This window comes from Lachnellula hyalina (assembly GCF_007821495.1).
Source record: "Lachnellula hyalina strain CBS 185.66 chromosome Unknown contig00159, whole genome shotgun sequence".
NCBI classification, from domain to species: Eukaryota; Fungi; Ascomycota; class Leotiomycetes; order Helotiales; family Lachnaceae; genus Lachnellula; species Lachnellula hyalina.
The window spans coordinates 1-67,710 of NW_022157273.1; the positions used below are offsets into that span (position 1 = coordinate 1).

General features: G+C 47.4%; 18 protein-coding genes and 1 non-coding gene across 19 annotated transcripts in view; 10 read left to right on the forward strand and 9 right to left on the reverse strand.

The window, feature by feature from the left end:
* Window positions 1–49: 49 nt before the first annotated feature.
* On the reverse strand, window positions 50–1,922 carry GPI10 (GPI mannosyltransferase; the record flags this gene model as incomplete). The annotated part of the gene is made up of 5 exons (XM_031152100.1): window positions 50–1,079; window positions 1,128–1,339; window positions 1,388–1,516; window positions 1,578–1,618; window positions 1,664–1,922. Coding segments are annotated over 5 exons (1,671 nt in total), but the record flags the coding sequence as incomplete, so codon positions are not given.
* Window positions 1,923–4,822: 2,900 nt separating this feature from the next.
* On the reverse strand, window positions 4,823–7,838 carry ZW10 (Centromere/kinetochore protein zw10-like protein; the record flags this gene model as incomplete). Its single annotated transcript, XM_031152101.1, has 9 exons — window positions 4,823–5,349; window positions 5,400–5,602; window positions 5,655–5,774; window positions 5,819–6,341; window positions 6,428–6,803; window positions 6,851–7,008; window positions 7,055–7,234; window positions 7,286–7,604; window positions 7,686–7,838. 9 exons carry the CDS (start codon window positions 7,836–7,838, stop codon window positions 4,823–4,825), a joined length of 2,559 nt encoding a protein of 852 aa, XP_031002633.1.
* Window positions 7,839–8,885: 1,047 nt separating this feature from the next.
* YOL098C (Uncharacterized protein) lies at window positions 8,886–12,190 on the forward strand (the record flags this gene model as incomplete). Its single annotated transcript, XM_031152102.1, has 3 exons — window positions 8,886–9,706; window positions 9,753–11,961; window positions 12,020–12,190. Coding segments are annotated over 3 exons (3,201 nt in total), but the record flags the coding sequence as incomplete, so codon positions are not given.
* A 751-nt stretch (window positions 12,191–12,941) lies between these two features.
* On the forward strand, window positions 12,942–17,134 carry dhkB_0 (Hybrid signal transduction histidine kinase B; the record flags this gene model as incomplete). Its single annotated transcript, XM_031152103.1, has 6 exons — window positions 12,942–13,024; window positions 13,117–15,141; window positions 15,188–16,186; window positions 16,299–16,662; window positions 16,723–16,837; window positions 16,899–17,134. The coding sequence occupies 6 exons, from the start codon at window positions 12,942–12,944 to the stop codon at window positions 17,132–17,134; spliced, it is 3,822 nt and encodes a 1,273-aa protein (XP_031002635.1).
* A 1,867-nt stretch (window positions 17,135–19,001) lies between these two features.
* Window positions 19,002–21,678, reverse strand: rhp7 (DNA repair protein rhp7; the record flags this gene model as incomplete). Its single annotated transcript, XM_031152104.1, has 7 exons — window positions 19,002–20,567; window positions 20,620–20,823; window positions 20,894–20,921; window positions 20,976–21,050; window positions 21,271–21,402; window positions 21,523–21,596; window positions 21,649–21,678. The coding sequence occupies 7 exons, from the start codon at window positions 21,676–21,678 to the stop codon at window positions 19,002–19,004; spliced, it is 2,109 nt and encodes a 702-aa protein (XP_031002634.1).
* Window positions 21,679–21,838: 160 nt separating this feature from the next.
* On the forward strand, window positions 21,839–25,323 carry RAD16 (DNA repair protein RAD16; the record flags this gene model as incomplete). The annotated part of the gene is made up of 4 exons (XM_031152105.1): window positions 21,839–21,920; window positions 22,036–23,855; window positions 23,906–24,617; window positions 24,668–25,323. 4 exons carry the CDS (start codon window positions 21,839–21,841, stop codon window positions 25,321–25,323), a joined length of 3,270 nt encoding a protein of 1,089 aa, XP_031002637.1.
* A 1,519-nt stretch (window positions 25,324–26,842) lies between these two features.
* Window positions 26,843–27,934, forward strand: LHYA1_G007175 (uncharacterized protein; the record flags this gene model as incomplete). The annotated part of the gene is made up of 1 exon (XM_031152106.1): window positions 26,843–27,934. The coding sequence occupies one exon, from the start codon at window positions 26,843–26,845 to the stop codon at window positions 27,932–27,934; it is 1,092 nt and encodes a 363-aa protein (XP_031002636.1).
* Window positions 27,935–28,263: 329 nt separating this feature from the next.
* LHYA1_G007176 lies at window positions 28,264–28,335 on the reverse strand. The gene has a single exon. It is a non-coding gene; the product is annotated as a tRNA-Arg (tRNA).
* A 1,513-nt stretch (window positions 28,336–29,848) lies between these two features.
* On the reverse strand, window positions 29,849–31,994 carry LHYA1_G007177 (uncharacterized protein; the record flags this gene model as incomplete). The annotated part of the gene is made up of 3 exons (XM_031152107.1): window positions 29,849–30,388; window positions 30,440–31,897; window positions 31,980–31,994. Coding segments are annotated over 3 exons (2,013 nt in total), but the record flags the coding sequence as incomplete, so codon positions are not given.
* Window positions 31,995–34,096: 2,102 nt separating this feature from the next.
* oca3 (TPR repeat protein oca3) lies at window positions 34,097–35,238 on the reverse strand (the record flags this gene model as incomplete). Its single annotated transcript, XM_031152108.1, has 4 exons — window positions 34,097–34,342; window positions 34,398–34,544; window positions 34,599–34,805; window positions 34,861–35,238. 4 exons carry the CDS (start codon window positions 35,236–35,238, stop codon window positions 34,097–34,099), a joined length of 978 nt encoding a protein of 325 aa, XP_031002640.1.
* Window positions 35,239–35,302: 64 nt separating this feature from the next.
* Ap3d1 (AP-3 complex subunit delta-1) lies at window positions 35,303–38,893 on the forward strand (the record flags this gene model as incomplete). The annotated part of the gene is made up of 8 exons (XM_031152109.1): window positions 35,303–35,371; window positions 35,570–35,598; window positions 35,651–35,769; window positions 35,819–36,015; window positions 36,065–36,448; window positions 36,495–36,723; window positions 36,772–38,092; window positions 38,125–38,893. 8 exons carry the CDS (start codon window positions 35,303–35,305, stop codon window positions 38,891–38,893), a joined length of 3,117 nt encoding a protein of 1,038 aa, XP_031002639.1.
* A 388-nt stretch (window positions 38,894–39,281) lies between these two features.
* LHYA1_G007180 (uncharacterized protein) lies at window positions 39,282–41,196 on the forward strand (the record flags this gene model as incomplete). The annotated part of the gene is made up of 3 exons (XM_031152110.1): window positions 39,282–39,393; window positions 39,453–39,568; window positions 39,628–41,196. The coding sequence occupies 3 exons, from the start codon at window positions 39,282–39,284 to the stop codon at window positions 41,194–41,196; spliced, it is 1,797 nt and encodes a 598-aa protein (XP_031002626.1).
* A 315-nt stretch (window positions 41,197–41,511) lies between these two features.
* LHYA1_G007181 (uncharacterized protein) lies at window positions 41,512–41,905 on the reverse strand (the record flags this gene model as incomplete). Its single annotated transcript, XM_031152111.1, has 2 exons — window positions 41,512–41,579; window positions 41,629–41,905. 2 exons carry the CDS (start codon window positions 41,903–41,905, stop codon window positions 41,512–41,514), a joined length of 345 nt encoding a protein of 114 aa, XP_031002627.1.
* Window positions 41,906–42,228: 323 nt separating this feature from the next.
* LHYA1_G007182 (uncharacterized protein) lies at window positions 42,229–42,646 on the forward strand (the record flags this gene model as incomplete). Its single annotated transcript, XM_031152112.1, has 2 exons — window positions 42,229–42,333; window positions 42,380–42,646. 2 exons carry the CDS (start codon window positions 42,229–42,231, stop codon window positions 42,644–42,646), a joined length of 372 nt encoding a protein of 123 aa, XP_031002628.1.
* Window positions 42,647–44,122: 1,476 nt separating this feature from the next.
* radE_3 (Efflux pump) lies at window positions 44,123–46,085 on the forward strand (the record flags this gene model as incomplete). The annotated part of the gene is made up of 4 exons (XM_031152113.1): window positions 44,123–44,950; window positions 45,105–45,137; window positions 45,188–45,766; window positions 45,828–46,085. The coding sequence occupies 4 exons, from the start codon at window positions 44,123–44,125 to the stop codon at window positions 46,083–46,085; spliced, it is 1,698 nt and encodes a 565-aa protein (XP_031002629.1).
* Window positions 46,086–46,342: 257 nt separating this feature from the next.
* azaE_0 (Ketoreductase) lies at window positions 46,343–49,613 on the reverse strand (the record flags this gene model as incomplete). Its single annotated transcript, XM_031152114.1, has 3 exons — window positions 46,343–47,502; window positions 47,884–47,918; window positions 48,130–49,613. The coding sequence occupies 3 exons, from the start codon at window positions 49,611–49,613 to the stop codon at window positions 46,343–46,345; spliced, it is 2,679 nt and encodes an 892-aa protein (XP_031002624.1).
* Window positions 49,614–57,822: 8,209 nt separating this feature from the next.
* Window positions 57,823–59,244, reverse strand: LHYA1_G007185 (putative sugar phosphate/phosphate translocator; the record flags this gene model as incomplete). Its single annotated transcript, XM_031152115.1, has 5 exons — window positions 57,823–58,185; window positions 58,239–58,646; window positions 58,700–58,923; window positions 58,979–59,046; window positions 59,108–59,244. Coding segments are annotated over 5 exons (1,200 nt in total), but the record flags the coding sequence as incomplete, so codon positions are not given.
* Window positions 59,245–61,187: 1,943 nt separating this feature from the next.
* Window positions 61,188–63,249, forward strand: LHYA1_G007186 (uncharacterized protein; the record flags this gene model as incomplete). Its single annotated transcript, XM_031152116.1, has 7 exons — window positions 61,188–61,204; window positions 61,279–61,348; window positions 61,405–61,485; window positions 61,537–61,887; window positions 61,947–62,372; window positions 62,421–62,837; window positions 62,947–63,249. 7 exons carry the CDS (start codon window positions 61,188–61,190, stop codon window positions 63,247–63,249), a joined length of 1,665 nt encoding a protein of 554 aa, XP_031002630.1.
* An 817-nt stretch (window positions 63,250–64,066) lies between these two features.
* dhkK_0 (Hybrid signal transduction histidine kinase K) overlaps window positions 64,067–67,710 on the forward strand; it is a gene marked incomplete at both ends in the record, with an annotated part of 7,632 nt that continues 3,988 nt past the window's right edge. Inside the window, 3 exons of the mRNA XM_031152117.1 lie at window positions 64,067–64,197; window positions 64,263–66,676; window positions 66,726–67,710. The exon at window positions 66,726–67,710 is cut by the window's right edge and continues 3,988 nt beyond it. Coding sequence (XP_031002631.1) covers window positions 64,067–64,197; window positions 64,263–66,676; window positions 66,726–67,710 — 3,530 coding nt within the window. The remainder of the gene's footprint in view (window positions 64,198–64,262; window positions 66,677–66,725) is intronic.

The following is a 67,710-nucleotide window of genomic DNA, read 5'->3' on the forward strand; positions in this document are numbered from 1 at the left end:
CCTCCTCCCTCAACACCCCCTCAACGCCCTGAAACCCCACCACAAACCGCGGCGGCCACGGCCTCTCCCCCCCAGCCACCCCAATCTCCTCCCTGAAAAACCTCTGCGGATCGTCATAGAACCGATCCGCCTCGTCTCGGTACGCCGCCCGTTCTGGCGTGCGCGCTGTGAGATGCAGCGGCGGCTCGCAGGTTAGCGCCCAGGCGTGTAGGGACGGGTGCGAGAGCTTGCTGCGCCAGGGCGTGCTGTGGCAGGGCATGAGGAAGGCGGCGAATGTTTCGATTTTGGTGTCGGTATCGTGGGATGATGGGCGTAAGGCGCCGTTGGGGTCGAGGAGCGTGGGGTGCGTGGTTTCGTATTCGTGGCGGAGGAAGGTTAGGACGGAGAGGACGCCGCGTTGGTGATTTAGGGTTGTGAAGGCTGCGATGGATAGATTGAGGAGGAGGAGGAGAGCTAGCAGGGGCTTGCGGTGGATGGTAGGGGCCGTGGTCGTGGTCGTGGTCGTGGGGACAGGGGTTGGATGGGTTGTTCGGTTTTGTGGAGTGTGGAAGAAGGCGCTGATTGAGGGGGCGGCGAGGATGTGGAGGAGAGGGAGGAGCGGGTAGATGAAGCGGACTTCTTTGTGCGCGATTAGGGAGAGGGTACTGACGGTCACGAGGATCGTGGTTGCTAGTAGGAAGCGGATGTTGCCTGCTGGAAGGGAAGCCGAGTTCCAGAGTCCGATTAAAGCGAATGGTAGGTAGGTTGTGAGAAGTAAAGGGAGGCCTTGGGAAAGATAGTAGTGCCAGACATTGCGTCCGTAAAAGACTGCAAGGTCTTGGTTGACGTTGAAATTGAGGAACTGGTATGGTGGGAAGGTCCACTCGCCGAAGTATAGTCTGTCTGAGATTCCCGAGACGAAAAGTATGACTAGTCCAAATAAAACAACTTGTCGGATGAGAAACAGATAGTCAGAGGGTTTTAGTCGGGAACCCGAGAAGAATCGAGTTATCGTTGCCATTACAATGGAAAACCATATAAGTGCATTCGTCGGGCGTAGGATGCAGGCAGTCCCAGCAAGTAGAAGAGACGTAATAAGCCTTCAGATAAGGTTAGATATGTGACAGTATGGATGATATACGACTCACCCCTTGACAGACCCAGGCTCTTCGAAAATCGAGATCTTGGCAGGCGCTACAGCCGTCTCCTTCACGCCTGCAGATTCATCTAGAACACTATCCGATGAGAATTTCCACGGCCAAAAATTTAACGCAGTAATGGTCATAGTCGTCTCGAGGCAATTTGAGAATGTCCTAGTCGAGCAGAACCACTGCCAGGGACTGAAGATTGTCATCAAAAGCTAAACCCTCATCAGCGAAGTCCCCTGTGGTACGAAACCCGAACTTACAGAAGCCCAATTAGCATTACTTCCTCTACCGTATATCTTCTCCGACAGTTGCCATGTATAATAATCCCCCACGGCCGCAAAATACGCCTGCACAATATTCGGCAGCACCGCCAAAACCGTCGCGCGAAACTGCGGGAAGTAGCTCACCAACTCCATAAGTTTATCCGCCGAATAATAGACCGCCGCAAACAGAGCCGGATGTAAGGAAGAGCGCAGCTGATACTGCCATTCCTACTTGAAGTTAGAAAGTGAAGGCATTCAGGGGGATAATTCTACTTTCCCACGTGATCCAGGCTCCACTTTCCGATCCAAAGGCCATTTGCCAGGCTGGCTCTAGGGATTGGAAATACTCGTCTGGCTGGAAGAAGGTGCGGACGCATAGCGCGTTGATGAATCGGAGTCCGAGAAGGAGCATCCATATATCGCTGCATCTTTGGTTATAGAGCAGGGAGTTGACTTGTTCGTTTTGAGGAGGTTGTTTGGATTCCTCTGGTGTTGGTCTCTTCGAGGGAGGGCGTGCTACGGGTGTGCTCATTTTGGGATGATATCCATGAGTTTAAGAATGTATGTATGGGTTAAAGAACTTACAATCGCAACGTTGTTTTGATAGGTGTATAAAGAAGGCTTCCCGATATTCCAGGTGCCCACGTGTTTTTTTGTTTATGATCACGTGTTCATTCATCGTATTATTATGTTTGAAAGCAACATTCTGTCAACACCTTTATAATTGGTAAAGATTAGTAAGCGCTGACCAATTCATGGGGTACTTACCTGATCATTTGAGGAAATCATGTTGAGTTTTTCCATAGATATCTGTCACGTGGCTATGTTCATTGTTACACTTATCTATTTTATAAGATATGTGTCTTTTAGTAGGGTGCGATGCTTATCGAGGCAATTTACAGCTTCCATTATAATCTGTAAGCATAGCATCTTAGTTGAGATATAGAAACTAGATCGTTGAGACCCTGGGCTCGCTCTGAGCTCTCCAACCTAGATAGACGGTCAGATTAGAACGGCGAATGCTACGCAAAAGAATGAAGGCATATAATTCTCTATAATAACACCATGTCAGTATTTGTCTTGTTTTCCCTGTATTTGATTAGCCGGTAGGTACTGCTACTCATGCTTTAAATCCGATTTGAAAGTCTCAGAGTCTGGGATATTTAGTAGTAGTAGAGGAACTGTGGAAATAAGTACAATTGTTGGGCACTTATAACGGCTCCGCAACCTCCAACGCCTTCCGGTACTCTTCCGGCATGCCCAAGAAACCTGCGACCACCGTAGCACGCTTCCAATCTTCTTTGCAGACAAATTTCATGGCACCATCCAACCCAACGAATAACTCCAGCGAGCATCTCCTCCTTACTCATCAGTGCGAACTCTTGGAATAAAGAGTTCTTCTGTCCGATTTCAGACCTGCACAAGCCCTTCAGGTATACGACATTATCCCTAATGAACTTTTTCGGTTGTTTCGTTGACTTCCTCCGACAAACTATCTTCTTCCTCCTCGGCCGAATCATCGTTGCTCTTCAAGACCGATGCTTTCCTCTTCTTGTCTTTTAATTTAGGTGGGACAAAACCGGACGTTGGAGTCAGAACCATTTCCAGGATGAATGACGACACGCCGAGAGTGTCAATGGAATGCGCGACTGACCTTCGCCGGGCTTCAGACCGAACTTGGCTCTTGTCACTGCCTGGTTCATGCCCTTGGATCTCAACGACTCGAATCAAACGGCCATATCCTCGATATGGTTCCCAAAACCATGGTACAGGGGTCCTCGTATGAGGAACTTGACGTGGAGGGAAACGACATACTGCAGAGTAGTATCTAGCAGTTCTTGTGTGCTATCGGCATCTTTGCCATCGTCGAACTCTTCGATTGTTGATGGGGGATATTCTTGAGGAGGGGCCGATGCTAGTAGCTTTGCAAATAGACAAAATAATCTTGCGTCGTCGAACAATCCCAGCTTTGACTTCAGCATATACCCCAAACAACCGCCTCAGATCAATACCTTCAGGTCTACAATACACCTCTCGACTCTCACTAAAGCTTTGTCGCAGTCGTATTCCGCCATGTTTCTTGCGCAGAGAAAATTGGAGAGTGGTAGAGTGCGAAGGTGGTGAATATGGAGTTGACAGATGTCGAAGCCCTGCCACTGTTTAATAAGGCTATTATTAAAGCATGCCTTTAAAGACTTTCCCTGCCAATGAAAGTAGCTAAGGTTAACCGATATATTTTGCTTAGTACTAAGTATATATCAAATAGGTATATATCAAAATAAGCAATTATCGTAACATAATAACAACAGAGACAGAGTTCGATGCCCAGGTTGCTAAACGTGCCGCAACTGGAAGGATTTCGAAACCGTAATGGACAGCGGGCCTTCTACGGTAGAAAGCCGAGTTTCGAATTAATTTTAACTTATGTACATTACGATTTTGGTGTTCATTTTTCCTGAGCAATTAATAAGTGTACAGGCAGTTCATTCTTAAAGTTTTTTTTTGTTTCTTTTCTTTGCAAGGCGTCTTCGCTTAATTTTGAAGCTTTTTGCCCCTTTTCGCCGCGCATCCAAGCCAATGATTTCCCATCACAGCAGCTTCTCAAGGGCGGAATCCTCCCTCTTGTCAAAAGCAACCCTAAGTAGAAGAATTAAAAAGAAAGGCTACAACGAATTCAAGCCGAGAGCTATGCGTAATGCAAATCATTTCATCGCCAAGAAGCGACGAGAAAGCGCAAAATCAAGTTGGACTTCCAGGCGCGGAACAACTACGTCACCCGCGGCTCTACGCAAGCTCCGGGCGTTGACCATAGGTAGATTGCCTACTGTTAGCTTAGTGTCTTTGATCAAGTAGAATTAAATCTGGGTAGAAGTAAAAGAAGGTCGCAAGGAGAGGTGCTAGCACGCTTTAAAGGAGAGAAAGTAAACAGAGAAGAGGGTAGAGCAAGTATAATGGCTAGAAGTAGGTAAAGCAAGTATGATCGCCAGAAGTACAGCAAGTTAAAGGGGGAATAACTAAAAGACGTACGAGGATGCTTCTATCATTGTCCCTTTTCAATGCCAATAAGATCTTTCCGTTTCGCCTAGCGTATTTCTTTTGTCTTTTTCGACCCCGTCCCCCCAGCAAAAATGGGCAAGAGTTGGGTTACGCGGAGAGCAAAAAGTAGACACTATCGCTGGCAATAATATTTCACAGTAAATCAATAAATATGGCCAGGTTCGGATGCAGAGTACAAAAGGCAGCATTTACTCGAGGAAGTGATCTGAAAATGTCTCCAGGGGGGGGGGGGGGGGGCGGCGCGGGAGTAAGTGATGCTTCTCCTCGCACTGAGAGAGACCTTGATACAAGTAATAGCTAGTGTACAATAACTCTGGGTATCACATGCTATGCATAATATACATATTCTCCTATCGCCTTTCTTATCCCAAAACCTCACTCAAAGCCCTCCCTCGGTGTCGGATTAGCTTTGATCTCCTTGATTGTTTGTCGCACATTGACATTATTTTCAAAGCTCAGCCCAATCAAATCAATGACCTCCTCCGCCGTAAAATAATAGCTCAACTCGCTCTTCGTCCAAAGGTACTTGATATCCGCGAGATTGCTCTGCAGGACTTGATTCAAAAAGCTCAGCTTGAACCATTTATCAGCGAATTGGCCCGTCAAGGGAACAGTGTTCGCGCCGTGTTGGCCAGGCTTGACAAAAAGATCGTCGAGGCCTTCGACTTTCGAAATAATGGTGGCGATGTGCTCGGCTTCGTCAACGCCAATGTTTGGTAGTTCGAAGATGTCGGCTATGAGCTTGGATGCGACAGCGTTGACTAGAGAACCAGTGGCCGAGGCACATGAGGACCATGGTAGAATATCGAACCAGGCTTTATTGCGTTCGCGGATCTGTTGTATGACGAAGCGGATGCCGTCTTGGATCTCATCTTGTTCTTGCTGGAAGAAGTTCTGAGTGCCTGTAAGGATTGTCAGAGATATTCGAGTGAATGCGTTAGGAAATACTTACCAGCCAAGAGGTCGTGGATGATTGTTCTTTGGGCGATGAGCTCATTGGTATAAGCTCGATTGCCAAAGCTTATGAGCTTGTTGATCTCGGGGTCTATTTTGATCATTCGGACCGCTCGCTCTGGTATATCCTCTCGCTCTTTCCACTGGGCTACAAATTCTTGTAGCTGATCGGACAGCCATACAGTGTCATTCAACAGATACCTGGGCACATGCGATTAACATGGTACGGAACGAGGGAAGACTGCGTACTCACATGTTACCATTCATATTCTCGGCGTAATATAGTTGGGAAAGTGCACGATACTCGGCAAGAAGAAGGGTGGGAAGGTTGAAGAGGCCTGGCGCGGCCGGAGAAATCGGTAAGCTCTCGTTTCTGTAATGTCAGTTGTGTTCAGCGATAACGTCATGGGGACGAACTTGGGTTGTGCTAAAATTGCTCCGTCATTCAGAACTCCAATTACTGCTTCAAGTATTGCCTGCGGGATCGAAGACGTTTGGAACTTCTCCGATATGGTTACTTGACGTAGCTCTGGATTAGGGTTCTGTTGGGCGGCAGCTAATGCATCTTTTGTAGTGGCTGGCTTAGATGCGTCTGTATCCACAGCGGCTCCTTCTGTAGCATCTTCATCTGTCCAGCCCCAAGCATCTGTTGGGTCATCTTCGTCCTCAGGCTCTGGTGAAGTGTGAGTGATGGAGGAATTTCTTCGTTCTTCGTCTAGGGAACTTCGGTTCCTTTCTGTGCTACCCGCAGGAAGTATTCCACTAGCAAGGATTTCGGAAGGTCTTCCTTCCTCGGCAGGTGAAGAGTCTTCTTTATCACTATCCCATGCCGCATCCCACGTATCATCTACTGCATTGCCAGTCGCGGTGATTTGCATGCCCTCATCTCGAGGTACCATTTTCTTTTGGACCCGTTCGGCGATATGGGGACTTCCAAGCCCTATAGATGAGATTAGTCAATTGTTACGGTTGTGATGTTTGATTTCAAGGCAGACTAGGCCTGTCTTCCGGAAAGAGTAAACTTACCTAATGAAAGTTCATTTCTAGTCCAGTCGAGAACCGTTTCTCTCTTCTTGTTGAGCCAATTCTTGTGAGCATCCTCGACCCAACGATGTAAACCATGTGAATCTAGCCATCCGAGGACTTCTAGCGTGTTGGCAAACTCCTGGACCTGGATCAAAGCCTTCTGGTAATTTTCAATTTCGTCTAAAGATGCTGGGATAGCGTTGTCTAGCCATAGTTCTTTAACCCGGCCTGAGAGAGTAGGCATCATAACATCAGAAAGCGATTTGACGAGCTCCGGCGTAAGATTCTCGATGAGGAAGCGAATAACAATTTCAAGCTCCTTGAACAATGCTTTGATGCTGTTATTGGCAAACTGTTCGCTAGCCCGAATGCAATTCTATAACTAATCAGAGGTGGCCGTGTGTTCTTGTGCGTATAACTCACTCCATCAATTTGGATTTTAGGAAGAGGCGCAGCACGAAGGTCTGTTCGGGGCCTGAGTATTGCCTCATCTAGATTGTGCCATAGCTGTGTCGCCGCCTTGTCGACTTCTTTATATGTCTGCAGAACAACTGTAGCCTCGGATAAGGTCATGGGAGCAGCTTAAACCCGTCAGCAAAGAATCTACGCACTGGGATGCGTACATACTAGGGATTGTTTGGTTGATAGTAATGACACCGTCATCCATATTGACCACAATCAAGGCCTTCCATATCATCTCAAATTGTTCGTGTATCGCGTGCCTCAGAGTAATACACCTCTGGTTGAGGATTTTGATTGCTCGAACGGTGGTCTCAGGAGAAACTTCCGAGATGGTTTCCAAAGCTTCTGTACCATAATCAGTGCTTGGTCTCCGTCATTCAAAACATAACACAATACCTCCAAGTATATTCAGAGCGGCTATGATATTACTCTCGGAAGCGAGTGTCTCCGCTTCGTCCAATTGGTCGTTTAATCTCTGCATTTCTTCTAATGCTTGACGAAGGTGATCATTCAACTCCACTTCCTTGGTCATAAACTCCACATATGCCCTGTTGTCTTCCTGCTCCTCCACTCGTTTACCATCCGCTTCTGCCTGCCGAACAATACGGCTGGCAAGTTGTTTTGAGGTCTCGATATCATTTTGAATGCTCTGCGCGTGTGTGATCCAAGTATCGATATCGGGAGCACTGTCTTTACTGAGCTTCCGGATCTCTGTCTATTGCGGCACGTATTAGCTGAATGATTTAAAGATACATAACAAAGTCTCACAGCAGCTGGGACTTTCTAGAGAGCTTACCTCCAATTCAGTTTTGGCCGTATTCAAGGCCGCCAAAGCTCCAGGTAGAGCCGATTCTTCCACGGGGGCTGCGGATACCGATTCTTCCTCTGGAAAGGTGCCTTTGGTGGAGAAATCAACCAAGATGCTTCCAAGAACCCCGGTTGACGCCATGTTGAGGACACTGTCCCAGGACTCGTGAGACCAAATCAGAAATGTTCTTTGTGGTTATTGGATACGATCTGCGTAGTTCGGCATTTTACTTGTCTGCGTATCTGCTCGCCGGCTCGGATGGATTTGCTGTAAATGTAAGTTCCAAAGTATATACAGAAATGACGTTGCTGCGACCGGCTATCGCTGTCTCTGTCAACATCTAAGCGCGCCTTCCTTGCCAATACGCGTTTGGCGGCAAAGTCCCTGCAATTTCAACCAATCACAATCTTCGCCTCTTCAGGGGATATTCTCTGCTTCCCTTTGTTGCTCTGAACTCCCAACCTAATTCACTCGCACTCATCTCAGGATCCTTTCTGCGTTCTGAATAGCTTCATTATCTAACAGCCCTGACTTGCGTTATTGACTAGCTCTTCTTTAAACCTAACGACTGTGTGGCTTACATGCCTCTTTGAGTCACCGTGCATTGGAAATCTGCGCAAGGCTGCCGTGTTCTTCACGCCCTTCCTAGGTATGAAATCAAAACCTCTCCTTCTACATACTGTTTGCTTTCCTATGCCTTGCCTGCCTTATTTACCTTCGCACGACTCTCCGTCGTATTCTCTTTGGGACTTGTTAGCTGGCTGTTTGTAATGGCGGGGTTGGCGGGGTTATTTCCCCCAAGCGCATTGACTCTTTTTACTCTCCTGGCGGCTCTCTTGGCTGCTGCTGTATACCAAGTGGAAAATTTCAAATGGTAAGCCATCGGCCTATTCCTTCCCTCCCAAATATCAATCTTGGAACCTCAATATTGGTCACGTGGGACACGTTTTCAGATCCATCAAATGCTGGTAGTATAGTGCACCAGGGTACTCTGCTCATAAATTAGACCATTCGCCTATGGAGTGTGCCACGTATTTCAGACTTAGTATTAGTTTCCAATGGGCGTGTTCATAGGGCGTACAACAAACAGGGCGTCCGAGCGTCACTCAACAGCCTTACCGTTCTGCTATCAAAAATGCAAACGATTGCCAGACTTGAAAGAAGCCTCTCGACTAACATGTTAGCAGGATCGATTCTCTTTCAGTTCTGCAGCATTCCATCCATCAACGGCTGGCACTTTCATCTCTCAATATGCCTAGTCAAACGAGGAAGACCCATTTCCGTATCATACAACAGTTTAAGACCGACTATGCACCAGTTTCCATCTCCCAATATGTATCTGAACGCACAGGGATGCACGTTGTGGTTGCCGATCAGAAAGGACCTAAGGTCTCAGGGTATTTTGCCCTAGCAACTGAGATCTTTGACGATTCTGGATCTCCCCACACACTCGAACACTTGGTATTCATGGGTTCTAAGAGCTATCAATACAAGGGCCTGCTCGATAGACTTGCATCACGGGCATACTCGAATACCAATGCATGGACCGCTACGGACCACACTGCCTACACGTTGGATACCGCTGGCTGGGAAGGCTTTGCCCAAATCCTTCCTGTTTATTTGGAACATGTTATCCTTCCAACCTTGACTGACGAAGGATGTTATACTGAAGTTCATCACATAGATGGCGAAGGCAATGATGCGGGTGTTGTCTATTCCGAGATGCAGGGTGTTCAAAATACTGGATCTGAAATCATGGACATCAGAGCTCGACGCTTACTTTACCCTGAGAATGTTGGGTTCCGTTACGAGACGGGAGGCATGATGGAGAATCTGCGAGTCTTAACGGCAGAGAGGATTCGTGCTTTCCATAAGGAAATGTACCAACCCAAAAATTTGTGTTTGGTCCTAGTTGGTGAGGTCGATGAAGACAATCTTTTCCAGATCTTGGATCAATTCGAAGATTCTATTTTGGATTCTATCCCTTCACCAGATTCTCAGTTCAAGAGGTAAATTTAATCCTTCAATGACATCGGCTCTGCTGACACGCTTCAGACCATGGGTGGAATCTCCACAGCCGCCTTCGTTGAAAGAAACCATCGTTGAGTTAATTCCCTTTCCAGAGGAAGATGAATCGATGGGCGAAATCACTATTGCTATGTTCGGCCCTGACTGTAATGACGTTGTTGAGACCGCTGCCTTGACCATCCTCCTCACCTATCTTGCGGGATCGTCTGTTTCAGTTCTTGAAAATATCATGGTAGAGAAAGAAGAGCTTGCAAGTGCGATCTATCACAATTGGGATGCGAGACCGAACTCGGTCATATGGTTCCAGCCATCTGGAGTAGCGACTGAAAAACTTGCTGATGTTGAAAAGCGGTTGTTTGAGATTCTCAAAGATGTTGCAGCAAAGCCTCTAGACATGAAGTACATGCTCGATTGTATTCAGAGAGAGCGCAGACAGGTGAAGTTCCAAGCGGAGAGCTCTGGAAGCTTCTATGCCGACGGGATAATCAATGACTTTCTCTTTGGAAAGCGGGATGGCTCAACGCTGAAGGATCTCAGCAGCATCGCGGAATTTGATGAATTGGAGAAATGGACAGATGAGCAATGGAGAGCCTTTTTGAGAAAGTGGATTTCAGATGCGCATCATATCTCCTTATTAGGTACACCTTCAAAGGACCTATCAGAGAAGATGAAAGCATCTGAGGAGAAGCGGCTTGCGGCGAGACGCGATGAGTTAGGACCTGATGGTCTTGCAAAGCTAGGTGAGAAGCTCAAGGCAGCTGTCGCAAAGAATGACATCGAGATCCCCGCATCCCTTCTTCAGAAATGGCCAGTCCCCGGTGTAGAATCGATACATTTTATCGAAACTACAAGTGCTAGGTCCGGTCTCGCCAAGAAGCTAGGCACGCCATCGAACAATATCCAGAAGATCGTCGAGCAGACATCGAACCTTCCACTCTTCCTCCAGTTCGAGCACGTGCCAACTAATTTTGTACACCTTACTATGCTTATCGGAACTTCCAAGATCGCAACTGAGCATCGTCCACTTCTTCCGCTATTTATGGACAATTTCTTCAATACTCCCATTATGCGGGGAGGGAAGAAAATCGAGTTTGAAGAGGTGGTAACGCTATTAGAGCAAGATACAGTCAGTTATAGTATGAACGGTGGGGGCCGTCTCAGCGATGCAGAGGGTCTTGTGATACAATTTCAAGTCGAACCGGAGAAGTACGCAGCTGCTATAGAGTGGATTAGAACCTTGATGTTTGACAGCATCTTTGATGTGACAAGACTCAAGGCTGGAACTTCCAAGGCATTGGCTGAGATCCCAGAGACAAAGCGAAGTGGCAACAGCATGATGTATGCTGTAGACGCCATGATCCATCTGGACAAGGATTCAAGCATTAAAGCCAGAGGTACCCTCGTCAAAGCAAATTACCTCAAACGGCTCAAGAAGCTCCTTGCCAACGAGCCCGAAGTCGTCATTGGCTGGCTCGAGGCACTGCGAACGTCGATCTTCACGTTCGACAACATGCGTACCCTCGTAATTGCGAACATCGAGAAGCTGCCCAACCCAGTCGATGCGTGGAAGCCACTGGTCGCTGGTCTCGATACCACAAAGCCATTACTTCCGCTCGTCAAGCTTAACCAACGCTTGAGCCCCGACGGCCAGACACCAGGAAACTATGGCGCCGTCGTAGTGCCTATGCCCACCATCGACTCCTCGTTTCTCCTCTCCTCCGCTAAGGGACCAAAGTCCCACACCGATCCCGTTCTACCTGCTCTCATGGTCGCTACCTCCTTCATTGATCAAGTGGAAGGCCCGATTTGGAACGCGGTTCGTGGCACAGGTCTCGCGTACGGCGCCAGTTTTAGACGTGATCCTGATGGTGGCTTCGTTCAATTCAGCGTATATCGCTCTCCCGATGCGTATCGAGCCTTTATTGCTGCAAAGGGCGTTCTAGATTCATACATCAATGGAACGGCAAAGTTCGAGCAATATGCCTTGGAAGGCGCAGTCAGCCAAATCGTCACAGGTCTTGCGGATGACCAGTCCACGATGGCCGCAGCCGGACAATTCCACTTTGTGGATAGTGTCGTAAAGGAAGTTACGGATGACTATAACGAGAAGCTGTTGAAACAGGTTCGTGCCGTTACTGTTGATGAGATTAAGGCAGTCATGAGCAATGTCCTTCTGCCACTTTTCGCTCCAGGCAAGGCGAATGTGGTTGTTACTTGTGCGCCAATTATGGTTGAGGTATGCAACTACTTTCCATTGTACAATTATTGTCATTTCAATACTAATCTGCCAACAGGGAATCGTCAAAGGCTTTACAGATACAGGTTTCAAAGCCCAGTCTCAGCCCCTGTCTGCCTTCCAAGAAAGCTATGGTCTTGAGGCGGATGAGGATGAAGATGAGGAGATGGAGGATGTTGAAGAGGAGGGAGATAGCGAGGAGGAAGATGAAGATGAAGACGATGAGTGATCACTTCTGTTGTGGGATAGAAAGAAGTGCTATGATTTGAAAGTAAGCTTAGAAACAATGCAACTCGCGCCCTCTGTAAGACGATCAGGTCTGAGGTTTCGATATTATGAAGTGAAATATCTGAGAGCAAGCATAGGAATCCTAGCTGGTATTAAGTATAAATGTATGATTTTCTACGTCTATTTGGATTCCCATGACTTCTGGCTCCGTGCTTTACTATCTTTTACTAATATAATTCAAAGTAGAATAGTAAGCAGATTAGGATACCGCCTATATATATAAGTAGAAGACCCTAATTCTAGATAGAAATAAGAATATACTTTGGTGGAAAGTGCGGTCTTGGTTACTTAGAAGGTTATAGGTGCAATTTTAGTCATAGGACGTAGTATTATACGTAGTCTTATTTATCTATACAGCTTTATCTCAGCGTTGGTTTCAATGCTATGATAGTTCTTTTATTTTGACTATATCATGAATCTAGTACGGCGTTTGAAATTATTACGAAGTAACAAATTAGTCATCTAAGTAGGGCAATAAATATGTTTATTCATGGTGGTTCTGGTGGTTGGCAGAATAGCTTACCTAATGGTATAGATAAACTAAATTTAGCATATGCACATGCTACGTAGCGGCCGGGCTAAAAGTTCCAGGACTGTACTTTATTTAGATCAACATTCCTAGATCAGATCCAGAGCAGAGCAGAAACTACAGGCTGCTGCTGGTCCTTGCTGCTTCCGACTCTGAACATACCATGTCCGACCCCGAGCTGCATGCGCAGACGCAGCTCAGTCTTGTGAGAGCCCGCGAGAGGGCTCGCGTGCGCGATCTACTTAGGTTTACCAGCCCCCACCTCCAGTCTATTTCATTATTATGCCCACCTATTTGCAGATCAAGACCCTGACTCTTTTTGTATTTCTTTGAAACAGGTACTACAAAACGGATACAAAACCAAGAGCACCGCTCAAAGAGAACATCCCCTGTGGTTTTTCTGATATCTACGCCGCCGGACATGCCGCTCCATCCATCGCCCTGGCATCTGCATCTGAGGCTCAAAATGACATACCCGACGACTCGCAATTGCTGTCGCATGACCCCACGTTGACTGCATTCGCACAACTGGGTGCATTTCGAATGAACTGTGAACGAAGCTTTATCTCAATTATGACCCCCCAGAATCAGTTCATTCTGGCTGAAGCGACAAGGAGCGTGTCTTTATACTCACAAGAGCAATGCGACGAGGGTGACGAGGTATACTTGGGCCCCCGAGTCTTGGATACGATATGGGGGGTATGCCCGAATACGATACAAGTATTTACTGCTCAGGATGACAGCCTCGATGTAGCTACATCCAGTGTCATTGCCAATCGGGAGTGTTACGTTATGAACGATATGTCTGCAATGGACAGCTTCAAAGATCGGCCGTATTGTATTGGATGGCCATACATGAAGTTCTATGCAGAGGTTCCGATCCATAGTCCTTCAGGTCATGTCATTGGGACGTACTGTGTTGTTGACAATAAGCCAAGAGATGGGCTCAGCAAAAAGGGCCTCGGTATATTAAACGAGATATCTTCCGCTATTATGAAACATCTTGAACTTGTCCAAATGCAGCATGACTTACAAAGAGCGGGCAGAATGGTGAAAGGATTGAATTTATTTGTGGAAGGCAAAGGCGCTCTACAAGACTTTGGTGGAAATGAAGCGAACAAACTGAAAACACTCCAAGCACGCCCCCATATTCACCCAACTGGCTCAGCTCAAACTTTGACAACTGCATCGGATAGACAGGAAAGTGCCCAAGATAGTACTGATGGTTTGGCCAAGACCGCCCATCTATCAAACCACAATCTCTCTGAAAATGCGGCTCAAACGACTCGGTCCGCGTCTTCAGCATCTGCTACTGATTTTACCCACCCGTCAACCCCCTCTTCTGGTCTTGGAACAAGAGAGCGAAAGTTATCATCAGATAGCATTGCAACAATCCAGGAGATATCCTCCGGTGCGATGAAGCAATTATTCTCTCGCGCGTCTTATACTATTCGAAAGGCCCTTGACTTGGATGGTGTCATGTTCATCGATGCCTGTGTCCGCGATATCGCCGTTGATCTAGCTACAGCTGCCCCAGAATCTCCGCTTCCCGAGCCCTTAAAATTTCGGGGTATGTCTGATATACCTTCTGACGAACGAAAAGAATGGTCCAGTGAGAGTGGGGAAAAGGGTTCTATTCGCTTCGTTGACGATCCAGCAGCAAGTCAGAAATCTATGGCTAAGACACTTCACGCCCCTTACTTATCATCAAGCGAATTACTAGGGTATTCTGCTCAGGCTTCGAATTCCGCTGATGCCTTATCATCACAACGGATACCGCTACCAAAGTCGACCTTGCGAGGCCTCTTAGGAAAGTACCGATATGGACACATATTTGATTTCGATGAAGATGGGTCTCTTGTGCAAACAGCGGACAAACCTTGGAAAAGTGACACTACTGAATCTGGGGTCGATGCATCGGAAAATTCGAATAGCGAGAAGGAGAAGGAGGAGAAGGGAGAGGAGAAGGAGAAATTGTGGACTAAACAGTTGCTGGATGTCTGTCCTGGCGCAAGGTCCATCATCTTCCTAGCACTTTGGGATCCTCAACGAGACCAATGGTTTGCAGGAAGTCTGGCGTGGAGCAAGAACTCAACACGAACTCTAGAATCGGCAGATATTGGTTATCTAGCAGCATTCGGAAGTTGCATAATGTCGGAAAAGTCTAGACTGGATGCCCTCACAGCTGATCGCGCCAAAGCGGATTTCATTTCTTCAGTCAGTCACGAACTACGCTCGCCTCTCCACGGCGTCCTAGCAAGCGCAGAAGCTCTACAGGAAACTCCGACCAATTCGACACAAGATGAAATGATTCGAACAATAACGGTCTGCGGGGGGACACTTCTAGATACAATGGATCAAATGTAAGTTTTGTTTCTTTAATCATTGAAGTCAAACTAAGTTTTTCAGTCTGGATTACGCTAAGACTAGCCTTTCGACAAACCCATCATCATCACGATTCGAGAAGAGTGTTTCGCATAACAAAAGGACCACAAATCTAGATTTGAGCCAACTTGTAGAGAATGTCGTTGAAGGCGTCTCTGTTGGTCACAATTATCGGAGATCAGACAACACACATGAGCACATGGGCCATGATGCTTTGCAGATGAATGTTTTGGTTATTGTAAGCGTCGACTGGCAGACTTCATGGAACCTTGAATCAGACGTTGGCAGTTGGAAGAGAATCATCATGAATCTCTTTGGAAATGCACTCAAATACACGACTTCCGGCTTCGTACGTATCTCCCTCCGGGCGAATACAATATCCGCGGACTCATCACGGCCATCCCAACAAGTCGTCACCCTTCAAATCGAGGATTCGGGTAAGGGAATGTCACAGGATTATCTGAGACATGGTCTTTTTACGCCCTTTACCCAGGAAGATCCTCATGCTGTCGGCACTGGCCTTGGGCTGTCTATAGTCCGTCAACTGGTGGTCGATCTCAGGGGCGAAATTGATGTGCATAGTGAGGTAGGGTATGGGACGACTGTCAATGTCTCTGTGCCCATTGGGCCTCCTTCAAAACCTCAAACTACGACAATCCAGGAAAACAGTTCCTTTATCAAGGAAATCAAGACCCGGTGTCATAGATTGAAACTGTGTTTCATCGGTTTCGAATACTACCCGGATATTGCAGAAACACCAAATGGCCTTCTCAGTGCTCATGCAAGATGCATACTAGCTATGAAAGAATCTCTTACTGCAATGGCTGCTGACTGGTTTGGTCTGGAAGTTACTACGGCTTCTTCCGCCGATTCTGCGAACGGAGACATTTTGATGGGCCTTCGATCCAAATCAAGCCTTCTAAAGAGCAACCGTGTGTCAATACCACCATCGATCATCTTTGAGGATATCACAGCAGGAGATGACATTGGCAGCGGCAATGGCGTGGTTTCCCTTTCACAACCGTATGCACTCAATTGTTTCTTATGTATTGCATATAGTTTCATGAGTCTGCATACTCTGCCAGACTTTTCTCTTCCCGACTCCGATCAACATTCAATGCTAACGCATTTCCAGTGCTGGTCCTCACAAGCTAGCGAGAATCTTGGCGCAGTGTTTGGACTATAGAAATTCGTCCATTAGACTGCCAACTTTGCAGGGTGGCGAAAAGCCAGGTAGTCCGCCAGTCTTTCAGGAGGTATCCAGTCACCGAAATGATAATCGTCCGGATATTCTAGAAATTATACCTTCCGGAGAGGCTTCCAATTCGCCGAACTCTCCCAATCACAACGGGCTGCCCGGTCCAGCCGCAATAGAAGAGAAGATTACAATTGCCGTCAGCAAAATGACCTTGGATCCCGAGTCAACCAAATTGGCTGTGCCACAAATTCCATCTAGATCAAAGGTCCTTCTCGTTGAAGATAATAGTATCAACTTGAAGGTATGCGGTTCTCCACCAAACAGCTTGATTTGCTGAAGAGAAGACTTACTGTTTTACCAGATTCTAGTCAACTATATGAAGATTGCGAAGCAAGACTACATCACAGCAGTTAACGGCCTAGAAGCCCTCCACAGATTCGAAGAAGAGCCCTGCTCATTTAAAGTGATCTTCATGGGTACGTCTCACTCTCATCTAACCAGGTCACAAAATTGCGAAGACTCACAACATCCTCGCAGATCTTGCAATGCCCGTAATGGATGGGTTGACATCAAGTCGACGCATACGAGCCTACGAAAGCAAAAATAACATCCCTCGAACCCGTATCGTAGCTCTGACTTGCTTCTCGTCGGCGGAATACCAACGAGATGCTGCTTTGAGTGGCATTGATATTTTTCTGATTAAGCCCGTGCCAATGAAGACGCTTAAACCTATCCTCGAGATGGAGCCAAATGATGTCAGTACTGGGGATTGAATGATGATAAACAGCAATATATGAGAAATGAAAAACGAGAAACGACATGGACGAGCCCAGCCACAAGTCCTGGAGATGGTGATGGGGAAGGTATAGCTGTTGGGTTCATGACATTAATTGTATAAGTCGAGGAACGAGGGAGCTTTGAAAAAGTAAGTTACCTAGGCTGGGCACTTTTTGGGTGCATAAAAACCTCGCCTGGGACCTGTATTTGGCAGGTGCTGCTAATAATTTGGTAGAAAGACGACCGGGGATAGTAATCTAGGTCTGGCTTTACATAGACCACGCCATTTAGAATTTATTTAGCGGTAGACTATAAGGTATGTATAAATACTTAAGCTGTTAAGATTTCAGCATGCTCGTTGGTGATTCTTTCAAATCGAAAGTTTATATGCGTATCTCTGTTTCTTTTTGCTAGTTTTACCGTGTCGAGATAGGGGCACTTGAGGGCAGTTTTATTAAGCGAATATCACATGACTGTACATAAAAACACTTGAAGGAGAATCGAATTGGCCGTCAATGTCTACCAGGACATTGTTTAACGAACCAATATAGATCAAGATCCTGTATTCTGATAAATGCGTTTGTCCGATAAAATAGGACAAATGCAAAGGGAATATTAAAGTGAGACGAGCTATGTTTCGAGGATTGGGGGACGGCGGGGACGTATACAATCATCAAGAGGTAGTGCAGAACTAAAAATGACTGACTGTGTCCACTGTAGAAAAGCTAGTATGGAGTGTAAAGATAAGGTACTGCTCAAATGAACGTTGCACCGTGTAGAGGAAGGACGCATCGTGGAAGTAGGAGATATCGAGCCGGGCATAAATACGATCTAATCAAAAATAACCCTTAGCGGTGACAAGAAGACGGATAAAAAGCATCGAGTAAAAATGCCAGAGTATGTCCAGGAGCATTGATTGTAGGAAAGTGAACTTGCGAGACTGCCTCCCATCATGTCTACTCGCCATCTGCCGGAGCGGGCGATAGTTACCCGCTAGTTGATATACGTTCATAATTGATACAAGCGTAAAACATGACAAACAAGTTCACAGGCAATGGTGTCCTGGTAGGATTTGTGATCAAGGAGAACTACATCCCTTAGTAGTATAATAACACCAACGGGGTTAGTTCAGCATCTGCTGCTTGGATATTGCAGGGCTTAAGCACAATTTGTATTTGATATAATTTTTCTATCAAATAGATACCTAAATTTCGAAGTTGAATTTTCTTCTACTTCATTTGTAGGTAAGCTAGTTGCTATCTTTTTCTTCTGCTGGCCTTTTCGCAGTTGAAATAATGGGGGGGAGCGAAAATTATTAAGCGAATGGAACACAAGACCATCTGGGCATGCGGCGAAAACGACTTGATGATATTCAATGCCTTGCCTCTCTTTCCTTAGTGATAAGATATACTATAAATTTCACTGACATCAACCATCCTGATCTTCCTCAAGGGGGTGAGATCGTGGCTTTCAGCTCGAGGTATATAGAGGTCTACTCATCGCTTGTCAGCCCTACCGTACCTTATGAAATGCAGGAAAATTAAACATAAGTGCTGTAGACCTATTCGCAAAGAACAACGCAAGAAGGTCGAGACTTTCGCGGATACTAGAAGACCACGGTTTGTATAGCCCGTTGTTGAGTCCTTGCCCATTCTAGAAATCATCATTCGTATTACCAAAATTCTCGGAAAGCCAACTAATTTAGGCATTCTTGCACTATCATATTCTTCGTAATAAACCGCAGCTGCAACCAAGCGAGCACCTCTAGTCTTTGCCCAGCAAAAGTAAGCCATTAAGCAAGGCATAATATTTTCCATACCATACAGTCCCCCAAAAAGCAAGCCCTCTCGTCCATTACACCACTTAACCAGCAATACGCCCCTCGCCATCCTCCGTACCTTCAGTTTGCATACCCATCGCGGTGGGGATACCAGTCAAAATCTTACCCTTTGGAATCTTGACACTCCTGACACCAAAATTGCCAAAAACAACCAACTGTTTGATATTAGGACAGGATCTAAAGATGCAACCGACCACAAAGTCGTTGACTGCCTGACAGAAACTGATGTTCATAAACGTCAAGTCTAAGTACTTCTTGTCGACAGCAAAAACACGTTCAAAGGTCTCCAATGATATGTGTCGGCAGGAGTTTATGTCGATATGTTTGAGGGTCTTTCCTGAATGGGCCATGAGAGCTTCAAATCCCAAGGATGAGAACCCGATACCATTTGTATTATCACGAGGATCGTTTGAATCGATGTGACGACATTTGTGAAAGTCGATGTAGGTAAGTGGGGGGTTGTACCAGTTTGAAAAGAGATTGGCGAAACCCCTGTCAGTCATGAATTCGTTGTCAGTGAGACGAAGCTTCTGAATGTTTTGGCAGTTCTCGTGGATGGCTTCCAAAACACTGTCGTCTATACTGGCCTTGTCGATGCAAAGAGTGCGAAGTGCAGGGCCAACACCATTGATGATTTCGACATATGGGGGTGAGCTCGTTTGACCGTAGATGTTGATGGTAAGGTGCACTAGACTCGAGATCTTGGCAATATGTTCGAGACCCTCGTCTGTGACTTTTTGGTTGTGTACGATCTTGAGTCTGGTCAGATTCGGGCAGGTCTTGGGAAGGAGCGCAAGTTGCTCGTCCCCAAAGTGGCCATCAGTATAATGAAGCTTGAACGCTTTGAGGTTCTCGCCCTTCTCCTTGAAGAAACGGTTCCATCTCTCGTCATCGATGAGGTTAGCACCATGAAGATTAAGCTTTTCCAATTTAATTTTGGTTGAGAGGAAATGATCCATAACCTTGTTCTTAAATTGGACAGCGTCCCGGAGACGTAGATCCTTGACAGTTGGACAGTACTGGAAGATTCTGATGTAGTCATCTGAGGAGAGTCGAGCTCCATCGTAGACTGTGACTGTGTCATTGCCGGGGCGAAGGAAAAGATTTAATGGGTCTGATCTCATCTCTCGTTTCTTGCAGAGGATCCCTGAAAGCCTTTCAACCATTGCTGGTGGCAAATCTCCAAAGTCTTCAGCCATATCAACATTCTTGGCAAGAGTTTCGATACAAAGGGTCATGAGGTCTTTTGCACCAGGATAAATACCATCAAGAAGGTTGCTTTGGATTTGCCGTCGTTGTCGTCCAGCATTAGTCTTTCTCCTCTTAGTGGCTCTACTTTCCTCTTTGTCGAGTTCCTTAGAACATTTCGGGCACAGAAGCCCTCCATCTTCGCCCTTGCGACTGTATGGTGTAACTCTGAAGCGATTGCCACAGTCCTCACAATTCTCCATCTGGTCTGGCAGAGGCGCCATTCTCTCTTCGAATATGGCCCGAGCGGCTTCATCCTCGTCGGACATTTCGTCATCAGAATCGTATTTTTGTCGGCGGCGTTGGAAAGTCTTCGAGGCCTTGATCTTTGCGATGGCTTTCTATTCAACAAGTGAGCAAAATTGAATAAACTAAGGGTTTCTTCCAACGTACTTCTTCGTCCTTCTTCCTTTTTGCGGACTGGGCTTTGCTCTCACTTCTCCGAGCACGAGCCGGGGCTGGAGCTGGACTATCATCTGCCTCCATTCCTGGCGAAGGGGCATTGTCTGTAGCATCCACAGCTTGCTGGGCAGCTAAGGCGGCTGCTCGACGAGCGTTCGCATCTTGGCGGATCTGATTCGCGCTGATATTATGCGACTAGAGAAGGCAAACTGTGTTAATGGGAATGGCTGCATTTGTATGTCCAGGAACACGGGAGGTAACATACAGCGAGGAAGTCGGTCAGAGCAGATTGCCTGCGGGGTCATGATTTTAGTATCGGCGGCTTCTCCGGTTTCAGGGATGCTTACGGTCCGCGGATCTGACGACCTGGAGCTGCAGCTGCTCGTTGGTTTCCAGCAGGAGTAGCATTTGGAGTGTTCGACCTTTAGGATAGGTTAGCAAAAAAGTTGTGTTGGGATGGTTGAAAAAGGTACATTGTGGATTATTCGCCCCTCCCTCTTCACGTTCTGTTATTTCACGAACGTGCAGCCCGCCTGAGAATGAGGATGGAGTTGAGGAGATGGAGATGGAAATGGACAGTACAGGATTCGGACTTGAACGATGTATTGAGGGCAACAAAGCAGATTCACGAAGCGCACCTACTTCCTCTCTGCAAGTTCCCCTTTTCGAGTTCTCTTCCGTCCTTCCTTTGTTTGACGCGCCTTGCCGCCTGTAGTCTTGGTGCATGGTGGGGCTGCCGCAGCCACGTAGCCAATCAACAGCCGTTTTCTCCGCCTATTTTCAGCTTAAAGTCCCCATGCACGTGATTTCGTGCAAGTTTTGACGCGTCCCCTTTTTGCGATTCCGAACTTTTCCCCCCTTCTTATCGCCACCGATTTCTGAGGCAGTTCCTACACAACGCCGCCTTTGTAGTTTACTGGAGGTCGAGGCCATATCAAAGACTTCATATCTGGCCTCTCCGCAGTCAACTGTGACCAAAAAGAGTCAACACTCTCCCGTGGATCTTATCGTCTCACTTACTGTGTTTGTTGCTGGTGGTTCGCCCTGCATTCATGAAAAACCCGCCCTCCTGTCACAATCCAGCCGAATACCAACTACCAACCTCCATTTTTGAAGGAGACATTGTCATCATCGCCACTATACACTCAATCTTTGTCAGTTATAACAAAACCACGTCTGCGAGTGCTCTGTTCGTTCTTGGGTCTCCAAGATGACTCCGACCGGCAGACCCAGAGGTCGACCGAGGAAGGTCGACAGCTTCAGCAGCACCACAACTACATCGAGAGCATCTTGTTAGTGATTCTCTTTTTCTTCATTCTCCGGGCATTTAAAATGCCTCAGCCCGTCTCCCGTTCCTTCCGCATTTTATCCTTAGGAGCAATCATTTCTGACAAACTTGAGAAACAGCATCCAGACGTTCCACCGGCAAACTCGTCAACAACTCGTCAACAACTTCCCAAAAGCACAAACCTTCGGCTCCTTCTACCGTCAACGATGAAGGTGATGATGATGACGATATTTCTAGCTTGGACTTTCCTTCCCCTTCTAGAATCGATGAGTACGTTGGCGCAAAGGTCACGAAGAGGGTCCCAGCTGCAAAAGCTCGCAATTCCTTGTCCTCTGTGTCGACTGTCAACGACTACAACGAGAGCAGCGGCTACTCAACTCCTCTCACGAGTGGTGTTGCGACTCCGGCATCTTTCAACAAACCCACAGCATCAACAGCCCGTAGACGAGGACGTCCTACAGCGACAATGTCACATACAGCTGCCCCTTCAGTCAATATGGTAGCTCGCGCTGCTGCTCTCCGAAACAGTCAATTTTCCCTAAATCCAAACAAACGAAAGCGAATCGCCGATTCAGAGGAAGAAGAGGATGCCGACGAGGATAATACTGCAGATGCGCAGCTTGCTCGGGCTCTCCAAGAGAAGGAAGACGCCAAAGCCAACAGCATGAGTGCTATGGACATCGATGGACCTGCAACTCGAAGAACCCCTCGCAAAACACAGAAGAGAATTTCCAAGATCGTTTACGACTCTGAAATCTCGGATGATGAAGATATTAAAGTCATACAAAAGTCTTCCCAACTTGCTAATAGGCCCAAAATTGAACTTTCTGCTAAAGGTAATAATGGTGTCAAATTCATAGGGAATGGACAGGGGAAGGCCAAAGTTATTCAAGACTCAGACGATTCAGACGATTTTATTGAAATTGACGACTCTGAAGATTCTGACCCTATCGCCATTAGCACACCGCGATCTCGTATGAAGCATGTCATTCAGGGGCAATCTAAAGCATTCAAAGCAAGCTCTTCTCCACGACGGCGCTCAACCAAGATGATGCCACCTCCAGCCAATCGCCCTCGCAACACCAACGTGAGGCTTGGAAAACCACCCGCCATGAAACGCGAAGACACAACAGCTTCGACTAGCTCTAGCCTCACCAACCTCTCCAACCATTTTCCTACTACGGAGAGTGATTTTGATGTCTCAGACTTAGGATCAGCCAGTGTATTTGAATCAGATTCAGAATCTGATGGTGTTCCAATCGCTGCAGCTGGCCCGTCAAGTTCTGTAGTTCCTCGATCTCGTCCTCGTGGAAGCGCTCGTCACAGGATCAACCTAGCCGAACATGACACAGGAGTGAGTCGTAGGTCTAGACAGGAACGTGCTCGTCTCGAAGCGCATCATCCTGAGCTCCAAACCATGTGGAAAGATCTTGAAAATCTGCCAAAGATTGGATCGGTGAAGATTGAGCAGCCGAAGAACATCAACCGCGAGCTGAAGCCCTTCCAGCTCGAGGGTGTCGCCTGGATGAAGGCTATGGAGAAGACGGACTGGGGTGGAGGCTTACTTGGTGATGAGATGGGCATGGGTAAAACCATTCAAGCTGTCTCATTGATCATGTCCGACTTCCCCGCTGCTCAACCATCCCTTGTCCTAATTCCCCCAGTCGCGCTCATGCAATGGCAACAAGAAATTGCTGCTTACACTGATGGAACCCTGAAGACTTTTGTTTACCACGGCACCAATGCGCATACCAAAGGGGCCACCCTCGATGATCTCAGGAAGTATCATGTTATTCTCATGTCGTACAACAGTCTTGAGTCCATGTACCGCAAGCAGGAAAAAGGCTTCAAGCGCAAAAACGGATTACACAAAGAGGAGAGTATCATCCATCAAATTCAATTCCATCGTGTCATTCTCGACGAGGCACACAACATCAAGGTAGGTTGTCGGTCCCTAGTTTGGTTTGGTCACAGTCTTACAATGTATAGTCACGCACCACTGGCTCAGCAAAAGCATGCTTCGCTCTAAAGGCGGACCACAAATGGTGCTTGTCCGGAACACCCCTTCAGAATCGTATTGGTGAATTCTTTTCTCTAGTTCGCTTTCTTGATATCAAGCCATTCGCCTGCTATTTCTGCAAGCAATGTCCTTGCTCGACTCTAAATTGGGATATGAATGAGAACAATCGCTGCTCGGGCTGTCTTCACAGTGGCATGCAGCATGTCTCCGTTTTCAACCAAGAACTTCTCAATCCAATCCAGAAGTTCGGTAACAAGGGACCTGGAAAGGAAGCGTTCCGTAAACTTCGAATCCTTACCGATCGATTCATGCTTCGTCGTGTAAAGCGTGATCATTCCTCAGCAATGGAACTGCCAACTAAGGAGATCTATGTCGACCGTCAATTCTTTGGCGAAGAGGAGAACGATTTCGCTGGTAGTATCATGAACAACGGTGCCAGAAAGTTCAAAACATACGTCGCTCAAGGTGTTCTGCTCAACAATTACGCCAACATCTTCGGTCTGATTATGCAGATGCGTCAAGTCGCTGACCATCCGGATCTCATCTTGAAAAAGAATACCGAAGGCGGTCAAAACATACTTGTCTGCTGCATCTGTGACGAGACTGCAGAAGAAGCAATTAGATCTTCTTGCCGTCACGAATTTTGTCGCGAGTGTGCCAAAAACTACCTCAATTCTTCGGGTTTGTACCTCCATCGCCTCTTCAACTTCAGATTTGCTAATAATCTACAGATGAGCCCGACTGTCCACAATGTCACATCCCTCTCAGTATTGATCTTGAGCAACCTGATATCGAACAGGACGAGCAAATGGTTAAGAAGTCATCTATCATCAACCGAATTAAGATGGAAAACTGGACTAGCAGCACTAAGATTGAAGCTCTCGTTCATGACATTTGGCAACTGCGATCGAAAACCAGGACCACAAAGTCAATCATCTTTAGTCAATTCACTACCATGCTTCAACTAGTCGAATGGCGGCTTCGTCGTGCTGGTATCACCACTGTCATGCTTGATGGCTCCATGACACCTGCACAAAGACAGGCTTCTATCAATCACTTCATGACCGATGTCAATGTTGAATGCTTCCTTGTTTCTCTCAAGGCTGGCGGCGTTGCTCTTAACCTGACCGAGGCTTCCCATGTGTTCATTGTCGACCCTTGGTGGAACCCAGCTGCAGAGTGGCAGTCTGCTGATCGTTGCCATCGTATTGGACAAGCTAGACCTTGCTCTATCACGCGATTGTGCATTGAGGATTCTGTCGAGAGCAGAATGGTCCTGCTTCAGGAGAAGAAGGCCAACATGATCAATTCCACCATCAATTCTGATGAGAGTGCAATGGAGAGTTTGACTCCGGAGGATATGCAGTTCTTGTTCCGTGGAAATTGAGTACAGTGCCCAAATCTTATTACATTCTTGTCGGGTTATCCCACAGTCATCTCGATGGTGGCCCACACTACGATTCCCATATTCCTCGCTCATCATTGTGATTCATTTCGTTACCGCCCGCGGATAGCGGCCGGAAGGCAAGGGTACATGTTTTATTATGAAAGGTTTCTCTTCTTTTTTACCATTGGCTTTTTAGCGCTCTTTGCAACTATCTGGGAGGTTTATATGATTACAGGACTAGGACTGGCTGGTTATTAGACAGTCGCGAAAGCTGGGTTTGTGGGAGTTTGCTATTATTGAACTTCTTGAGCTTGCTTATTTAGCGAATCATTGCTGGTAGATTAGAGAAAGGAAGAGAAAGATAGAGAAATGAAAGACTTGCATTACCAAAGTAATCTGTGATGTGAATATGGAATGCTCTTTACATAATACCGATATATGCACAGATAGCAAGCATGTTAAGCTGAGGTCTGGCATTGTTGCGTCTACTCGTATTACTCGTATGCCTTAGGTACCTAGTCTTCACCCACATGATCCGCCCCCCTTTCTACCCTCGATCGACCGTCCACCACTACACGTGTTAGAGTTTACATTATCAATGCTCAATATAATATTACCATTTCAATTCTCCACAAAGCCTGAACCATCACAGGAATCCAATTTGCTACAGGCCTCCGTCTAACTGCTAAAGCAGCCGAAAACGGAATCTTCATAAACCTATAAAACCTTCTTTAGTGAACTTTCTATCTTTACCCTCATCCTCTATGTCTAATGTTTATTCGATCTCAAGGATTACATTTCTACGTTCAAAGTAATATGATACTTGATCCATCCGTTTAAGGGAACTTCAAGAGCATATAGCAACTACTAGAGAAATAGCCAGCGCTGATTCTTCAATAGTGATCCGATCTCCAACGCCCCGGTGAATGGTGGCGGAAGCAGCGCAAACAGTAAAAGTCTTGTCAAAGCCCACTTTTTAAATCCCAGTACAAGTGTTTTGCGAATTTGAGAAACTTGTTTGAGCCACTTTCCGCATTTAGTTTCCTGCAAGTCTTTGAGGTTTTTCACCCAAAGAGCCTTGAACTTTGTCTACCTGATGTACTTGGAAGAACTACTTTGAAACGCCTGTTATATTATTGGATCTTCAACGCATACGAATACAGAAACGGCGCCGCCTATCCTCTCCCTATTAACGCATCTCATTGTAAATTGATGGCACTATCGAGAGCACGAGAAGAAATCTTTCGCCAAGCCAAGGATCTAAGGCATCTGCCCGGTGTCACCACTTCCCTCCAAGAGTCATTCCTCAAACCGTTGATCATCTGTTGAAAGTTGCTCAACATTCAACACTGTGATTCATTCTCTCTTTGTGAGCGCTGCACCACGCAATAATCCAGTCATCTCGGACATTCACCCAGCAACATCCTTTGAACTCTCAGACATATGATCTTGCTCTGCTGTTAGCTTTTGCACATTACCGTTTGCCTATCTAATCACTTCACCACCTTTGCTTTCCGCAATGAAGCTCTCCAAATTGTTTCCCAGCGGTAGGGTTCAACCCCCAAGACCATCGCCTTCCGAAATGCCAGAGGAGAAAACACCCAGAGTATTGGCTGACTTAGATTACGCCAACCTACGCCCTTCTGATCTGCCCTATACTGTACCCTATTATGCAGGCGCAACCATCGATCTACCAAGAACCTCGCCGTTATACCGTTCTAAATCTTTGAAAACTTGTCATCTGCGAGCTTTTGCCTACGCATCGGCCTACATCGCGGGCTTATTCCATTATAAACCGACCCCTATGATTCAGAGCAAAATCATCTTGATCAGAGCTCCATTCCCCATGGTCATGAAATATGGCACCGAGATACAACTTTCCGAGGCCTCCACCCTTCATTTCATTGCCGAAAAAACATCCATTCCAGTGCCCAAGGTTTACTGTGCATTTGAGCATAGGGGAATGCGGTTTATTCTGATGGAATTTGTGAAAGGAAAGCGTCTTTCAGACGTTTGGGGGAAGACAACACTAGCTGGGCGGGAGTTACTTCTAAAACAGATCGAGGAACATTTCACACAACTACAAAACATTCCTCATCCTCGTCCAGGAGCTATCTGTTCAGTGGATATAGGGCCGCTTTTCGACCGTCGGATGGATAAACACGGGCGTGGATTTGGGCCTTTCGCTAACGAAAAAGACTTCAACAACTTTCTTCGGTGCGGTGTCACTGACACTAGCCAGCTTATACCCGTTGCCGGACGATTCGAAAACAACGAGGCGCGTGAAGAGGTCTCAGAGATGATTGCTACTCAAGACACAAGGAATCACAAAATCCGTTTCACCCATGGAGATGCTCATAGCAGAAACTTCCTTGTCAAAGGACAAAAGTTAGTTGCTTGGATTGATTTCGAGATGGCCGGATTCTTTCCTGAGCATTGGGAATACACAACAGCTATGACAACATGCAAAGACACGTTTTATGATAACAGCTGGTGGAAACAAGAGCTCAGAAAGATTTTGAAGGAATATCCGAAAGAGCTGCAGGGAGAAATTATTCGTCAATCTCGTCTGGACTGGAAGGTTAGAGAGGTACTTCCGCGCACGGCTTGAAGCTTCCAAAGCAGTAGACATGTGATTGGGAGTGTTAGTCAAAGAATGCATGATATTAAAGGTCTATGCGAAATATTCGCGACCTGTAGCGGCAACAACATCAAAACCATGATTCGAGTGCCTAACACAAATTATAGCAGTCATGATCTGGAGTCATACCTTACCGATGAACGCTAAGCCTATTCCACTAGAAGTCAAGTTTAGTGTAAATATATTTTCTCATAAAAAATGCGCAAAAAAAATGGGTAGGACCTATCAAAACTAACAAAAGGTCATTTACTATTTTCAATGAAAGTAATGAAAAAAAAAGTAATCAACTGGTGATCTTTTGACCTACGCAGGGATCGAACCTGCAATCTCTTGATTCGTAGTCAAGCGCCTTGCCATTGGGCCAGCAGGCCAGTTAGAATGTTTTGAACCAGAAATATCTATTAAACTACCTGAACCAATTTACGTCATCTGATTGAATCCGAAATCTCCACCCCCAACTCACCCCACCACACCTTAAAGACCTCACCTCACCTCGCCCTTACTTCAGCTCCTAATAAGAAATAAAACTGGCACACTACACTTCACACTACACTTTCCACTGGGTTCACTAGTCAGGTGTTTTTTACAAAGAAAAGAAAAAGCAGTATTCGACCATTTTTTCATAGCTAGGAGCGAACAGAGATTAATAAATTCGCTTGCATGACTGAAGGTCGAGTTGAGCGAGAGAAGTACGCGAAGGAGAGGCTTGGTTGCTTGTTTTGCTTGTGACTCTTGCAGTAATTAATTAAGCTGAGCCTGGGAGTTAAAACCTTACTTGTACCGTCACCGCTTAACCCAACCCCCAAATTCTATCCTCTCCCGAGATTCAATTCGAGACTACCTCAGCTGCTTTCTTTCCTAAAAGAAAACTTATTCAACATGGCAAAACAGAACGTACCTATCTAGGGAGGTAGCATTTCTCATTGTAGCGAGGAAACAGACGCGCCAACTCTATTCAGACACGCTAAACTTCCTCTGACGCTGCCATTCACAGACTCCGTAAGGTCCTTGAAGTTATTTTAGAATTGGTCTATTAGCTATTCTTTATAGCCTTTAAGCCTAATAATAATATGTTATACTATACTTGGTGGATGATGTTCGCGTTGACGAAAGGGATGGCGGTTAGGGGATCGTTGGCTAACATTTATAGGAGTATATCGGCTCGGTAAACACCAGCAAGCTCTCCCTTTCACGAAAACAATGCTCGAGCTTAACAGGAGAATAATGTGTCTTTTCAAAACGTTTTGCTTGCTATTCAAATAAACGATCTATGAGGTATATCAGACATGCAAATGCAAATGCAAACCACAAGCCTATGCAGACTAAACTAAGTATGCGCCTAAATTTCCCAAAGCGCCCCCTCCCCCCAATCCCGCCCCGGCACCATCTTCCCCTTGTGCTCCGATTTGTGCGTCGAACAATGTAATCGCAACGCAGATTTGTATCCCTATTTAACCAACGCTAATTTCGCCGACGATAAGACAAGACACATGGAATGAAACATTTGAGAAAAGAAAAGACAACCATATCCCTCCTTTTTGAGCACAGATAAAACCCAACCTTGCGAGCTGGGAAAAAGACTGCCTCCCTGAACAACATGTGATATCCACCCTCACAAAAAACCGACCTCCTATAAAACAAAGAAATAAAAGACAATTCCGCCCATGTGACTTGATAAGTGAAGTGGGGATAGGGGTTCCGAGCCATTCCTCATGACGGCAGCTGCCAGTTCATTCGTCTGATTTCCATTCAATCGATTTGATGTGTTGGTGAATTGTTCACATCACGCTACAAGCGTTAGGTTCAGGTTTTTTTGGGCCTGCGTGCTGTCAGATTTGTGAGAATGCTATCCATTTGTTCATATAAATAAGAGGGGAACGTACCTTTTCCCGACGACTTTGTCTTCGCCCCGGCCATCCACCCTAGGACTCCCTTTGCGGTAGCTGGCTCTGTTTTCTTCCGAGGCCGTGGTGGTGCATCTCCGGGGCGCATGACAATTATGGGTGGTCCACCAGGAGGACCACCTCGAGCGCCCGGAGGATGAAGAGGTGGAGGGGGGCCTCCTTGCCAGTTCTCAGGGGGCGGCGGCGGTCCACCTCTGTGCCCTGCTGGTGGCGGAGGGGGAGGACGTCCGCCGTGTCCGCCGTGAGCGCCGTGAGGAGCACCGTGGTTCCCGTGTCTACTTCTAGGTCGTGGAACGCCATCGAACATGCCGGGAGGAGGAGCGGGTGGTGCAGGTTTGGGAGGTTCAGGCATAGGCCACATGTGCATGGTGATTGACCAATCCGGCTCGATCATCGTCTCCCAGACTTGTGGGAGGATGATTTCCCCGTTTGGTCCAATTAGGTCATAGTGACCATCCTGAACATGAGGCCCGATGACTTCCACGTGCACAAAGGCTTGCTTGATCAATTCTTCCATTCCCTGAAAAAAGTGTTAGTTAAGCGAGGAAAAAGGGGGAGCGACAACACTTACCGTCCAAGTCGCGCATAGGTGAAATGGAAAACTGAATTTTCTTCCTACCGCGTCTTTGAACTTGATGGGCTTTTTCTTGTCTTCGTCTGGTGCTTTCGCCTTTGCTAACGCGGCCTCGTTTTCCTTCTTAAGTGCCTCGGCCTCTGCCGCCGCTTGCTCCTTGATTGCCTTCTGCTCCGCAGCTGCCTCTTCTCTCAACTTTTTAGCCTCGGCAGCAGCGTCTTCGGTCAACTGCTTAATTTTGGCAATGGTGTCCGCTTTCTCCTTCTCATCTGCAGCAGCTTGCTCTGCCTTCTTCCGGTCGGCCTCTATTTGTTTCTTTGCGTTTTCAGCGCCCTTAGCCTGCGCGTTCTTCTTCTCTTCCTCGACCTTTTTCTCCCACGCTGCCTTTTCATCCGCTAGCTGCTTTTCTAGCTTGTCCTTTTCCTCCTTAATTCTTGCCTCCCATGCGGCCTGCTCTTCCGCCGCCTTCTTAGCTGCAGCGGCGGCGGCCTTTTCAGAAGCCTCCTTTGCGTCACGATCTGCCAATTCCTTTGTGGCCTTCTCAAAGTCAATTTTTTGGTTTTTCATGAGTTCTTCAATCGCTAGTAGCTTCTTCTCGGTCTCAGGATCTGCTACAACGGATGGTTCGCTAGGAGGCCTAGGAGGCCACTGTGGTAGTGGTGGTTGGTAGTAACCGCCCATTTGGTGCGGAGAAGACATGCCAGGCATTCCAGGTCCCATACCTGGGGGATATTGAGGAAACCCACCATAGCCATGCTGCTGTTGTTGTTGAAAGGCCATCATATCGTGCCCACCACCGTAAGCGCCAGGGCCGCTGTGGCTAGACATGGGGTGGTGATGACTTGGTTGACCAAAGTATCCACCTCCTGGCGGACCTGGAGTTGGAGCTTGAGGGGAGAATGGATTTGCTGGAGGAGTGGCGTAGGGGTAGCCACTAGGTGGTCCATAATGAGTCAAAGCACCTGGAGCTCCGCCAAAAGGAGGGGGGACATATCCTCCTCCCCCACCAGGTCCTGAATACGAGCTTTGGGCATAGCCTGGCCCAGGTCCTCTGCCACCGTAAGCTCCAGACGGTGGTGGGTATCCTCGGCCATAGCCCGGAAAGTCCTCTAAAGGCTCCACGCTTGAGGGTGGTACCGGCGCAGGGTGCCGATGAACGCGCTGCGTGACTGGTCGACGAGCTGATTTTTCAGTAGTAGTGTGTCGGCGAGTTGGTCGAGAAACAGGAGGTGGTCGACTCTCGCTATATCTTGGTGCCCGGGGGCGGGATGCTGGACGGGACGCAGAATCAGAAGGCTCGATTTCGTCGGCGTCGTACACTCGGTCCCAGCTTTCGTCGTCGTCTAGGTCTTCAGAATAGTTTGACGGGACTCGCACTCCTGACCCTTCTTCGTCGGTATAGCTATCTGCTGACCGCGAGGTCGAGCGAGAGGAGCTATTAGATGGACTTTGTTGCTATCAAGGCGTTAGTATAAACATTATGTCATGAGGTAAGGGTTGTGTCAATTGCTGGCAAGTGCGCATTGAGTGAAATGACATTCTCGACGCCCATTTCGGGTTAGATAATTGAGGGCTAGACTACAAGCAAGGCTTGTGAACCCCTCACTTCCATATATTTATTCTAGGCAATCGAGGGGTTCTTCGCTAGTGCAGCCAAAAAACAATTACCCTCCCCGCATTCCAATTAGACGGTTGTAGTATGGGGCATTCGAATTTCTGAGCATATAGGAGGAAAACATGCAGAGTTGACAAAGAAAGACTTCAAGGGAGCTACCATACCTCGATAGTAATCGTTGTGCTACTTTGGGCAAGGCATTAGCAATGACTCTTAAGATTTCGTGAGAACGATTGAGAAGAGGCACACTTACGGCATTGGGTCCCTTGTGCGTATGGATATTATCGCCGCTCACGACTTTCTACCAGAGAAGAGTCGGGCGGGATAATCCAAGGGGTATTGGGTGGGGTATAGGATGTAAGGGCAAATCGCCCCCTTTTGTCGCCGTCCAAAATTCGTCGTAGGCGCCGGCTGTCGACACTTGGCTATGCAGCGCAGTGTTGTTGTGAGCGTCGATGAAGATTTATTGACCTCGGCGCAAGAGGACAATGTCAAGTTGATATGAAATGCGAGAGAGAACGAGGCGGTGTATTTTTGACTAGAGCAGCTGCTTTTGTCTGGCGCAATGCGGGCCGGAGCGACGCTTGTTTTCTTTAGTGTTGACTGGCGAGTGGTGCTGATGGAGGGTGTTGATCGCAGTCGATGAGGCTCGTAGAACCAGGTTTGTTGCCTCACTTGGGGGGGTAGGGTACGAGGGCAGATTGTTGGGCAGATTGTTGATCCTCGTTGCTAGGTGCAGACAAATGCCTCTCGGTGTTTTTTGTGGTGGTGTGGGTGTGTTGGCGGGCAAAATGGATCTGGAAAATGCGAAAGAGGGGTGCGTTAGCGGGCACAAGCCAAGTAGTCAAGGCAAGGAGCACAACACAGGCAATGCCCGTGCGAGAGGCAAGCCCGAAAGGGAAGAATGATGGGCTTTGGTCTGCTTCATTGCAAGCCTCCTGCTCCGTCTCCGTCCCCTTTTGGTCTTCGCCGCCACACTTCAAACAGGAAACAGGAGATCTGACGAACGAATGGACGGTTAGGCATACCTTAATAGTTCATGAGACGTGAAAGAGAACCGAGGAGCTTACTCCGCTCGGAGCTCACGAGGTCCTGAAACGAGCCTGGCACTGGCACCAGAACGGCGGCCAGAGAAGGTCACAGTATGCGACCGCGGGAAGGACTAGAGATTTTAAGAACGATGTTCTACAGAGCAAGCAAGATGCTGCAGTAGAGATAGACGAACTGCAATGAATTGCGCGCGTAGGTATGATGGTTTGCGGCGGCAAATGTATGCAAGTATACGTAATGTATCTGTTTGCGAAATATGTAGTGTGGTGTAGTTGTGAGATGTGTGCATGTAGTGTTACTTCACTTCTTTTTGCCTGGTCGTGATGTTTTTCTGTTGCTGAAGGGACGAATGCGTGGACGGCGGTACATGGCTACAGGGGGGGTCACAACATCAAGAAACCTTTACGGATTGGGTGTGTGTGTTACTGCTTATATTGGGAATGTGGAAGAAATGCCTTGGGTATGTATGCGCTCGAACTATTACTTCGACCGCGTGTCTCTCGCTCTTATACATTCATACTCGGTGTCTCCTTTGTAGGGAGAGCGGCCCACTGCTGTTGCGTTGTCCCCAGGAAGTATCGAGGAGTCATCGCGGAGGCTAGATTGTCAAGCTGCAAGAAAGAGCCTCCCCTTTCCTCATCTCCCATAATATCATTGACCAATTTTCGTGCGCCTTACCCCCCACTTGCTGCCCAAGAAACCCGACTTATGCCATTACTTACAAGCCCAATATTCCACGATTGGCTCTCGGTTGCCCAACGCGGCACGCGGGAGAACCCGCACTTTGACAACGGTTAAAAATAAGGCAGATCAGGTCCAGGTGGGTGTCAATAATATGGTGAGAAAATTGAAAACTTCGACCTTCCAAGTAAGATCCATGTCGGAGATGAATCCAGACCCTTGGGCATTGGATCTGTACAACCAGATGGATCATGATAGACAAAGATAGAATCTGTGCCTTGCATGCTCCAATTTGGGCTCAAGGGATTTCACCTCGTGATTGGTGCTGCGTCGCGATTCAACAATTCTTGAGCGGCAATTATTTCAGGCTTCTCGTATCCTTGCCATCCAGCGTCACCACCAGTGTTCCTCCGTACAATTTCTGACAGTTTTGCTGTGGCTAACTCACTGAGCCGCTCTACGCTCTTGACGCCTGGTAATGGGAGCCCAGTGTCTGATTTTGACTGCCGCGACACTTGTGACTGAGAGAGTGTTGTCAGGAGTTTTGTCGTGGTCTATGTCGCGTTAGTATAGGACAGGCAACCGTCGAGCTTGAGTGGAACCACATACCATTTTCAACCCATAGTAGCCCCGAAGGTAATCATCACACAGTTCGATACTTCTGCAAAATCTTCGCATTGATTCCGCGAGGTGCTGAACAGATCCAGTTTCGCTGGAAGAAGCCATATACAAGACTTCCCCGAGCCGAGCATGAATCTATATTCATCAGTCAGAGTCGGTTCGTTGGGGGGCTTCGGTGCTGACACTCACATTCCATGCGTTTGGAGTGACCAACAGGACTTCTTCTAAGGCAAAGATTGCCTGAGGAAACATGCCGCTAGACACGTACAGATCCGATAATTCCGACCACGCTTCAGCATCTGTAGGAGACGCGTCAAGGAAATTATTAAGAGCAGTAATAGCTTCCGTTGTTCTGTCCATGGATATGAGGAGCGCAATACGACGCTTCGATACAGGCTATGGGGGAGGGGGTTAGCGAACAGTCAACAAATGGGTTTCCGCAGATGCTGACCATATTGGCTGGATCCTCGACCAAAATGTTCTCATATTCCTTCAGTACTTTCTTAAGAGCATCGTTGTCATTCGCTATGGCTTCTTGAAATAAGCCCCGCAGCGCCATTAGTCTTTCGTTATCGGCTCCGAATCGCTCTGTGAGCCTTTCCAAGCATAGATGCGCAGATTGCTCGTCGCCGGTGCGCAGACAGGATAACATAAGGTTCTCGTATGTCGTCCATAACTCTGGAGATTCGGCAGCAGACCAAAGCGAACTCATGGAATATGGAGATATGGCGGATGGGGTAGTTCGCAATAAGTAGGGAGCTTGTTGTGACAGCTGGAGCGCGACGGCAGGGGAGAGATGCGCAGGTGGATGGAGTAGAGACGAAGCCATGGCGATTTATGTACAGAAACAAGAGATAGTGGAAGTATTGTGGATTGAAACAGTAGATACAATAATGTTCAGGACAGCGAGCGCTGTGATGAAGCTCCCCGGACAATATGAGTATGAATATAGTATGGTTGTTGTACGTGATCTTTAGAGACCACAAGCACATTTTTATATCCCAGTTGAAATGGTGGGGGAAGCTCGTGGGCACCTCATCATCCCCCACATAGGCCTTGAAACCGCCAAATAGTATTGAAAGATGCTCAAAACCAAGCTCTAGTCCTACGCATTGTCGCTGGACTCATCATAGAACATTTCACCAAAATAACGGCTCTAGTGGAAGCTTGGATCAAGCCGCATCAACATGTATGTCTTTCCCATATCCGCTGTGCACGCCTTTCCTCTAATACTATACTAGGTTTGAGAAAAGTCTTTACGACCTCATCCGGGGGTTACGGAATCACAAGGGGAATGAGAAAGAGTATATCCAGAATAGCCTAAAAGAATGCCGGGCAGAAATCAAAGGGCAGGATATGGGTCAGTGATATGCAAGGAGATTTGCGCAAAGGTTAACGAACGTCTGCAGACCTCAAGGCCACTGCTCTTTTGAAACTCATATACCTCGAAATGTTTGGCCATGATATGTCATGGGCGTCTTTTCACGTCCTCGAGGTTATGTCTTCCGCGAAGTATCTACAAAAACGAGTGGGATATCTAGGGGCGGTGCAGAGCTTCAGGCCAGATACAGAAGTTTTGATGCTGGCAACAAATTTACTGAAGAAGGTAGGGATATTTGGAAGCTTTTTAGAAGGGCTTGCTGAAAATGGATTAGGACTTAACCTCGACCTCTGCGAATACCATGTCCCTCCCGATTATAACGCTCCCGCATATAATAACCCCCTCTCTAGCTCTTTCAGTGCTCTCGGACCTCCTCCCACGATTAACTCACTCGCATCCAACGATACGAAAGAAGACTATTGTGACACTGTACCGCCTCGCGCTAGTCTACCCGGAAACCCTACGGCCAGCATGGCCTAAAATAAAAGAACGGCTGATGGATGAGGGTGAAGACCCAAGTGTGACAAGTGCAATTGTAAATGTGGTCTGTGAGTTGGGATGGCGGAGGCCTCATGATTTCCTGCCTCTTGCGCCAAGGCTGTTTGAGTTGCTAGTAGATAGCGGCAATAATTGGATGGCTATAAAGTTGATCAAACTTGTCAGTATCTTTTCAATGAATATTCAGCTATTGCTAATATTCCCAGTTTGCTACTCTGACTCCGCTTGAACCACGGCTAGTCAAGAAGTTATTACCCCCTTTGACCACCATCATCCGAACGACTCCTGCCATGTCGCTCTTGTATGAATGTATAAATGGCATCATACAAGGTGGCATTTTGGGAAGTAGTGATGAATCTGCAGGAGGTGAGGAAATAGCGACGCTATGCGTAAGCAAACTTCGGGGAATGATTATGGTTGAAGGAGACCCCAATTGTAAGCTCTCTTGATCTGAACTAGAACACCATTACTAACCAATTCTAGTGAAATACGTTGCTCTATTGGCGTTTAACAAAATCGTTGTAACCCATCCATTCCTTGTTGCCCAGCAAGAGGATGTTATCATGGACTGTATAGACAGTCCTGATATTTCCATTCGGTTGCGAGCTTTGGATCTAGTGGTCGGCATGGTTAGTAACGATAACCTCATGTCGATTGTTGGGAGATTGATGAGACAACTACGGAATTCGCGTTCGCCTACATCAGAGGAAGTCAACAAACGAGTCTCCACTGGAATGGTTCAACCTGCAGCAGACTCAGATGATGAAGACCCGGAAATTGCTATTAAGAATGACAAAAGGGTGTCCCAAGAAACCCTTCTTCCGGATGAGTACAAGATCGATGTTATCAATAGAATACTGGAAATGTGTTCTAGCAACAATTACGGCCACTTAGTAGATTTCGACTGGTACATCGATATTTTAATTCAACTGGTTCGAAACTCTCCAGTCTCACGGTCATACTTGTCTCATGGCGTGGACTCAAGACGGGGTGATTCGTCTAGTACTGATGTTTCGGGGAAAGTTGGCAATGAGCTGCGAAATGTCGCTGTGAAAGTCAAAGCTGTACGGCTACAAGCTGCAAGAGCCGCCGAGTCGATACTAATCTCGACCTTTGACGACAATTCTGCATCACTGAATCCAGCGAATGGAGCCTTAAGACCCATAGCCTGGATGGTGGGGGAGTATGCGTCTTCATTGGAGTCTCCGGACGCCGCCTTGGGCGCGCTTTTAAATATAGCAAAGGGCTCGGTTCCTGCCGAAGGGCTTGTGATATATCTACAGGCTTTGCCGAAGGTTTTCTCTTTCCTAACCTGCGATGATTCTGTGGCGTGGACACCAGAACGGAAGACTATGATATCACTCCTCATGGCCCGGGTTATCCATACGCTTGAGCCACTTGCGATGCATCCTGATCTTGAAGTTCAAGAGAGAGCAGTTGAGTTTGCCGAACTCTTAAGATTAGCCGCTGAAGCATCGGCCGGCCAAGCTGCATCGACAGACGACATACAACAAGATTCGCCTTTACTCTTGACACAAGCAATCCCATCATTGTTTACAGGGGTGGAGTTAAACTCCGTGGCTGTAGGAGCACAGAAGAACGTGCCAATACCCAATGGGTTAGACTTGGATCAACCAATCAATCTGAATCTAAATAATTTATTGAGGGCTGTGGAATCGGCATCATTCGATGAGCCAGACCAGGATGAGTTCGAGAGCTACTATCATCAAGCTCCACTTCCAGTACCGAGTGTGAATGAACCCGCCATCAACCGCCTTGGCACTCCAGAGGAAGTCGTGCACTCGTATCAGCAAGGGGGTGAAGAGAGCTATCTAGATCCCGACATCGTTGCTCGGCGCGCGCCGAACGACTTGAGAGGAACAAAGACGATCCATTTTACATTGCACCTACCGAGAGCTCTGGTAGATCGACGCCACTACATAACATCCTTCAAAGCAACAATGGGCCCGATCTAGATCTAGATGCGATCCCGATAATGCAACTAGACCTTGAGAAGACAAAATTGAGCACATCCCCACCAAAGAAATCGAAAGTTTCAAAAGTCCGCCACAGAATCCAAGTCGCCGCGGATGAAACACTAGGGACCAGCGGGATCTCAACACCACAGAATGATGATTCAGAAGCAAGTCTCGAAGGAGCTTCTCAGCGACCCAAACCAAAAGGGAAGCATTCTTTGCTCCAGGTCGATTCAAGTCACATTGGCGCATTCTCTCTTGAAGGTGATGGGTCTAGTAATGGGCGGGACGACTTTGAGGCCCAACAGCGAGAAGAAGCCGAGATGGCAAAAGCGATGAAAGAAGTTGAGCGTTTACGATTGGAGATGCAAAGGGCTAACGAGCGAATACAAGCTGCTCAGGGAGTGTCTCTCGAGGGTACTGTCGTCAAGAAAAAGACGAAGAAAAAGCCAAAGGCTGTTGATGCCGATGGTGCAGTGCTAATAGTGAAGAAAAAGAAAGCTAAGAAGGCCGTTACAGATGAAGGCGAGGGAGAGACTTCTTCCATGGCGGCAGAAGTCGTAAAGCCTAAGAAGAAGAAAAAGAAGCCCAAGGTTGAGGAAGAACACGCTGTACAAGAAGGTTCATGACGGAGCATATAGGGTGGGAATCCCTGGCGCAAGGAGCATTGCATGGCAAGTATGACACTAGAAGGGCATAAAGGTACGATAGTAGAACAGTCTTCATTGAGATGATGGCATAGTATTTATTACCAACCATCTTAATTATCTTCTTTGCTGTTGGCGAAACTAAATCATCGAATCTGCTGCGGCTTTCCAAGCAGTTATAAGTAGGTAGCCTTCGAAAGCCAGTCAAACTGCACTGACCGAACTGACTGGTTTGAAAATGAGGGTCTGCACGTGACCATGGATTTCTTATCGTTATCGTAGCCCTGGTGGCCATAAAATTTCTGAGACTCCGCGGTTTCATTATCCCCCACAACTTCAACTTTCTTCCAAGTGCCAATCCACCGCAAACATGGCGGACACAAACTACATTTCCCTTGGGGATGTGGGCGAAAAGCAAGCCTTCGACACTGGAGAACAAGTTCAGGGTTTTCGGCCTCCTAAAGTTGTTGGCGCGACAAAAGGTACGGCCCTGTCCAGTTGCTTGAGCGTTAAAAAAAACTTGGTCTAACGATCTGCGTAGAGGAGAGAAAAGAAATTGCTCGCCAGATCAGACTCGCAGCAAAGAAAGAAAAGAAGAAGATAAAAGCAGATGCGAAGAGGCAGCGAAAGGAAAATGCTGCTCAGCACCGGCGCGAGGTGCGTTTCAACCTTCCCAGCTAAAAGAGAGCAAGGCCGATTAATGATTGAATTTGCAGACCAAAAATACCGAGAAATACGACAAGAACAAAGACCGCAACACCCAGCGAGCAATCGACCTAGAGCGCAACAAGATCCGCTTCGAGGCGGTGAGGCAGGCCGAGCGTTTAGCTGCTAAGCATGATCCAAGCGGCAAGATGTTCAATTGTGGCGAGGTGATTGTTCTTGAGAATGGCACGGTTAAGAGCAAGGAGGCATGGAAGAGGTCCGAGGAAGCAAAGGCTGCGAGAGAAGCTGGTGTCGTGGCCCCGCCGCCCAATGTGAATCCAGAACGCCAGGGACAAATCCTCAACTCGCAAAGTGAGCCGAAGAAGCTGAGCAAGAAGCAACAGCAAAAACTCGCGGCCCTGAACCCGAAAAATGTTCCGCCTAAGCCTGTGCTTCCAGAAGGTATTGCGATTCCGGAGGGAGAGGAGAATTTCATTGCGTTGTGGGAGTTGGATGACAAGGGAATTCAGGACAGGATTAACAGACATAAGAAGAATAAGAGGGCTACTGCGAAGGCGTTGAGGAGAAAACAGCAGGAGCAAAAGAAGTTCAACCGAGCGCTAAAGGTGAAGAAGAAGCAAGCTGCTCATGCGGGTGTACTCTTTGATCCGGAGCAAGCCAAGAGGGAAATTTTGGGGGAGATGACTGAGGAAGAAGAGTCTGGTTTTGATGAAAAAGTTGAAAAAGACGATGGCTCCGACGGTTCAGACTCGAGCTCAGACTCAGACTCAGACTCGGATTCTGATGGTGGGGCAGAGATCAAGGAGGCCGCGCCAAAATCCAGAAAGTCAAAACGCTCAGCAGAAGAGCCCGCTGAAGGCCAACCAGACGCCAAAAAGAGCAAGTCCTCCACCGAACCCACTGAAAAGAAGAAAGTCAAGAAGTACAACCCACCCCCCAACGCCCCCAAGATCAACATGAACATCGTCAGTGAAGAAGACATCGCCAAGCGCGTCAAGAAGGAGCAGCACCGCGTGAAGCTTGACCTGAAACGCAAAGCCAAGCTCGAGAAGAACATCGCGGAAGGCAATCCCAGGACACTCGCTGCTATTGGTATCCTGAAGCGGAATAGAAAGAGGGATGATGAGACGCCTGAAGAGAAATTGGAGCGGAGGGCGAAGCGAGCGGAGAAGAAGGCAATGATAGAGGCTCGCAGGGCAGATCCGGCTGAGCAGGAAAGGAGGGCGAGGTTGAAAGAGGGTTATGCTGCCAAGAAGGAGGCTAAGAAGTTGGAGAGACGAGAGGAGAGGAGGCAGGAGAAGATTGCGAAGGCATCGAAGAAGAGGAAGGGGGGTTCTTTCAGTAATGGGGATAGCAAGAGGGCTAAGACTGAAGAAAGTAATGGACAAACGAATGGTGCGGAGCAGTGGAATCCAGATGCGTTGAGTGGAGATGCTGCGAGGAAGGACAAGTTTTTGAGACTCCTTGGGGCCGGCAAGTCGAATGGGGCTAGCTCTTCTAACAAGGTGAGTGCAGATGTAGATCTAGAAAAGGTACAGAATGACCTGGAGAGACAGTTTGACGCTGGGGTGAGAATGAAGCATGAGCAAGGAGGCAAGAGACGTGGTTTGGGCGCGTAAAGGTATCAAAAGTCTTGTTATTTGGACAGAGTCCCCAATTTACAATGTTGATATCATTTGCTTCCGCTTCACGCAAAACCTAAGAGCTTAGACCGGAGAAATGTTTGTAGTGCCTTGCATTCAATCCCATGAGAAATCCACCAAACTCCCTGCGTGCTTTTGTAGTGTATATAAGTACAACTGTCCTGCCCATGGTCGATTTAGACGTGATATGTTCGACTCCGCCCTGGCTCGATCTCCACTTCGTAAAGCCTTCGATATCATGCCTCCCCCACCCATCTATGCCTCTAAATTTCCCATCCCCTCAATGCCTCTTCACCGAAAGAAGATTCTGCTCAACAGTTCGAAGATCAATCCACCGAAGACGACAAATCCAAGAATAACTATAGATCACAAGCACATTAGCCCATATCCTCATCAGATTCCTCATACATCCACCAATCTTCAATAAACCTCCCCAACCATAACCCTCTGCCGTGACACTGGAGACAAACTCACCCAACCAAAAGGGCGAAATCGGGCTCTTGAAATCCTGCTTCTTCTTGATCTCACTCGCCGGCTTTCCCCGCTTGGCCGACTGCTCTTTGGCAAATTTGGCATTGCGTTTGCGTTGTTCTGGGGTTTGCGCCTGGTGGTTGATGTCAGTTCTTGGTCTCGTATCCAGTAAAGTGAATGCGCCGATATGTCTGTAAGAAACGTGGAGGAGCATACCATTGTGTTTGCTTGTGTAACGGTTACTGTTGCAGAAGTAGATGCCTTTCCCCGATTTGCGTTTGTTGTAAGAGGACAGGAGTAGGTAAAAGAGAGGACAAGTTGTACTTATTGTAGAAATGAGGAGAGCTGTCCCGACCCTAGCCCGAGGCCAGAGTGCGCTCAGGGATGACGGCTCCCAGCCGACGCTAGGAGCTAGCCAGGCCAGGGAAATTTAAGGTTGGGGGCTAGAGCTAGGCTAGGTAGCTCCCAAGTTTCAAACCTCATCGTCTGAACTTCTCTGTTTATACACGCCCAAAGATAATCTGTACGACAGTCAAGATGAACTCACTTTTGAGAACGCTGAGGGTCCGGCATACTAGGTTGCTGCAAATGCAGAGGAGGGCAAATTCCAGTCAGGTCCCTGAGAAGGAGGTCTCACCACATGTAAGAGCAGAGCTACTTGTGAAAGAGGATGATATGCTAACAATAGATACAGATTGGCTTTTACAAGACATTCTCGAGGCCAATTGCTAAGACTCTGCTTATGGCTACGTTTACATATCAGTTCGTATACTGGGGGTGGGTGTACTTGGAGAAAGGGGAGATTAAGGCGCAGACGACTGGTGAGCGGTTGTGGAACATTGGCAGAATAAACATTGAGTGCTCACAAGGTGCTGTAGCAGAGATTGAAGGCTTGGAGAAAGAGCTGAAAGGCTTGACTGATGCAAAAACAAAGCCAGAGACGAGTCGGCCTTGAATCGGGACTTGCGCTACGAGTTGAAGTCTGGGATGACGGGCAACGGTATCACGCCACGCATAGCACGAGAAGCGTTGGAAATGAATGGGCGGGATTGGAACGCACTATCCCACGCTCCATCGCCGGAAGCTGGTTGTAGGTGCATCCGGGTGCTCCATCTTGGGGGCTGACCCAATATAAGATCACGAATATATAGTTATGGGTCGTTGGTATCAGAGATCGCAAGGCCGCAGATGGTACGCTGTAGGTATCAGGAGGTCGTGGCATGTGGAAGTAGAGCGTTGAAGCCAATTGTCGTACGAAAGGCCCGGGCAGTTGACCCCAATCACAAGCTACGGATCCAGAATACGAATATGTGTGGTCTTTTGAGTGGCATTAGACTCCGTGAATAAAGTACTCAGATTAGGTATTCCGAGATGGTTTCAATCTTTTACTAGCCATCGACTGGGGTATTCCCTCAAGTTTTTGAGTCAAGTGGCGCGTCATAGTATTATTCAAGTTCTTCGAGATCCTCCTCATTCTACTTGATTTCCATGTTTCCTTTCATCGTCAAAGTCGGTAAATACAGAATGTTAGATGTTAGGGACTTGGAAGATCTAGGGACAGAAGGTATGGAGCCAAAGTGTATTTGGTACTGAAATAAGAGAGAGAGAGAGAGAGAGCACCCTCTTATTCGTACAACACCTGCCCACTAGCGTCTCTAATTCCTGCATGCTATGATCTGGCTTTCCAGATTCATTTTGATCGCTGGCAGGACTCTCATGTGCTTCTCCCTCTCATATTAAACCAAAACCGCTTTACTTTCCTTCGAAAAACCGCTGCTCTCTTAGCTGGCTCGGATTTGGCAGTAAGAGCTCTAGTGCAATTATCACTACAAGCGGTGAGAAGTGTCTCGAGAACTCTTCTTACAAAGTCAAAGTCCAATGTGCAGCAAGAAGCGGAACGTTAGCCACTGACATGGTCTATAAACCCTATAGCGTGCGGAAGAGTGCGGAATCTGCTGATTAATAAAAATAATATTTACGTGGATACTAACCCCTGAGAATCCCACTTTGCGTGGCGCCAATAGGGGCATTTCTCGAAGTGAAGGTGTCAGAAGCTAGTAAGTATCCGGAGATCTGCAATGTAGAAACTCTTCCTGCTTGCAACTGCAAAGAACTCAAATTAAGATGGGTTTGGTTAAACTCGGCATGTTGCTGACCACTTGTCGAATGTCGGACACCTACTTTCATGCATCGCGAAGTTAACCTTACTGGGGCAAGCGCCAACCAGGTGAAGGAGAAGAGTATGGGTATTAATTATTCTTTTCGTTTTCCGTTTAGTTGTGCTATTTTCAACGTATCACTAGTCAGGTACATACAGTCTGTATTTCTCTTGAATATAAAGGCGTTGAGCTGTCGCAGTTCTCCTTCCACTCTTCACTCCGCATGTGTTAGCAATTTAGTCTCCACTTTCGGTACGTACCAGCACTTCAAGATGTTAGCTGCTGAGAAACAAGCGAACGATCTGAACACAATACGGCAAAGAAAAGAAATTGCAGATGGAAGATCTAGCCTCGACTTGAATCAAAATCTGGACCAGAAAGATACTTTCAAATGCCACACAAAGGAAGAGTTCTCAGATTCAACTCGAGTCTCTTCCATCACCTCTCAACAAAATGACATATCAACTGGTCAAGAAAAATGCACCCCAGATGGCTATGGTACAGCATACATCGAGGCAGCGCAAAGAATATACTCTCGCTCCATCCCACCAAAACGCACAGAAGAGACCAACATCGTTGACTGGGATGGCCCAGATGATCCCGAGAACCCAATGAACTGGCCTTCTTTAAAGCGTTGGACACACATCATGCTCGTCAGTGCAGCCAACTTTCTCACCGGCATTGCCTCCTCTATGTTCGCTCCAGGTGTCCCAGCACTCATGGAAGAATTCAAGTCCACAAACTCTTCCCTCGCTTCCTTCGTCGTGACCATCTTCGTACTCGGTCTCGCGACGGGACCAATTGTCTTTGCCCCTTTGTCTGAGATTTATGGACGGCTATATATACAGCATACTGGTCTTGTGGGCTTCTTAGTATTTACCATTGCATGTGGAGTCTCTTCGAATCTGAATATGTTGATCGGGTTCCGGTTGATGCAGGGCATCTTCGGCTCTGTACCTCTTACAAATGCTGGAGGCGTTATTGCCGATATGGTACGGCAAGAAGTACGCGGCTTTGCTATGGCAATGTTTACGCTCGGTGTACTGTTAGGCCCGGTGATCGGTCCTGTGAGCGGTGGCTTCCTCTCGGCCGCAAAGGGAGTGAGTAACTTCGCCGAGATTTATCCCTTTTCACATACATAAGGCTTCGAGTGTTGAATGTTTTACTGCATGTCTCGGGAGCTCTGGGATATCTGAATGCTCCCGAGCGCCAATATCTATATCTACAAAGCAACGCTAACCCGAGACTTTGCAGTGGAGATGGGTATTCTGGGTACTAGCCATGGGCGTAAGTCTCCCCTCCTACCCTTCTCAGATGCCAACTAAAGTGTTCCATAGACCGGACTTGTAATTATTTTCTGCTTCGTCGTCTGGCGCGAATCATACGCTCCCATTCCCCTCGCGCGCAAAGCCGCCCGTCTACGCAAGTCTACTAGCAACATGTGCCTACGCTCTAAATACGACAAAGGCCTGTCGGACGGCGACCAATTCAAGCACAGTATCGGTCGCGCTATCAAAATACTCGTCTATTCCCCTGTTGTACTGACGCTGTCGATTTACATGGGCCTTGTATATGCTTATTTTTACCTCCTTTTTACTACTTTGACACGTGTTTTTGAGGATAATTATGGATTTAGCAGTAGTATTGTAGGCTTGTCTTACTTGGGCGTCGGTCTTGGGTTTCTCATAGCCCAGGTGGGCTATGCGCGATTAGGTGATGAGATATTGAGGCGCATGACGAAGAAGAGTGGTAGTAGCGAGATGAAGCCTGAGTACAGACTGCCACTGTGCATTGTGGGAGGAGTGTTGGTACCTGTTGGACTCTTCTGGTATGGATGGAGTGCGGAGAAACGTATACACTGGATTATGCCAATAATAGGGACGGGCATCATGGGGATGGGAAATTGTTTAATTTTCGTAGGTCTCGGACCTTGATTGCCTCGCTCGATTTTTGGATTCCCAACTGACACATCTATAGGTTAGTATACAGTCATACTCCGTAGATGCCTTCGAGCTCTACGCGGCATCTGCACTTGCTGCCAATACTGTCATTAGATCGGTCATGGCTTCTGTGCTGCCGCTTGCTGCGCCTAAATTGTATGAGGCGCTAGGATTGGGATGGGGAAACTCCTTGCTGGCGTTTTTGGCGCTGGCAATTGTTCCGGTTCCTATTTTGTTGATCAAGCACGGGGAGACGATTAGGGGCTGGAACATGGAGAGAATTAGGAATTTATGATGGAGGGCTCCTTGGGATCAGGGACGAGAAGACAAAAGCACTGGATTTTCTACGGATAAAACTCGTCAGCGAAATTGGTGAGGTGGGCAGAACTTGGGAAAAAGCACTTCTTTGTGTATTATTAGGGTCAGGCCGCAGCGCTACTATAACCTTTATCCAATTTTCTAAGGGGTTACACGTAAACCAAATTTTCTTCCTATATTCTAACGTTACCAAGTACACATCTCTTTCCCAAGCTACCCCCGAAACAGTCGCACTCAAGACCTAGCCTCAATCTCCAACAACTGCTTTCCCATCTCAACAAACGTCTCTTCCTCACTCCTAAACACACACCCCAAAATCCTCTTCGCCTTCTCATTCGAGGCCCCAAATGCCCCCTCAGGCAACGAATTCGTCCCAGGCTTCCCAACGGGCGTCCTCTCCTCCAGCTCCGGGATGTTCTTCCTCAACACATCACAAATCCCCTGACTGCTGATAGCCCTCGCACAAACGATAATCCTCTCGCCCCCTGCTTTCGGCTCCGTCAGAGCCTTCACATGCGCAACCGCAAGATCCCTCACATCAACATAAAGATGCAATCCATTCGCCGGCAGCGCCGCATCTTTCTTAGAGTTAACAAACTGCTGATAAACCCTAGCATTGCTCTCCCCAACCTCCGCGATGCTTTTAATGGTATGCGCAGCCGGGCCCCAAATCATCGGCGGGTTAATCGAAACGAGATCAAAAGCCGGCTTTTCTTCCTTGACGAAGTTCCACGCTGCCAGCTCAGCAAACTTCTTGCTCGCGCGGTAGCCGTGTGCTTTTGTTCCGCTTAGAGCTTGCGGGTACGTGATCGGGTTCCAGTCTTCTGATGTGTAGATTTTTGCCGGGTTAGACGCAACGGGTGCGTCGAAGTCGAGGACTGCTGCGCAGCTGGAGGTGTAGATGACGCGTTTTACCGAGGGGGCGTGGGACTTGATGGAGTGGAGCAAAGCGGTTGTGCCTTGGATTGCGGGGTCGAGGAAGTCGGCGTTGGAGGTGATGTTGGCGAAGAAGAAGGGGGAGGCCTGGTGGATTACGGCTGTGAGGGGGGGAGTGGATTGGACTGCTGAGTCGAAGGCGTTGGGAGCGGTCATGTCGGGGACGATGGCAAAATCCATTTGGGAGGTGTATGTGGAGAAGTCTTGCTGGATTTGGGACACTTTGGCTTGGGAGCGGACAACGCTGCGGACGTTAAAACCGGACTTCAGGAGCTCTGAGAGGATGTGGGAGCCTAGAAAGCCATTGGCGCCGGTGAGGAGGACTTTTTGTGCCATTGTTTTGATTAATGGTTTGATTGAAATTGGAATATGCGTGTAGAAGAGACTTGAGAGGAACGTTTGTTTACAGGTGATATTTGGTATCGATGGAATAAAATCGATTCTTATTAGCCGATCGCCTAGAAGTTATACTTAAAACTTCGACGGTGATAATGTTATATCCAGTGTAACACCATGCATGATAAATATGCTGGCATTCAAAATGAAGCCCTGTGAGACTAAGCAACGCCATTCTTACGAACACCCAAGAAGAGCTGGTACATTGATGCGTCATGAATGCAAGTAAGAGCATACCCAGATCTATGGAATTTGTAAGCAATGTGGCATTACCCAATGAGGGAGGAGATGTTTCGACTTAACTGCGAAATACTGTCGGTGTTAATTTATATTTCATCAGGGGGTTCCAGCGAGTTCCGGGAATGAGCCTCAGGGGCTCGGAAATCGGATATGAGAACAATCTATATCCAGCGCGAGACATAATTGAACATTTATCAGCTCACTAATGGCGATTTCGTACTTCAGCGACTGCGCAGTTCTAGATGAGCAAAGCAAATGCAGCAATAATAAACACGATAGTGAAAGAAAACATGCGTCAAATAGCCTTGTTACCACTTAGTAAGCCCGCTGTCTCAAACTGCAATTGGTCTCACTCTCTATGGCCAACTCTAAATACGGGCACTTGGCCGCTCAATTGTCCTTTCCAACTCGTGTTCTGTTCTTTCTGGAGCAACTTGGGTATCATTTACTCGCTATCAGAGCTACTGCTATTGTTCTCTTCAACATCATCAGCTTCGTCAAAGCCTTCAAAGTCTTCAAGCTCAAGTGCATCATCTCCCTCAAATTGAGGCAGCATAACAAATGATTCTATACATGTTATGCGATTGCCCGTCTCATATGTCCCAAGCAGTTTACCAACTTCCTGTACCTCGTCGCTCTTTTTCGTCAAATCTGATGCAGGTAGTCTGAACACCTTGACCCCACCATCACTTCTTCCAGCTATGATGCAAATAGTCTTTTCTGCTCCCTCACCAACAACCATGGCCGTAAAGTCTTTTATTCGAGGCACTCTTTCGTCCGCTTTGGCATCCTTGCCTTCGTCGTCATCCTTAGAATCAACGACTGCGATCAATTTCGCTGAAGGGAGGGGTGTATCCCTTCCATTCTCGGCCGGTAGGGCTGTTGTCAAGTCCTCTGGGCGCGTAGAGTAGAACAGTATCCTCCCATCCTCGGTAGAAAGAGCTAGAACATAAATTTCTTTCTCTTCGTCGACTTGGACGTAGCATAACTGATGTATCTTCGACTGGTGTTTCTTGTCCCTGGGTTGGGGGACCACCTTGCACTTTGGTTTGCAGTCCATGCCAAATATCAGGGCTCCCTTGTCGAACCCAACACAAAACTCTTCTCCCGCATTCGTAGCTCCCCAAGCAACTTTTCTTCCTTCGCCACTGCTGAACTTCCCCTCTCCCACTTGACCCAACATCTCCCTCTCGAAAGTCAGGACTCCTGCCTTCTTTCCAGTGACCAGATTCCATAAACGCATACTTTTTTCCCCCTTGCCAACTGATATCATAAGCTTCATGCTTGGATGGACCGCAAAATCATTTACTCCACTCGGCGCACCACCCAATGGTGCCGTATCTCCGCTCGGTCTTCCAACAGGCTTCGGTACTGGAGCCTTGATTTCACTCAATAGACTCCAATCTCTCGTTCTTGTAACCGCAATTGTATTATCCTCCGCCGAACTCATGAGCTTGCTTCTAGTTGGAAAATACAACGCTGTAACAGAGCTGCGGTGCTGTGACAGGGAACCCAGTACCTTGTTTTGCGAGTTCTGAACACTGGCTTTCAAGGTACCGACGGCGGGGGCTGCGATATGAGAGGGGGTATGTGCGGAGAGGTGGTAGAGATTTATTCGTTCGTCACTGCTGCCGCTTGCGAGGATGACTTTTTGGGTTTGCTTTGGGACGGGTGCGGACGGTGGGGAGAGTGCCAGGCAGCGGATTGCTGAGTCGTGGGCATTGAAGAGGAAGGTGTCTGCGAAATCTACCCTGTCGTTGGGGGATATTGTAGCTGTAATTCCATGAAGAACTCGGTCGTAAGACCCCGCAACTATCTGGATGGTTGTCGAGGTTTGCGTAGGTTTTGGGGCCGTTGACTTGACTTTCTTGCTTGTAGTTCCAGTATTGACAGCAGCAGACTCGCCATTGTTATTACGCTTCCGTTTCGCCATGTTGTTTTTGTTTTGTTGGCCTTGTACAGCTTGCAATATCGCTGATGCTGAAGCGGAAAGGAAACTTTTTTTGACCAAGGAAAAAAGATTGCAGGGATTATGATACAGTAGCCTTGTCATCACGTGGTCCTCCACCAAACCTTTCAACGACTACGCGCATATGTCGCCGCTGTTACAATCTTCCTAGCAGGTGGCCGGCTTTGTAGGTGTAGATCGTATACCACGATAACTGACATATGCGATTATATTGTTCCACCTCATGCAAGATATTGAAGGTTCTGAGGTATCAATTCCTTTTTTTTTTTCAAGCATGATAAGGTTTACCGTAAAATTCTACGCTGACCGGAGCTCATTACATACTCTACTCTAAATGTCTAGTCGAAGATAGAATACCATATCTCCTTATATTTCAGTTAATCCAGAATGCCACGACCAATTGTAAAGGACGCTGAAAGCAGAAGTTTCTGACCAAAAAAGTGAGGCTTCTCCCAGCTTGAAAGTTTGGTTGCCTTCCATCACATTTTAAAAACCAAAAGGACTAGCTTCCCGCACCACAATCTTTTCAAAATTACATCTCGTCCCCCTAGTCGTTAGCTATCCTCCGTTCTCTGGATCAAACCCTTGCTGACATTCGACCGACTTTGAACTTGGGTGCCACCTCCCCTTCTTGAATCCTCGATATGACCGGCGAAAATCCCTCTGGGGAGTCTTCTTTCCGAAGAATTGAGGCATTAGGTACGTACCCATATTCTGTTCCGTTGAAATGCGTTACAATTTATCTCACACCCTACACACAGCCTTTAACTTGTGGAAAAAACTCTACCCAAAGACTGCCAAGAAATTTCTCGAAATCAGTCAAATCATGCATGAACACAGACTTCCACAGCACTGGAGCAACTTTAGGATTCCAATGGCGTTCCAAATCAGCGCTTCTGTAGGTGGAATACCTATGCGCGTTCTCTGAGCGGCTCGGTAAAGATGTATTTGTCTAGTAAGCTGGTAGAGCTCTGCTTTTCTTTCGGCTCTTCTTCATTCGAATACAGAAGTCTCACCTCTTTGATGCGGGAATGGCAGTTGCATTGATCATGCTGTCCAAGGAGAAACATAGAGCAGATAGAGACATAGGTTGCAGTACAGTGGAGGTCGCTAGAATGACCAGAAAAGCCATTACCCAAGTAAATCAGCGTTTTCCATCTAGCTGAGCTCGCTTAGGTTTCAGGGGCATTCTTATGCAACTGAAACGTCCACACTTGGTCATAAACACAAGCTTTAGAGGAAAAGGGCGGCAACAGCTGATCATAGATTGTGACTATCACAATTCGTCTTTCATCACGAACAATCCGCCCCCTTTTCCAGCCGACTCACACTCCCCGGCAACCCAAACGCAGCATGCCGTGCTTCCACACCCCCACCCAGCATTCCGAACATCAATCTCTGTTTCTCAATCTCCTTGACATCTCCCAAGCAATATCCCCGTGCAATGATATCTAGATCTCTATTTCTTGTCGTGGCCATAAAAGCGCTGAAATTTGTGTAATGATACACCCCATTCTCAATTAAAGAGGCGATGCCTATGCAAACTGCTGCAAACGATATAATTACCATGACACCATAAGATATGATGAGGTTTGTGCGGTTATACACATATACGTTCTGGGTATCGGTAATATTGATGCGACCCGTGGATATGCGTGTGAAGTTCGCGCTAGAGAGGGTGGAAATAGTAATATTGTTTGCGAGGTCCTCGATTGCTCTATCTAAAGTGCGATTCCTGCACATGTAAGAAGTGCTGGAAAAACTATCGCCGTGCCCGAAATGTCTGTACCAGTAGTTGTTGGCGAGTTCGTCGCAGGCTATGAGGCCTGTCTGCAGGATACGTGAAGTTGCTTGCTGGAAGGCAAGAGGGCAATCGTGGCGGCAGCTCGAATTACTGCTGATAAGGGTAACGTTGCCATTTAAGAGGTTGGTCAAGGAAAGGAATGTTGCTTCGGCAGCCTGGACGAAGTGGAACAGTTCCTCGAGATCGGCGCTACTGCCGTTGACACTTTGAAGAGTATTGCCGTAGCGCAGCCCGAAATCCAGGGACAGTGCGGAGGTTGTGGTTTGTAGAGGCACGGCATTACTTGTGTATGGTTGAATCTGTATATTCTGATGGGTCACGCGCCCAATACCGTTGGTGTAATTGAAGTTGACATCAAAGGATGCATTCACAACACTGCAGATAATCGCCTGTTCCGCGGTCTGCAGCCATAGTTGGGAGGCTTTTATGTTGGGAACCTTCCCAGTGATATTTGAGACTTCCCAGTTGTTAAACTTGTTGAGGATATAGGTTGCGCGATTGTAGCCACGGTCAGCTGTCGGGTTGAAAGAAGACATGACCATTAAATTATCATATGATTGTCCCGTGTATACTGATGAGGAATCCTGGGCTACATAGGTTGAGGTTTCGCGCTGGTAGTTTTCGGTGAAGATATCAAACAATTTTTGTTCTGCTGAAGTGGTCAAATTGCATTGTACCGTTGGTCCGTAGAATTGGACACTGAAAGATGAATTGAGAGATGGAGCTGGAGGTGGTAGTGCCGCGGCGTTGAAAGCTGTTTCTGTAGCAATTTTGAGCAGAAGTGCACTTGGGTCGAGAGTGAAATCTGTCTCAACTTCTTCGACCCACGCCCACGACGAACTGTTGTATTCTGGAAGTGGAATACTGCCGTTGGCAATAAACAATCGTAAGGCTGGAACAACTGACAAAGTAGTTGCTGGAGTGAGTCCACCGAGGAAGATCAACCTACCACCACGTTAGGAAGCTGCTCCGTGTTGTTAGCAAGAGAGACGTACCAAGGCAGAGCACCTAGCAAGTATGCAAGCCATGCTTCTCGGATGAGATGAAGGCTCCAGAACGAGAAGAGCTGAGAGGTAAGTGAGAAGACCTTGTTGAGGGTTTTGATCTTAAGAGGCTTCTTCTTTACTAAAGTCCAGGCGTATTGATTATAGGACTCCTTCATAGCGACTTTCATCGCAGCAAGAACAAATGCAACAAAAGCGTTCCCGGTTTGCTTGATAGTCTCTTGCCAGAAAGTGCCATCGGAGACAATTTGGCCTTCAAGATGCGCATACATAAAATGATGGCCAAGAGCGAGACCCACACCAGTCGCAAAAAAGAATGGTAAGTGTAAGGGTTCGCGATACCAGCGGATGCCCCATTGTGCCAGTGTTTGGTTTTGTGACTGTTCATTCACAAAGGTACCATCATTCTCAAAGGTTTGTGGATGGACCAAAGATTCCTGAGGAGACGCATCGTCGATCAGAAACTGGTCGGTCTCGGGGTGGTAATATTCGAGAGATATCACATCTGCCTCATCAGTCTGCGAAATGAAGTCTGGACGCTGGGGGACGTTCTTTCGGCGAATTTGATCCATAGAGAATGAAGATTTCCGCTGGGGACAGATTTCCAAGTAATTGAGGATGAAACCAAGAAGGCAAGGTGGGCTGGTTCTATAAATGTGGGAAACAGACGAAGGACGACAGCTATCATTGTGTGTGTGGAGGCTTAGAACCAAGGCTGCATCTGAGGGCGCATTAGTTAGGCAGTATATTTTCCCCTCATAGCCGAAATCAAGCCTCATCAAATTCGAAAAGATGTCGGATTGGTCATCCCGAGTGCCTCATGTCGAGAATCTTCGCTCGATTTCCCAGTCGCCTGGCTTCTCTATTTCGGCGCACACCACCACATATGCAAGCGACTAAGCCACCGTAGCCTTGCATGTCATACTGGCGGTAGTACTTAGGTACAAAGTAGGAGCAGATTGACCCCTACAATTGACCTGGAGATTTATTGCCCAAGACAGGAAAGGAAAGGGCAAAAGCAGGGAGTAAGGACGCCATACGATTTGTATGCCGACAATATGTTTCAAGCGCATTTTAAGCTTCTGGGATTTAAGTGTAACGTCTAAATAATAATCGAGTATACCTAGCCAATTCCATTGAATTCAGGGGTTTTAGAAGGGTAGAATGGAGGGGGGGTGTTGAGGGTTTAGATATTTTCTTCAGTATAAGTATATTAATAGCATCTAGCATATTAACCCACCCCAAGTTCAAGTATCGCAAAGTTTAGAAGTCCATACGTCTAAATAAAGCAACAGTGTATCAAAGAGGTAAAGATCCACAGGTCTTGGCGTCAAGCTGACCATGAGGGAGGGATGGTACCTAGTGGATGGGACCCATTCATGTCGAACAGAAGGATGGCGACTTCGTTGTAAACTCACTAGACGCACTAGACTTGGATATATGCTTTTGACGCCATGATCCAATGATAAGCTCTTTGCCTCTTACTTTCTAGGGAGCAAAATTTGAGCCTCACTCACTTCCAAACAAGGAGTAGAGTATGCAAGGGCAAAAGAGAAATCTAAATTTCATAAGGTTGCAACAAAGATTCGAGACCGCAGAGGCTTTCTAGCCCGCGATCTAGATACGAAAGGGTGGAAAAGTAAAATAACTTTCAATTCGACTGTGTTCTGCTGTTGAGGCATGCTTGAATACCCACTTGGGTGAAGGATAACATGAGACTTCTTCCATTCAAATAGTCGGAGCTTCTTTACAAAAAAGACATGATATTCAAATAGTAACCCCAACTCACTCCGTCCAACTACTCTACTCCAGCTGCCCAATCCAGCACAACAGTATTACCACCCAAGTATTCAAGATAACACTTATCCTTCTTATTCATCCTCTTAAACTGCATCGGCTTCTCCTCGACCTCTACCTCTGGCTCTTCAAGCTCCTCAGCAGCAACGTCCACTATCTCCGCGTGCTCAGCCAGTTCCGCAACAGTCTCCACCATCCCCTTAAGCTCCCTATCGCAAGCCCTTCTTGACTTCAGCAACAGCTTGCCAATATCCTCTTTCGAAAGCTTCTTGAGATCTTCCCTCTTCACAGCCTCCAAAACATCCCTCTTGATCCAATAAACCCTCCCCAGATCCATGCCCGATAAGTAGCGCGTGTAATGATTAATCGCAAAGGAGTCTCTGATATTGGCATCCTCATCCCACCACATATTCTTATCCCAAGCCCCCGAGTTGTCAAGCAAGCTCTGAACCCACGTCAGACCCTCCTCACTTGCATATCGACCAGACTCGAAGTTCCAGCTCCAGGTCTCGCGGTCATCGCAATTGACGCTCCCTAGAATGGCGCGGAAGCCGAAGACTCGGCTGAGACACTCAATTAGAAGATGATCGGATGTCATTTCTTGCAGGCGATCGATTTCGCCGCGTGGGGTGGTGTGGTAATACTCGCCAAAATGATTGTTGACCCATGTTGTAGGATATGGTGGTTCGCGATCTCCATAAAGGTTAGGGATGCCGACGACGTTTCCGTCGATCCATTTGTAGATCTTGTTGAGATCGCGGATCAGAGTGACTTTCTTGAGCTTTGGGTACCTGAGGATGAAGCTTCGGAGGAGATGGTACCAGGCTTTTTCATCGGGAGGTACTAAGGAGACGTCGAGTGTCAAGTGCGATAGTTTTGTGAAAGGGATGAGGGTGGTAGTTGTGAAGCTGGGGTAGCGTTTGAGGATGCCGTCGCCATTGGGGAAGATGTTGAATGTTGTGAATCGGTTTGATGGGTGCTCGAGTAATCTTGTAGAGGTTAGAAAAAGTCGTTAGGTGTGAATAGAGACCTACTTGAACTCAATACGGACGTTTTTGATGAGATTCTTGGCTTTTGGGGGCATTCTCATGATTTTATAGTTATTTCTCGAGGAAATAACGAACTCGTGGACCTGAGCCATCACATCGAGGGCATAAATGTACTGCTCAGTGCCTCTCAACGCCTGAATAATGGCGGGGGACTGCCCTGTCCACACGCCAGCAAGGACATAGCCATAAATCTCATTCTTCACGTTCTGGGGGAGCGTCTCCAAATGGTTCACTCCCAAACTAGAGAGAGACGACGATGAGTGACCTGAAGCGATGGATGTCATCTCCGCTGAGGCCAAGCTTGCAGTATAACTCTTAGGCATATTGGGGTACGCCATATTTGTACCCGGGTCAGATTGGAAAAGGTTGAAAGCTGGGAAGGAAACAAATACCGTTAATCACCGCTTGTAAAATGCAGCTATTCTCTTTGCCAACAACAAAACGGACGGCTAAGCGCGCTGTGTTCTATGCAAATCCAGACCGCCACAAGCGCAAGCGAAGTTTTGTGTGAATACAGCCCGGTTTTGGGATAGGAGAAAGGCAAACGTGGGTGGCAGTGAGAGGAGAGCCAATGGCCCCAGAGCTCTGGCTTGCATCCATGCCTCTTATAGCACAAAGAAAAGACACAGGAAAGATTGATAAGCTGTCACATACCGTGGATGAAAGGATTGAACTTGGACAATCTAAGCACTGAAGTGGTTGAAGATGCCAGTGATAAGAAATGAATTGTGGCTCTAATCTGCCGTCCAGAACTTCAACTTATGTTCTTTTGTTAAGCTCAAGACCAAGTTTGGAAGAACCAGAAGCATGCTGGGCAAGCAATCCATAACGCAAAAGATAAACTCACGCTCAACCGCCCAAATGAAGCCACTCGCGTGCAGACCTCCCCGTTGTGTCCATTTACCCACCCACCCCAGAAGGATGTCCAACTTCATTCATAGCCCTAGAAACACAATCATAATCTCACAGTACAGTGATTGAAGCGTATCTAGGGCTAATAGAAGTTAAAACAAGCACTTGCAAGCAATTCAAGACAAAATAAAGCAGAATATGACATGGACAATAACATATGAAAACTATTCAATCCTAGAGCCGCCATTTCTCTGCCCATTCACCCACTCACCAAATCACAAACTCATACCTACCTGCAGCAGTCCTGAAAGCGAACACAAGAATCCATGAATCCTTTATACACAACCCTTACCCTTAACCTCAACGCAAAACTTCAAACCACATTCATTCTCCATCATATCATAGCCTACCAGAAAGGCAACTGTCAAATACTCCAGCTTCGAGGTAAAGAGCACAAGAAACTTTCTGCCTCACCACAAACATCCCGTGGACGGATTCCCACTCGGGATTACACATACTATAAGTAAGATCCTGCCACCTCAGCATGGCATCCTTGTACCGGTAATATTTTCAAACAACTTATCATCCGATGCCAATCTCCGCACCAAATTATCAACCAAGGGGTCCTCATCTCTTCTCTTCTCGACTTCAAGCAAAGGAAGATAAAATAAAAACTAGACAAGCTCCACGAGCAGTACCGTACCCCAGAATATCCAGAATATCCAGAAAGTGAAGATGAGGTGAGGTGTCATCAGACGTCGCGCGCGTTGTTCATTCATCCTTCATTCAATCGTTTCGGCTCGTCGCGTCCGCGTTCTAGCTTAGATTCCTCCTAATCACGTGTACGCGGCGAATTTTGTTTCCAATACAGTACAGCAATACTTGCGAAGAAAGCTTAAATGGAATGAAACCAAAGGACTGTCCCGGGGGAAGTAAGTGCCGGTGTCGGGTAAACCCCACGTGCGGGCCGTTTCCTGTGTCAGCTTTTGATTCTAGTATACAAGTACGGAGTAGTCCAGCATCTAGGTTTAGGAGGAAGGGGTTTACCCGGTAGAGGGGTATATGTGAGACGTCGCTCGGAGGTTGGAATGGAGGGGAGGGGTAGCCTTGCTTCGCCTTCCTGCTGGCAAGGCTGCTACTGCAAGACTCTTCGATCTTTCCAGAATCTTTAGGTGGCTACTGTATTGAATACTCTCTTGACCTTTAAAAAGTATACCAAGTCTCCTGGAAAAGGTTGGTTCTCATATGCTTTTTTATTTCCCTTTCTATAAATATCACATACACGTCCGCATGCTACAATCGCACAAAGACGCCCCATCTATACATACATACACCCAAGCCAGTGTGCGTGCGAGTGCAAAAAAAAAAACCAAGTCCAAGAGTTGCCCTCCACTCTATACTGTATCATCTCGTTCCCCTTGCCCCCAGTCACCAATCTGAATAAAACGTAAAAAGAAACGAGATGAAGGAGGGCTTAAATTATATACCGGACACATGCTGTTAAAGGAGAATGAATGCGAATTGTCGTTAGGAGATCAAAAGCACAGCCAACTAACCAATGTTAGTCTGCTGAATGGCGTGTCCGAGGATTATAACAAGATAGTGTTCTCCAAGCCGTATTTCTCCTCCTGCTGAAAGGGTTGGTGTGTGCATACTCAAACACGTACGCCACCAACGACGTTCTTAGCGGCATCGATGTAGTTCTTCGGGTCGTAGCCAAGACCAGTGTTTGGTGCGATGCCTCCAAGCAAGATAAAGATGACTGTGATGACGAGAGCGAATGTGACCAACTTGCGGAGGACGGGTCGGTTGGCGCCAAACTCTGCCCATCGTCGGCCACCCTCTTGGATGTATGGCTTCATTTCCTTCTGGCCAAGCTTGTAGTAAAGCATGCCCATGATAGCAATGCTGTAGCCGAATACTTGGAGACCGGAAAGCTTGGTTCCCCAGATGAGGATAGATGCGGCAACGAGAAGGATATCCTTGAGTACACCGCAGAGTGTAAGGACGAGACCAGAGGTTTTGCCAATCTGGAAATTCGCAGTTAGTTTCAAGGTTTGGAGACGAGATGGGGATAGCCTACCAAGAAAACGACGGAAACGTTCAACAGGAATGCGACACATGCATTTGCGAAGAAGGTTCCCAGACCAACTGCGTAGACTTCAGACATCTGAATGTAGGGAACTTCCCAGAAAAGAGCAATGGTCAAGTTCATGACAGCGCAGACTGGCGCAAAGTAGTACAATGACACTAGAGGATCCATCTTGAATTCGGATCCGTTGAGCAACCTTTGTACCATGCAGATTCTGACAGCTTCGAACACGATCCCTCCCATTTGGTAAAGGAATCCAATCAGAACGAATTCGATCTCTCCAAATGATGCCAAAACGACACCAATGACGATGAATGATACGTTGCCCAACTTCTTGAAATCCGGTTTCTCAATTCCGAGGACCCAGCCTGCGATAAGAACTGCGACGGGGGTGGTGGCCTATTGGGACAGAGTCAGCAATTTCGTCGCGTGAAGATTCATTGTACACGTACCTTGAGCATCTGGATGAAAGAGACGCTCAAATACAGGTATGTCAAGTTTCCGCAAATCAAACTCATAGAGAAAAATGCACCAATTGGAACAATTGCTCTCAGGTAGACTCGGCCAGTCATCTTAACAGTTTTACGTCCATCGAGAAGAGTTGTCGTTTTCGACATGATCTGCGTCATGATGGTTGCGAAGACAAGATGCCATGCTGTGAGGAGGATCGGGTAATCTTTGTCTGGCGTCAGCAATGCAATCTCTAGAATGTTATGTTGGAGGCGACGTACGGAACCCGAGGGTTGATAATATCCATTTGTTAAAGAGAATAACGCTAGAACTGAGGGAGATCCAAACTCTGTGTTTACGTATCAGCAGACAATTCGGACTGCAAGGCAGCATTTTGGGGGAACCCTTACACGACGTAGAAGGCAGGATGAATTCCATTCGAGGCCGGCTCCTGCAGCTTCTCGACTTCTGGGTTGACGGTTGGCAGAATTGGTGCATCATTGCCTCTGGGCGACTCGCCGGAAATGCGGACCTTTTCTTCACCCATCGTGGTATGTTTGAAGATGTGTTATGTGTTACTGGGCCTGGAAAACAAGAGAAATCCGCGATCGCAATGAAGGAGCACGGTGCAAATGGACGTGATAATGAACGGATGACAGATTCAAGAATTGCTTGCTTGCTGTCGAGAAGATAGTTCTGCGTGGGTGCAGTGCAGAAGAGAAGAGGAGAGGCGAGGAGGAGAGAAGAGAAGAGAAGGGGCGACGTTTGCGATGGATGGAAGTTGTCGACGATGGGCTGCGGAGAGAGAAATGTGGTAAGAGGCAGACAGGGCAGTTTGTAAAGGAGTTGTGGTGTGGTTTCAGGGTAGCAGCTTGGATTTGAGAGTGGCTTAACCTGAACCGCCAAACCCAATTCGATGGGCGAGTACCTGGTCGACCCGATTTTCTTATCCGCAAACACGCACACGCGTAACCCCCACCCCCCTCTCCTCTTCCCTTTTCTCGCTCCGTAAAATCTTGATGGAGCGAGTTCCACCTTTTCTTTATGCTAAGTGTTTCACATGGTCTTTGTTTTGATTTGTAGTGGCAGATCTGGACGATCTGGTCAGAAAAACCATCCGATTAATCATTTGCCTAAAATGCACAGAGTCGTCGGAAATAGGCGCGGCAATTCGTCATTTACCTACCTACCTAGGTCCTAGCCTCCTAGCCTCCTAGGCACTTGTAGCCAAGCACGTCCAAAATGCTTATTTTTCTTTTCATCTTTAAACTTTCGGAGTAGATACGTCAGTATCCAGGTACAGGACTTTATGTAGATCTGTTTCAGATCTGTTCGATATATACAAATAGAAGTAGAAATACAGTACGAATACCCACGTCTAGACTCTGCACAGGTTCGTCTGCTTTGCCTTCAGATGACTGGGCTGGGCAAAAGGAGTGAACATGTTTCCCTATGACTACAACCGATCACTAACCTTGCCCTGCCTGCTCTTTCGAGATTTCAAGTCTGCAAGAGAGCTGCTTCTGAGCTTGTTGATCATCTCAGAATCGAATTCAAGGCTAGTCAATCAGCACCGGAAATGCAATAAGCCTCCTGCAACGGAATCCGGCAGGCAACATTGACTGGTACAAAGAGGTAAAAAATCGACTGGCCATCACAATTGCAACCGGAATCTTCGTCAAGCCATTGGCTGGTGACTCGAGGAATATGGTTGATGGTGCATACCGCGGTGTACAAGATTGCCCTCATTTACTGTTGTGGAGACTCCATAGATTGTGGAAGAGTTGGGGAGAGACAGGGGCGTAGCAGCATGTCAATGTCATACAGGACGGAGAACTTGTACTGAAAATCTCTCTCAGACTGGAAGATACAAAGTTTTGCAGCTTTACATCGTAGCCTCGAAAAATAAGGTGCTGATTCAAGCGTCACGTCAGCGTTAGAGTACGGAAGGTCAGCCTCCTCGGTCTATATTAAGGATCAAAAGAGCTGTAAACATTATTGGGTTGGTGAGGAACAAAGCTCGCACAGGTACCGGTGCAACTCAACTGACAGGAGTCATGTCCTCAGGAGCGGTCAAGATGAAAAGGGGCTGGCTGGTACTGGTAGTCGAGTTGGATGCACATCACATGTTAAGGATAGAGTATAGGACAGATTTGCACGCAGGGGTAGATAACTGGCCAATAGATAAGCGCAAAGAGGCGAGCCACATTTTCTCCTGTCTTACCCATGTCCGTCCATGCCCACACATACATACCCTTGTTCCAAAGGGGTAATCTAAATCTAATAATTCACCCCCCTCGATTTATACCCATCTCAAGTCTGCTTGCTTGAAGCTCGAGCTCGTTTGTTCAAGTGTCTACTCTACTTTGTACATATCGCCTCTTGTATCCGTACAGACTGTCAAACCGAGAAACTTGACACGACACCTTTCTACCCCACCGAACTCTGCAAACCTTCAAGCCTACGACCCCGCCGAAGACAACAACAATCATGGCTCCCGCCGATATGTGAGTACAGCTCTTGCCTCGACCATTCGCCCGTGTAAACAAAGCAAGCTCTTCCTGACACCATTCCCTCACAGCAATGTCGACGTCCTTGTCATCGGCGCTGGTCCAACAGGTCTCGGTGCTGCGAAGCGTCTAAACCAAGTTGTGAGATTCTCTCTTCACCGCCAATATCGAACAGAGTAATTGACCCTCAACATCAGGACAGCGCATCATGGATGATTATTGACTCCAACGAGACTCCCGGTGGTCTGGCATCTACAGATGTCACTCCCGAAGGTTTCGTAAGTCTGCCGCTTTTCCATAGGAAGAGACAATAGCTAATGACCCTTCAGCTCTACGATGTTGGCGGGCATGTTATCTTCTCCCACTACAAATACTTCGACGACTGCATTGACGAGGCTCTCCCTAAGGCCGAGGACTGGTACACACATCAACGTATCTCATACGTGCGCCTAAAGTCACTCTGGGTCCCATACCCACTCCAAAATAATGTCTCCATGTTGCCACAAGAGGAGAAGCTTAAGTGTGTTGATGGAATGATCGATGCTGCTCTGATTGCTCGTACCGCCACCGAGAAGCCCAAGGATTTTGATGAGTGGATTGTCAGAATGATGGGTACTGGGCTCGCAGACATCTTCATGAGACCATACAACTATAAAGTCTGGGCTGTCCCCACTACCAAGGTGAGCATGCACCCCAAATACGCACAAATGCGGGGGAGTTGTACTGATGGATTTTATAGATGCAATGCCAATGGCTTGGAGAGCGTGTTGCAGCACCAGATGTCAAGACCTGTGTCAAGAACGTCATCTTGAACAAGTCTGCAGGCAACTGGGGTCCTAATGCCACCTTCCGTTTCCCTGCTCGTGATGGAACTGGTGGTATCTGGATTGCCGTTGCAAACACTCTGCCCAAGGAGAAAACCCTCTTCGGCAAGCAGGGCGAGGTCTCCAAGGTTAACGCTGATGCCCACACTGTTACCTTGAAGAGCGGAAAGACCATTGGATACAAGAAACTGATTACTACAATGGCTGTTGATCAACTTGTTGAGCAAATGGAAGACAAGGAGCTGGTATCTTTGAGCAAGGGTCTATTCTATTCATCCACTCACGTTATTGGTGTTGGAATCAGAGGTGCCCGTCCTGAGAGAATTGGAGATAAGTGCTGGGTAAGTCATTAGCTCTCTTCTAAAAATGGTGTGCTAATCAAGATACAGCTCTATTTCCCAGAGGATGACTGCCCATTCTACCGAGCCACCATCTTCTCTAACTACTCCCCATACAACCAGCCAGAAGAGTCTGTGAAGCTTGCAACCCAATCTATCGCAGACGGCAGCAAGCCCAAGTCCACCGAGCCCCAAGAGGGCCCTTACTGGTCCATCATGTTGGAAATCTCAGAATCCTCCATGAAACCAGTTGACCAGGCCAACCTTATGAGGGACTCTATCCAGGGTCTCATCAACACCGAGATGATCCGACCAGATGATGAGATCGTCTCTACCTACCACCGTCGTTTCGACCACGGTTACCCCACTCCATCGCTAGAGCGTGAGGGTGTTCTCAAGGAGCTTCTCCCCAAGCTCCAAGCCAAGGACATCTACTCCCGAGGTCGTTTCGGAAGTTGGAGATACGAGGTAAATAATTTATTTTCTGTTCTCCCTTGTCCTGCATTGATAGTTCCAAAGAATGATCCATTGTCTCGGCCCTTGCTCTTTACAGAAGTATGATGCTAATTCGTCGTAGGTTGGCAACCAGGACCATTCGTTCATGTTGGGTGTGGAGGCTGCTGACCACATCGTGAACGGTGCCGTTGAATTGACTCTCAACTACCCGGATTTCGTCAACGGCCGCCAGAACACGGAGAGACGACTTGTCGAGGGTGGCCAGGTCTTCAGCAACAAGGCTACTAATAAGGCTGATGCTGCTGGTGATGCCAAGGTGGTCGATATCGAAGCCAATAAGGCCGGTATCCCTGTTCGGGACAGAGCTTCCTCAAAGACTTCCTCGAGCGCTCACGCTAGAAAGTCATCTAAGAGTGTCAAGTAGACATGGCTAGAGCTAGATTTCTTAGGCTAAAAGAATCTGATGGGACTGAGATTATGTTTACACTGGGCTGGATGCATTACGGTATGATGCAAACTTGCTGATGGAAAAAACGTGTGCGGTTTTGTTGTGAAGATACACACATTTGCTTTCGAGATGCATCGCAAAGGGGATACCTCAATTTTGTAAGCGGTTCTTACATTAGTCAAGCATAGAAAAATAGATGATGGCCTTTTTCACAAACAGAAGCAGATGTTATCGTGTGGGAGGTATTGAAGTAATAAGTATACTCGAGGTAATGATGTGCAGTAATGGCAGATAGTACGGAGTACAGTACGCACAGAATATGTTAGAATTGTGGCGGTGGCTGAAATATGTGAGAAATATACCGACAAGTACTGTATAGAGTGAGTACGCGACTCGAAGCAACTCGAAGCAAGTCAAACTGCCAACAGAAAGATTTCCAATCTGCTTTCTACGGAAATGATCAGATAGGATCCTTTTTATTGGGCTTACGAACTTACGAACTCTTCCATTATTATCTAGGTTGTTTTCATCCAATCTCGGATCCTTTAAATTTTCCCAATACGTCATTTCCGACTTGGATTTACTCACAGGAAGTAGGTAGAGAGTCTAGACACGCCTACACCACAACACTACTCTACACTACCTACAGGTACGGTACGGACCACGCCGCGCAAAGAACAACATATTGTTTTTAGAAAGCCTGCGTAAACACAACGAGACTTGAAGATATGACTTGAAGCGCGAAAAGGGCAAGCGCGTAGTGTAGTTCAACCAGGCCAGGCCAGGCATGCCCATGGATGGAAATGTTGCCCCGGGGGACGATCATCTGGATCCGCCCGCGAGACTGTATGAGCGCCTACGCCAGATTTCGGGGTACGAATGGGACGAGGATCTAGAGCCTTTTCATTCAAGTTTTGATAATTGGTAAAGCCTCCCCTCTATCTATATCAGACACTGGAAAGCTTCCCATGCTGATGCTGTTTGTATAGGCACGTCTTCGGCATCAAAATCCACTCACCACAACAAGATGCGAACCACCACCCCCACGAAAAAGGAAGCCATTCCCGCTCTCGGCCAACCTCAAAGCACAGATCTTCGCCCTCCCTAAAGCCTCGTAGCAGGAAAACAGATGCGAGCGAGAGCGACAACGACACGGGCGATGAGCGAGTCTTACACGAGCATAGCACCGTCGTTGCGCGCATCTCCATACACGCCCTGCGCGAGGAGCGTACATACCACATCTGCAAGAATCTGATCAAGTCCGCAGATCCGGAAGGGGACCACATAGTTCGGCCCTTGGAAATCACTCGACTCGCGAGCCAGCAAGGTGATAAGGGCCCGATCGTTGTGTGTATTTTCGAGAACCCAGGACCGAATTATTTGCCGAGGGTTATTGATTATGGCCCTGCGTGGTATACGGGCCGAAAGGTGGGAGACGCATTTGAGGCCTTTAGAAATGACTTCATACCGACGGAAAAGGTGCCGTTGCAGACCTTCCTGGATTTTGCGATTGGGGCGACGGAGTGTCTTGAGATTCTGCATCATGGTCAGCGGATTGTGCATGGGGAAATTAGAGGGGATGCCTTTCACATGAATCTGGAAACGGGGAATGTGAAGCTTATCAACTTCGGTTCTGGCCTAAGGACGTTCGAGCATGGCCTTACAAGCACGGGGTGGTCTGCCTTGTCCAGGGAAGTGGGTGCGAAGAATAAACTCTCGTTCATGAGTCCGGAGCAGACAGGACGCATGCCTGCCGAACCGGACAGTCGGACGGATATATATTCTCTAGGGATACTCTTTTGGACTATGCTTACACAGCAGGCTGCTTTTGAAGGCGAGACGCCGATGGATATTATCCAGGGAGTTTTGGGACGCCGACTTCCTACTGTGTCGAGCATCAGAATCGATGTCCCAGATGTCATCGGGAGGATCATTCAAAAGATGACTGCGAAATCTATTGGTGATCGTTACCATTCAGCTAGTGGCCTACGACACGATCTCGTAGAAGTTCGAACGCTTTTGGGGGCTGGGAACTCTGCGGCACTTAAACACTGGCAAATCGCTACTAAAGACGTCTCTTCATTCTTCATATTGCCGACAGTCATGATTGGGAGGTCAGATGAGCATGACGAAGTGGTCAAAGTCATTGATAAAGTTTCACGGCGGCACATTGTTGGTCAGAAGCAAGATGTCTTTAGCATATCTTCTTCATCTAGTCTGTCCCAGGACCGTCTCGACGATCTGAATGCTGCAAATACTGCAATCCTCGAAACGTCCAGTGAAGAGGTCACGAACTCTCCTGGGCCGTCAAAGTCAAACTCTATTAGTACCGGTGGTCTTTCAGGGGAACAAAGAGACCATAGGAGTGGATCAAGCCACTTGAGGGGGGCACCAAGTTCTGCGGAAAACTTGGATTTCTCAAGCGACCTCAACTCCTTTCGGAGTGGATCAAGCCAATTAAGACCCCCAAGCTCCGCGGATAATGTAGAATTTTCTGGACGATCAAGTGCCATGCCAAAGCCCTGGGAGAAAAACAACTCGCTAACTATGGACTCGAGGAGTACGCGTGACAGCATGAATTCAGAAGCTGGAGTTGGCGGAGGTACGAGATCAAGTTCGGATAGCGTGGGGAGTCTGGCCAACAGACATAACACTCAAAAGTTCCACCGAAAAGGGCGCTGCGAGGTTGTTGGCATTTCAGGGGCTGCGGGTTTGGGAAAGAGCTGTCTCGTACACTCTGTACAGGTTGAAGCGCGCCGGAGAGGTTATTTTGCTTCTTCAAAATTTGACAGGGCAAAGAAAACCCCTTTCGGGCCAGTTCTGAAATTGCTATCCAGTCTTTTCAAACAGGTATTTTCCGAGAGCAACACAGACACGCCTTTTCACCAAATACTGAAGCAATACGTCAGACCAGCCTGGCCAATGCTACACAAACTCCTAGGCCTTCCCGAGTTTCTGATCGGTGCATTGCCCACTGCGACTAAATTTAAATCACACCGTGCGCCTGAGTCAATACACTCAAGCTCAGCGTCCCAAGCATACAACAAGAGCGTAAGATCCGACTTTAATAAACTCGAATTGTCATCGTCAAGCTCCCATGGTAGTCTTTACAACAAGGACCCTGGCACCCAAAACTCGCAGGACTTCCTCCGAGCTGGCTCATCAACCAAATCCATGCGGTTAATGAACACTTTCCTGGACGTCTTACGTGTGTTCACGCAGCATAAGTTCATCTGTGTCTGCTTAGATGACCTGCAGTTCGCAGATGATGAATCCCTGGATCTGATAACTCAAATTGTCGCGGCGAGGATGAAGATGGTGATTTTGGTCACTTATCGACCCGATGAGATCCTCCCGGAGAAAATCAAAGGAATCATCGAACCTCCAAATACAGAGGGTATCAGTTTGGGCGCCCAAATCACTATCGTATGTTAGTGCTGACATTTCTACAGAGTATATAAAAATGGGTGGTGTTGGTGTCACTCGAATTACCTTAAAGCCCCTGACTGAAGACGATATCGTTACATTTGTGGCTGCGACCCTCTGTCGATCAAAAGAAGACGTCATTCCCCTAGCAGCAGTAATCCAATCCAAAACGGCTGGCAACCCATTTTATATGAGAGAAATGCTCGATACGTGCCACCGAAAGCAATGCATATGGTACGATTACAAGCAAAGCAGCTGGTGTTTTAGCTTGGATAGAATCTTCAAGCATTTTCAAACGGAGAATTACTATGAAACGCTAAACAATGACTTCGTCACAAGCCGCCTTAATGAATTACCACCTGCTTCAAGGGCGATATTGGCATGGGCATCGATATTGGGAGCATCGTTCTCGTTTGAACTGATCCAAAGACTACTCAGTGGAGAATTTGACTTTGAGGAGATGGGCATCGTTTCACCGGAAGACTTCAAACCCTATGCATTGACGTATTCTCAAGAGGAGGCTGTCGAAGGACTTCAAGCGACAATCCAAGCATATATAATCGTTGCTACCAACGACGATGATCGCTTCCGGTTTGCTCATGATCGGTATAGTCAGGCGGCACTATCTCTTGCTGAATGCAATGCATCGAGAATGCATTTCATAATCGCACAGACGCTCCAGAAGTACTACTCTTCTCAGGAAAGAAGTCAGGATGATACGGCTATGCATGTCGCCAAGTCTGTAAACATCATCAATGAGCGTGTGCTACATAGGCAATCTTTCAGGAAGCTCTTATTCGACGTTGCACAATCTAGCGCTGAAAATGGTGCCAGATCTACAGCGACCAAATTATATACCAGTTGTTTTGCCCTCCTCCAAAAAGATCCATGGGAAGAGGGCGCTCTCGACGTCTATTACGACGAGACTCTTCAGCTGTATGTTAGGGCGGCGGAATGCTATCTTTACCTGGGACAATATAAAGACGCTAAGCGCCTCTTGGCCACTGTATT